General features: G+C 32.0%; 5 protein-coding genes and 1 non-coding gene across 8 annotated transcripts; 3 read left to right on the forward strand and 3 right to left on the reverse strand.

Annotated features, from left to right (window-relative positions):
* Positions 1-13,315: 13,315 nt before the first annotated feature.
* LOC114391452 (probable purine permease 11) lies at positions 13,316-13,921 on the reverse strand. The gene has a single exon (XM_028352467.1). The coding sequence runs from the start codon at positions 13,919-13,921 to the stop codon at positions 13,316-13,318; it is 606 nt and encodes a 201-aa protein (XP_028208268.1).
* A 7,950-nt stretch (positions 13,922-21,871) lies between these two features.
* LOC114392303 (probable purine permease 11) lies at positions 21,872-24,132 on the reverse strand. The gene is made up of 2 exons (XM_028353380.1): positions 23,938-24,132; positions 21,872-23,273 (listed from the first exon to the last, which is right to left on the reverse strand). The coding sequence occupies exons 1-2, from the start codon at positions 23,972-23,974 to the stop codon at positions 22,138-22,140; spliced, it is 1,173 nt and encodes a 390-aa protein (XP_028209181.1). The 5' UTR covers positions 23,975-24,132; the 3' UTR covers positions 21,872-22,137.
* A 990-nt stretch (positions 24,133-25,122) lies between these two features.
* On the reverse strand, positions 25,123-27,320 carry LOC114393056 (vacuolar protein sorting-associated protein 55 homolog). 2 transcript variants are annotated; one of them, XM_028354315.1, is made up of 5 exons: positions 27,183-27,320; positions 26,328-26,434; positions 25,856-25,895; positions 25,632-25,716; positions 25,123-25,534 (listed from the first exon to the last, which is right to left on the reverse strand). In XM_028354315.1, the coding sequence occupies exons 2-5, from the start codon at positions 26,424-26,426 to the stop codon at positions 25,342-25,344; spliced, it is 417 nt and encodes a 138-aa protein (XP_028210116.1). In that variant the 5' UTR covers positions 26,427-26,434; positions 27,183-27,320; the 3' UTR covers positions 25,123-25,341. The 2 variants fall into 2 exon arrangements, with proteins under 2 accessions (XP_028210116.1, XP_028210115.1); XM_028354314.1 differs by lacking the exon at positions 27,183-27,320 and having other exon boundaries at positions 26,328-27,170.
* Positions 27,321-32,899: 5,579 nt separating this feature from the next.
* LOC114392355 (protein ENHANCED PSEUDOMONAS SUSCEPTIBILTY 1-like) lies at positions 32,900-34,476 on the forward strand. The gene has a single exon (XM_028353464.1). It carries the CDS (start codon positions 32,989-32,991, stop codon positions 34,318-34,320), a length of 1,332 nt encoding a protein of 443 aa, XP_028209265.1. The 5' UTR covers positions 32,900-32,988; the 3' UTR covers positions 34,321-34,476.
* A 19,314-nt stretch (positions 34,477-53,790) lies between these two features.
* On the forward strand, positions 53,791-59,618 carry LOC114392875 (probable methyltransferase PMT14). Of its 2 annotated transcripts, none has more exons than XM_028354123.1 (7): positions 53,791-54,537; positions 55,269-55,955; positions 56,613-56,823; positions 57,028-57,310; positions 57,986-58,372; positions 58,800-58,877; positions 59,020-59,618. In XM_028354123.1, the coding sequence occupies exons 2-7, from the start codon at positions 55,311-55,313 to the stop codon at positions 59,255-59,257; spliced, it is 1,842 nt and encodes a 613-aa protein (XP_028209924.1). In that variant the 5' UTR covers positions 53,791-54,537; positions 55,269-55,310; the 3' UTR covers positions 59,258-59,618. The 2 variants fall into 2 exon arrangements, with proteins under 2 accessions (XP_028209924.1, XP_028209923.1); XM_028354122.1 differs by having other exon boundaries at positions 53,794-54,537; positions 55,284-55,955.
* Positions 59,619-62,678: 3,060 nt separating this feature from the next.
* On the forward strand, positions 62,679-62,751 carry TRNAK-CUU. The gene has a single exon. It is a non-coding gene; the product is annotated as a tRNA-Lys (tRNA).
* Positions 62,752-72,089: the final 9,338 nt, after the last annotated feature.

Genomic DNA, 72,089 nt, shown 5'->3' on the forward strand with positions numbered 1-72,089 from the left:
AGATAGATTTGATTTAACCCGTTACTCACCCGATTTTTATATTATTTTTTACCATAGTCATTGCCTGTTCGTTTCGATGCAGTATTACCTATTTTTATTATATATATAGAAAAACACTTATGGCCTGCCTGAAATGTTATTGAATTTGAATATGTCTGCATCTATTTTTTTATTAAATATTCGTACACATATACTTTTTTAGTTTTTTGGCGTCCATTGTATAAATAAAATATAAATTTTCAAGATCTGCATATCTCCATAATTTTGTTATCAATCAGAATTTTCGAGCTACATAGTCGATTTAACCAATGGACAATAAAATGTTGATAACTAAATATTTATTATAAAATTTAAAACTAGACAAGGATAATTACAGAAAAATGTTACCTTATTTTTAAGCTTAATTGCATATTTTACCAATAAGTTATTATTATTTACAAATTTTATTACTCAAATTTTTTTCACACATTTTACTGATATATTAAATGTGTAATGAATGATCAATGTGTCCCTAAAGAATGATATCATTTTGTTACATTGATGATAAAATATGTAAAAATTAAATATATATATATATATATATAATATGAAAAAATTGAAAAAACAAGATAGTAAAATGTGGGTAAAAACTTGGAAAGTAAACTTCATCAAATAATGATAGTTAAGTGATAAAATGTATAAATTAGTTTGATTTTTATTTGTTTTCTATTTCAAAACTTGCATAGGAATTACTAAAAACGTATTTTTTACTGTTTTTTTTATTTAAGTTTTGAAATAAGATAATAGATTTAAAATCACATATGAAACAAAATAAAAGACTTTAATTATCATACAAATTTCGTATAATGTTTTTACATTGGTCAATTTAAAGTTATCCTAAATGTATCCTTTGAAAAACTTATTATAAAAACTAACAATCATATCCTATCTAATTTTTTTTATGTCAGGATATTTTAATTAAATTCAAAATAAAAAATATTTTAAATATTTTTTCGAATTACAGAAGCCATTATTCTTTCCATTTAAACTATACCCTTTACACAAAGAACAAAAATTAAATTATGATGGTGGGATACTAACAAATAAATTCAAGAGCGACATCATCCTTATTCAATCTCTAGTTTTTTATATGTAGAAATAATAAATAAAAAAATGCCTAGGATTTACAATAATTTACCTACTTAACTAAACAAGGTTACTAAACAAGGTTGTCAAACTCGCGATTCTATATAAACTCATAAAGGTCTCATAAACTCGACTCGTAAAATCGACTGATAAACTTGTAAGAGTTTACTCAATATAAAAAATATATTAATATTCTTATATATAAAATCATATATAACTAGATATTTTTTACATCCTTAATCCAACAAAAGAAATCATTAACCACTATGGAGGAGTTGATTAATAAAACACAACTCTCTCCCCAAAATAATCCCAACGTCATCACGTCGGTTTGGCGGCTCCTCAACAGAATCTCATCCTTGCACCCTACTGCTGTCATTCTGCTTCCACAAACAAGGTTCGCGATCATCACAGATATCAACCACATGATACAAAATTGTAAGGGTGAGTTCATTATAAAAAGAATCAATGTTAAATCCAAATAATCACAATTAGCAAGAAAACATAAGCAAACATCATGAACTTACACAACATTCAACAATTATTCATCATACACATCATCCATCCATGAATCCAATCAAGACTTCTCAGAATGATGCATGCACCTGACCTCAACTCTCAGATGCAATGCGATACGTACCGTATCCAATACCAAGGAAATAGCCCTAAGCGTGTCTACATGACACCTCATTTAGGAAACCATGCAATATTTGTCGAGGTCACTCAGTCGTGCACTGTAACTTCCCCCCTAGGTGATCAACCTGGGGCCACAAGGAGTTCCCTACCAGGTGACACACCCCCTAGTATAAAGTACATACTGCCATAATTTATACTATTTCCCGTGTCATATGAGGTATGAAACATGGGCACCATCAAGTACAATAACCATAGATGAATTAAAGCTCCTAAGCATCCCTTCAGAAATGCTTGGATTCTTTAACCACTTTAGTTTCCCACACAAGGGACGTCCGACAAGGTCAATGCACCCCCTATGAACATACACTAAGTACAATGTATGAACGTGGCCAAAAGCAAGTGCCAAAGACCATGAACCAATTAAAGCGCCTAAGCATCCCCTCATAAATGCTTAGATTCTTTAACCACGCTTGTCCCCCACGAATGGGCCATCCGACAAGGTTAGTGCACTCCGCCCCCCACGAACATACACAACATCCACTTGTCAATGCATTTCCAACATCATCAACATTCCATTTCAATGACATCACCAATAACCACAACAACCTCATTCCATATTGACATAACCATAAATAATAACATCAATTCATGTTGACATGATCACCATTAACAACGTCATCTCAAATCAAAATCATCGTAAATATCAACATCACCACATATCAATTAAAGTCACCAATAGCAACATCAACAATGAGTCGTATTCTGCATATAAATATATTTTCCATGCTTGAGGTTCACACTCCCCAGGTCTTCAAACAACACAAGTTTAATAAACGATAATGTTATTCATCAACAATAGACATATCGCATCCTATTCGTTAAAAACATAGTTTTCTTGAAAGAAAATCAACATGCAACAGAGACAGACAAATATTCTCATAGTTAGGTTCCCTGGCCCTAACTATGGTGTCAAAACGGTAAATTCAATAATAACTCCCCTCACCTATCGTGAGCTCTCCGTCAATTCCTCTTTGCATCACTTAGAGGTCTCTCCCTCGTTCGTGCTTGTCGGTCCAACACAAGTCTCTATTATGCCAAAACGAAAGGAATTTAATATTGATTTCAAAAACAAGGTTAAAGGTAACATTCGGGGTCAAATACCTGTGTCAAAACATAAAGGGCTGAGGGCTGTTTCGGATTCTACAAATGGAAACATCATTTTGAAGTTCCGATCACACCAATGTGACCGGGGTTCAGTGAATGCCGCAAAAATAACCTCAAGGTTATAAAAAGATAACTTTTACAATGTCTCATTCTCTAAGGTTTTTCAAAGGAAATGTAAAAATACCCTATTACAGTACCCAACACATAAGAGACACTATGAGGAACTCAAACTAATTAGGAGAAGGCTTAGAAGTCAAGGTTACCTCAGAGAAACTTTGAAATAGAGGATTGAGGGATTTTCTCCATCGAATCTTCGAGGAGGATTCTGAGGATTCCGCTCCGATTAAAGTGTTCCTCTTGGTGTGGGGATCCAACGGTAAACAATGACGGCTTACAGCGGCCACCGATGGTCTTGGGTGATGAAAAATAAGGTTTTAGGGTTTGCGAGACGTTTTTGGGAGAAGAGGAGAGTGAAAATCGTTTTTTTCACGCTAAGGACGTATTTATAACTTGCAACTTTCGCTTAGCGGGCCTGTCGCGCTAAGCCGAAGTCCACTTCTTGTGTTTAGCACAAGAATTTAGGCTTAGCGCAACCCCCTCTACACTAGGGCTCGCTAAGCGCACCTTTGGGCCACTCAGCGCAATTCCCCTCGATTGGAATTGGGCTTAGCGCAATTACCCTCAGTTGGAATTGCACTTAGCGCACCATTCTCGCTTAGTAGGAGATCAAAAGTTATTGTTTCAAGATCCCAACGGTCAAACTGTAGAAACATATCTTAGGGATATCCAGACAAAATTTGAAGATGATTAATGGTTAACGAATCCGGTATCGCGATTTCATTTAACTAGGTTTTGTTAAAATCTAAAATCTCATACTTTCAACTTAACTCAACAAAACTCCACATAATTCAACATTCATATCACGAAATTCACACATGACTAGTTCAAGGCATAATTCAACTCATTCAAGTCTATCATATGGTCAAACAACATAATAAATACAATCAAACATCAATTTATAATTAATAACATTTCAGGGTGTTACATCCATCAATCCTCTAATTAAATCATATCCAATATCACCCCACCATCATCATCTTCATCTCCATTATCTTCAAACTCTTCCTCGTTTGAGAAGTGATCTTCAACATTGTCATTTAAAACCAAATTTTCAATATCAAATGCATATAAAGTTAGATCACTTAAACTTATTCCAACCAAGTCACTATTGCTTCCACTATCACTTTCACCTAGATGTTGTTCAACTTGGACATTGTCTTCATCAAAAATATCATTACTCTCTTTTTTTATCCACTCATCATTAGATTCGGTATTTTCAAATGGAAGATCGAATAACAATTTTTCTTATTTGTTTACTTTTCAACTTCAAGTTGTACATCACATAAATTATGTCATTCACCTTCTTTTGATGCAAGTGCTAACTTCTCTTTGTATGAACCTATAAATAACATAGAAAACTGAAGTTCATAACTTAATTCCAAGTTTGGTTCGATTCTACCGAGTTTGGTCCGATTCTATCGAGTTTACTCTGATTCTATTGAGTTTATTATCGATTCTACTTGATTTGTGATTCTACTCATGATTTAACTCGTGGAGGCACTATGAAATCATAAGCTCGTACGATTTTACGAGTTAAATTACGATTTTGATAACCATGCAACCAACAATAACACATGCACATGATCAACCAATCAAGTTAGACTCACTTAATTGTCCAACCTGAAGTTTAAACTTAATTCATATATATATATATATATATATATATATATATATATATATATATATAATTTTACTTGTTGTCTATTAATTTCGAACATCAAATTTCTTCCTCTCCAATGAAACCTCAAGGCTATCATCACTTTTATCTTCCTTGGCCTTTGTGCCATCTAGGTAATATTGATACATATAAGACAAAAAGCCCCATATAGCTAACAAGAAGGCTATAACCTTAACCCCATTAATCTTGTCATGAAAGACCATGAAAGCAAGGAATGGAGTTATGGTCAATTCCAAGTTACCTATTACAATTGAGAACAATGAAGATACCTCAAAAATCAACCCCAACAAACCAATGTCAGCTATTTGCCATTCCACAGCAGTCCAAAGTAGACTCTTTGTAATGAGACCCTACCATTTTCAAATTCCTTCATCTCCATTTCCAGAGTTTTCCAATCTCCACTTACAAACAATCCCACTATGTTACTACAAGTAGCAATGATCGTAGGGTACAATTGCATGGCCAACAAAGTAGAAAAGGTAGGGTGTCATTATAACCTTGTCAAATTCTCTCTTTATAACCTTGTCAAAACATGTTAGAACAAAGGATGAAAGTTTGAAGAAAAAAAAGAAAGGAAAAAAAAAGAAAAAAAAGATTTAAGTCTCACATCGCTTAGGATAAACACTTGAATAGTGTTTCACTCCCTATATAGAGAGAGCTCATTTCTTCTTTTTTCCTTGCCCCAGTTGAGAAGCATTTCCTCAACTTTTCTTTCTCCCTCCCATATTTCAGCCGATGCATTTCCGGCAAACTTCTCCCTCTTTCTTTCTGTCGCTCTAAAATTTTGGTTGCCTTTAAGAGTGACTTTGTAAGTCATATTTTTCGGTTGCCTTTAAGAGTGACTTTGTAAGTCATATTTTTCGGTTGGCTTTAAGAGTGACTTTTTAAGTCACATTTTTCGATTGGCTATTAGAGTGACTTTTCAAGTCATATTTTCAGGTGGCTTTAGAGTGACTTTTCAAGTCATACAAGAGGGTGTAATTCTAGAAAAGGTTCCCTCAGTGCAGTGGGAATCTTATACAGTGATCTGGGCTGTTTTATCCTAGGGACGTCATGGTTGATAGTCTGCTTGCACAATTTTTGGCAGTGCCACGAAACGTCTTAAAGAAAGCGACATTGTTCGTGACTCAGTCAGTAATTTTTTCGATTTGCCATAAACTATTGTTACAACAATTTTAAGACGGTTTCAGTTCTGCTATGGCTACCATAGATATTACTGGCTCGAACAGCAATGACCTCAACAAACCTTTTAGGTTTGAAGGGTATCATTTCAAACGTTGGCAACAAAAGATGATGTTTTATTTAACTATGAGAAAAGTTGTCTATGTTTTGAACACTGATATTCCGGTGGTACTTGAGGATGCTGAGAAGGAAGTGAAGGATAAAATGACTATGGAATTAGCTCTCTGGAATAAAAATGATTACCTATGCAAGAATTTGATTCTGAATGGGTTAGCTGATGATCTCTATGATTATTATAGCCCATATAAGTCTGCCAAATTAGTTTGGCTGACTTTGGAAAAGAAATATGATACTGAGGAAGCTGGGACTAAAAAGTATGTTGTTAGCCGCTACCTCAAGTATCAAATGACTGATGATAAATCAGTAGAGTCTCAATCCCATGAGATACAAAAAATTGCTCATGATATCATATCATAGGGTATGACATTGGATGAGCAATTTCAGGTTGCTGTCATCATAGACAAACTGCCTCCTGGCTGGAAGGATTTCAAAAACCTTCTCAGACACAAGACCAAAGAATTCTCTTTGGAGTCTCTGATCACACGTCTGCGCATTGAGGAAGAGGCACGCAGACAAGATCAGAAAGATGAAGTGTTGGTTGTGTCTCACAACAACACTAAAAGGAAGAACACGTGCAGTTCTGAAGCCTATTGGCAAAAACTTTAAGAATCAGGACCGCAATGTGAGAAATACCTCCAACCGCAACAAGAACCCCTCAAGGGTCCAACATGCTAGACAACATCCACCTGCCAAGAATAACCCCAGTGAGCCATTCCTCTACTACAATTGTGGCAAACCGGGACATATGGCACGTAAATGCAGAAATCCTTCAATGACAGGTGCTCCCCAGGCTAACATGACTCAAGAGCCATACATAGCTGTGATAACAGAAATCAATATGATTGGAGGATTAGATGGATGGTGGGTAGACACTGGCGCCTCCCGCCATGTCTGCTATGATCGTGCTATGTTTAAAACATACACGAATGTTGAAAATAAGAAAGTGTTGTTGAGCGATTCCCACACCACTACCGTTGCTGGAACTGGAGATGTTGAACTGAAGTTTACCTCTGGAAAGACTTTGTTTCTCAAAGATGTGATGCATACTCCAGAGATGAGAAAGAATCTGGTTTCTGGTTTTCTTTTAAACAAGGCTGGGTTTACTCAGACCATAGGTGCAGATTTATTTACTTTGACCAAGAATGGGGTATTTGTAGGGAAAGGGTACGCCACTGATGGCATGTTCAAATTGAATCTTGATATTAATAAAGTTTCTCCTTCTGCTTACATGCTGTGTGATTTTAATATCTGGCATTCTAGACTTTGTCATATAAATAGTTGTTGCATATCTAATATGAGTAACTTAGGTTTTATTCCAAAGCTATCTTCAAATCACTTTGAAAAATGTGTTTTTTGCATTCAATCTAAAATAACTAAGAAATCACATAAATCAGTAGTTAAAGAATCTGAGCCATTGAATTTAATACATTCTGATATATGTGAATTTGATGGAACGTTGACCAGAAATGGAAAACGATATTTTATCACTTTTATTGATGACTGCTCTGATTATACATATGTATATCTTATGAAAAATAAAAGTGAAGCGCTTGACATGTTTAAGTTATTTGTAACAGAAATTGAAAATCAATTCAATAAGAAAATTAAGAAACTTCGAAGTGATAGAGGCACAAAGTATGATTCCAGTTTGTTTAATGAGTTTTATAATTTGCATGGAATCATACATGAAACGACTGCTCCATATTCACCTGAAATGAACGGTAAAGCTGAAAGAAAGAACAGAACTTTTACAAAATTAGTTGTAGCTACTATGTTGAGTTCTAGTGCAACATCTTTTTGGTGGGGCGAAATTTTGTTAATTGTTTGTTATGTGCTAAATAGAATCCCCAAATCAAAAAGCAAGACATCTCCCTATGAGATATTAAAGAAAAGATAACCAAATTTGTCTTATTTGAGAACTTGGGGATGTCTGGCCTATGTAAGGATCCCAAATCCTAAGAGGGTTAAACTTGCAAGTAGAGCCTATGAATGTGTGTTCATTGGTTATGTAATTAATAGCAAAGCGTATAGGTTTTATGACCTAAACGCAAAAGTGATCATAGAGTCAAATGATGCTGATTTTTATGAAAATAAATTTCCTTTTAAATTAAGGGATAGTGGGGGTACTTCATCCAATTATCTTCCTGCTATTAGTAGTGAAAATCTTGCACAACCAGAACCAGATATAGAGCCTCAAAGAGGTAAGAGAGCAAGAATTGCTAAAGATTATGGACCCGATTATATGGCTTATACATTAGAGGAGGATCCATCAAACCTCCAAGAAGCTTTGTCTTCTTTGGATGCTGACTTGTGGCAAGAAGCCATTAATGATGAGATGGATTCTTTAGAATCTAACAAGACATGGCATTTAGTAGACTTGCCTCCTGGTTGCAAACCAATTGGTTATAAATGAATCTTGAAAAAGAAACTAAAACCTGATGGTACTGTGGATAAATACAAGGCTCTCCTTGTAGCCAAGGGTTTTAGGCAAAGAGAGAATGTGGATTTCTTCGACACCTTTTCACCAGTCACTAGAATAACATCTATTCGGGTGCTAATATCTCTTGCTGCTATTCACAGTCTAGTGGTACACCAAATGGATGCTAAAACTGCTTTTTTAAATGGTGAATTGGAAGAGGAAATCTATATGGAACAACCTGAAGGGTTTGTGATTCATGGACAAGAAGATAAAGTCTGCAAGTTAGATAAATCTTTGTATGGCCTAAACCAAGCACCTAAGCAGTGGCATGAAAAGTTTGATAACTTAATAGTCTCGAATGGGTTTAAGGTGAATGAAAGTGACAAATGCATTAACTACAAATCTGTAAATAATATTTGCACTATCATATGTGTATATGTCGATGACCTTCTCATATTTGGTTCAAATATTCATGTAGTGAACAATGTGAAATCATTGTTGTGTAACAACTTTGATATGAAAGACCTCGGAGAAGCAAGTGTAATCCTTGGTATTAAGATTACTAGGTCAAAAGAGGGAATTTCTCTGGATCAATCTCACTACATTGAGAAGATCTTAAAGAAATATGACTACTTTGACTGTAAACCTGCTAGTACACCATATGATCCAAGTGTAAAACTGTTTAAGAACACTGGTGAAGGTATACGACAAACTGAGTACGCAAGTATCATTGGCAGCCTTAGGTATGCCACTGATTGTACTAGACCTGACATAGCCTATGTTGTGGGATTATTATGCAGGTTTACCAGTAGACCTAGTATGGAGCACTGACTCGCTATTGAAAGGGTAATGAGGTACCTTAAAAGAACCATAAACCTTGGATTACATTATAAAAGGTTTCCTGCTGTACTTGAAGGATACAACGATGCAGATTGGAACACTCTTTCAGATGATTCCAAAGCAACCATCGACTATATATTTAGCATAGCTGGTGGGGCTGTTTCTTGGAAGTCAAAGAAACAGACTATCTTAGCTCAGTCCACTATGGAATATGAGATGATAGTACTAGCAACTGCTAGTAAGGAAGCAAGTTGGCTAAGAAGCTTACTTGCAGAGATTCCTTTATGGGAAAGACCGATACCAGCTGTGTTGATCCATTGTGATAGTACCACGGCTATTGCAAAAATTGAGAACCGTTATTACAATGGTAAGAAACGACAGATACGTCGTAAGCACAACCCTGTTAGAGAATTACTCTCAACAGGAGCTGTTAGAGTGGATCACGTACGCACTGATGATAATTTAGCAGATCCTTTGACGAAAGGATTAGCTAGAGAGAAAGTCCATAACACTTCTAAAAGAATGGGACTATTGCCCTTACTGCGATGATCATTCATGATGGTAACCCGACCTAAATGACTGGAGATCCCAAGAACTAGGTTCAATGGGTAATAACAAGTTGTGAAGTGATATGAGATGAACATGCTGTTATAAGTGAAAGCAGCATGATTCCTGAAGTAACAAGAGGATGAGTTATGAAAAAAATTCATAATTCTTAATGAGATCTATGCTCTACATTGAGTGGAGTACCTAGGCTACAAGAGTACTCTTGATAGACTCACCTATGTGAATGTTGAAGTGGGGGCCGCTTCATATGAAATTTTGGGCAAAAATTTCTAGAGCATTCACTATATCGGGATAGACGTGCATGGCCTTTAACGCACAGGCTTTATAGAATACACCTATGAAAAGGTTGTGTGTGGTTTGATGTCGGAGATAGAGTTCAAGACTTCGAGTCACTCTAGTAAAATCTGAATCTTACTCATTATGCAAAGGTTCAAGTTGTATGACACCTTTGTTTATGCACAATTTTATGAAATCCTCGAAAATCTTCTTTTCAAATTTCAAGTGAGGGATTGTTAGAACAAATGATGAAAGTTTGAAAAAAAAAGAAAGGAAAAAAAAAAGAAAAAAAAGCTTCAAGTCCCACATCGCTCAGGATAAACACTTGAATAGTGTTTCACTCTCTATATATGGAGAGCTCATTTCTTCTTTTTTCCTTGCCCCAGTTGAGAAGCATTTCCTCAACTTTTCTTTCTCCCTCCCATGTTTTAGCTGATGCATTTTCGGCAAACTTCTCCCTCTTTCTTTCTGTCGCTCTAAAATTTTGGTTGCCTTTAAGAGTGACTTTGTAAGTCATATTTTTCGGTTGCCTTTAAGAGTGACTTTTTAAGTCACATTTTTCGGTTGGCTATTAGAGTGACTTTTCAAGTCATATTTTCGGGTGGCTTTAGAGTGACTTTTCAAGTCATACAAGAGGGTGTAATTCTAGAAAAGGTTCCCTCAGTGCAGTGAGAATCTTATACAGTGATCTGAGCTGTTTTATCCTGGAGACGTCGTGGTTGATAGTCTGCTTGCACAATTTTTGGTAGTGCCACGAAACGTCTTAAAGAAAGCGACATTGTCCGTGACTCAGCCAATAATTTTTTCGGTTTGCCATAAACTATTGTTACAACAAAACAAAACTACACAAGAGAGTGGTGCAAAGAAAACACGGCAGATGCAACAAGGGCACAAAAGAACCCAATTATTTGCTTTCCTTTTGGAAGGTGTTTTGTGTCCTCAGATTCAGTATTGAATGCAATTAGGGTAACTGACATGGTAATATAAGGACAACTATAGAGTTGAATATCAATGCAGTGAGCTTTTGGGAATTGATGAAGAAAGTGAACACTGCATTGAAGCCTAATTGGGATGCACATACTAGAGCATAAGTGGAAAGAGGAAGATATGAAAGTCCATAGGCATATATATCAAGTCCATCATTGCACACATTAAGCCCAAGACTAGGTACCAGGAAAATACAATGGAAAGTTTTGGTTTTGTTTCGAAGGAATCACTTTTTGTTAATTTGGTATGTGTTGGAGAGTAAAATATGAGTGGAAGTGGTACAGGGAATCCAACTGATTGAACAAATGCTACAACCCATTTGCTTTTACCACTTTTTTCAATGTATAACTTCCCCCAAAATAGTGGATGTACATTGGCCTGCAAGAAGGGTTGTGTAAAACGACACACGAAACCACCGTTTGTATTCTCTGATTCTTGGATGTTGAGGTTGCTGATCAGTATCAACAGTTATAGGCATGTTTGAGTTGTCGTCCAAGGGATGAAGCATAACAAGCTGGTCAAATGTAGAATAATTAAAGTTTAAACTTTAAGTACATCAATAAAAAAAATATTTATTTGTTTTTACTTTTTACAAAACAAAAAAGATCATATTTAAAAAAAACTCATTTATTAAAAAAATGTTTAATATATAATTCTATAATTTAAGATACAAACATTTTTCTTAGAATTTATTTCAAATGTCACTTGTTATTGGATCAATCCTGTGACATGTTTCAAGACTAATCTAATGGACAAATACAAAAGACGCACTCCATATCTAAACACAATTTTGAGGTTCGCACGCGGACGATTTACTCAAACATATATTACTTTGTTTGTGAACATAATGAGTTGTGCACTTTCTAGTCTTATGAGGAATACAAATAAGAAATTAGGATTACTTCTATTACTTTTCTGATATATAATTGATGCACAATTGAGACAAGAGATGTCGGAGACAATTTTATAACTTAGGAATTCGCCTTTGGATATCATTATTTGGGCCATTACATCATATTATTTAATCATTATTTAATCCTTTACTCTTAGATTAGTTTTTTATATTATTTTCACCATCCAATATTTCACCTATTTTTAATAACAAAACACTTTTGGACTTCATGAAAAGTTATTGAATCAGTGCCCAACTAATTTTAATTTTTTTATTATATATTCATGAACGTATACATTTATGGAAAACGCTAGATGACACAAATGATACCAATGGTTTTTAGTTTTTTTTGGTTCATAAATTATATTCATACGCCTCATGTTTTCCGTTAAACATTAACTTTAATTCTTTTTTATATGTAAGAATTAAACCTGATATAAGAAACTTATAACACATCATGTTTTATTTAATCAACTGATTTAAACTCATTATTAAAATTGTGTTATTTTAATTTTGTTAATAGGCAATGAAAAATATATTAATGAAGGTGCTAGGGGCCCAACCAGCAGTACATAAAAGTTTTTTTTTTTACCGAATAAGCCGTACATGAAAGTTAACGTACGTGCGCATCTCGGTTAATAACTATATATTTGCTTCCAACAATATAAATAAGAATTAACCAAGTGTAATCCACTAATATTGAGATATCCCCTTCGTAATTTCAACACCCTCATAATGAAATTTGTGTTATTCTATAAAAACAGCCACCTCATGTTTTCATGCAATTTGTTCAAAAATGTTTCATACTATATACCAGTTCTCTACATTTTTTACTGTCCATTGTATAAATCAAATAATGTACATTTGTGTAATTGTTTTATGCGTGTTAATGGTTATGCACTTACAGTAATCATAAGTTATCATATGAAAGTTTATTAATTTTTTTAATAATTATTTTAAAAATTATATCAATAATAATCTTTTATCGAATAACAGTATAAAATTTTTCACAGTAACAAAAACTAAGTTATCGTGGGATACCAATTACCAAGAAATATGCATTGCATAAACTTGAACAACAACATAACCCTTTCCCAAGCAAACTATAGTATAAATTCAATTAATTCCTAAATATAGAGTTCCATTATCTATTTTTTATTTTCGTGAATGGATGGAGAAACCCCAAACAAAGAACTAAGATCCGCGTTGAAACATGATAGACAATACATCAACCAAAACGACACTAGACAAAAAAAGACAAAACCAAACCAAAAACTTTGGTCCATTATTCTACTAATAATTCCATGCATCAAATTTCTCCATTTCCCATTGAAACCTTAATGCAATCACTTTTATCTTCCTTGGCCTTTCGGTCATCTAGATAATGTTGATAAATATAGGACAAAAAGGCCCATACAGCTAATATGAAGGCTATAATCTTAACCCCATAAATCTTGTCATGAAAGACAATGACAGCAAGGATAGGAGTTATGGTCAGTTCCAAATTGCTTATTACAACTGAGAACAATGAAGATACCTCAAAAATCAACCCCAACATAGAAACGCCGGCTATTTGCCATGCCACAGCAGTCCAAACCAAAGTCATTACATATGACACACTACCGCTTTCGAATTCCTTCATCTCCATTCCCATAGTTCTCCAATCTCCACTGAAAAACAACCCCACACTGCCAAAAACTGAAGCAACGAGCATTGGGTAAAAATTCATTCTTAACACAGTAGCAAAGGTTTTAGTCTTTATAACTTTCTCAAAACAACGCTGCACAAGAGAGTGATGGAGTGCAAACGTGGCAGATGAGACTATGGCACAGAGGATCCCAATTATTTGCTTCTCTTTGGGATGGTGCTTTGTGTCCTCAGATTCAGGGTTGAGTGCAATTAGGATAACTGACATGCTAAGACAGCTACAGAGTTTAATATGAGTGCAGTGAACTTTTGGGAATTGATGAAGAAAGTCAACACTGCAATGAAGCCCAATTGGGATGCACATAATAGTGCAAAAGTGGAAAGAGGAAGGTATAAAAGTCCACATGCATACATAAAGTCTATGGCTGCTAACAATAATCCAAAAACTAGGTACAAGAGAAATATAATGAGAAGTTTTGGTTTGGTTTCGGAGGTATCATTATTACTAGGATCGTTTGTTGATTTTGCATGTTTTGGACAGTAAAATAGGAGTGGAATTAGTATAGGGAATCCAGCTGATTGAACAAATGCTTCAATCCATTTGCTTTTACCACCTTTGTCAAAGTAAAACCTTCCCAAAAGAGTGGCTGAACATTGGCAAACGAGAAGAAGGATTGTATAAATGGACACACGCAACCACCGTATGTATTTCTCAAGTGTTGATGAATGTAGAGGTTGTTGTTGAGTAACAGTTATGTTTTCCTTCATGATTGTGTGCAATTTGTGTACTTTGGTTGTCTTCTGATGAGGAATACAAATAAGAAATTAAGATTAATTACTACTATATAGTTTCCCTCTGATGTAGAATTGTTCACAATTGAGATAAGATAGGGATATCCCAGAGACAAAACTAAGGAATGATTGGATTATTGAATGATTGTTTGGACACACGCAACCTTTTATTTAACCCTTCAGTGTCTCAAACCCGTTTTATTGTTTATATTTTATTTATTTTTCACCATAACCATCGACTCTTTTGTCTGTGATGCAGTATTTCATTTTATTAAAAAGAAACTTTCGGCCTTCATAAAAATTTATTAAATTTGAATTGGTTTACATCTAATTTTTATTTTATTTATTAAATATTCGTATATACGTATACTTTTTACCATAATAAAATTTTCAAAATGCTTACCTCCGCAATTTTTTTCTATTATTATTATTATTATCTTGTTGTATATTTGACAAAAGTGGTTTAAAGGCTAGTTTTTTTTTTAAACAATTTAAAGACTAGCTAAAAGCTAAAAATTGAACTGGAAATTGAAAAGTAGCTAGTTAAAAGTTGTTAAACTAACTTATTGAATAATTATAAATGTTTGATATTATTATCTATTGACATAACTATTAAATGAAAAAGATATATATGAAAATGTCTATATGATATTTTTACATAATTTTAATTTTATTATTTATAAAATTTTATTTTAAGATATTTATAATTTTAGTTTTTTAATTAATTTTAAACTCTTGTTATTTTTATATATAGAAATTATTTTAATTATATTTTTTCATTTTACTTATTATATTTATTTTCATATTGTATATTCTACTATTATTAATGTTAAATTATATCTTAAAATATTTTCAAGCAAGTTTAAAGTACAATAAAATAGCAAACACTTGAGTAAATGTCATACTTTTATTGTGATGATTAGTGTAATGGTTAAAATATCTTAATATAAATAGTCTAATGGTTAAATATTGCAATATAAAAAAATACCTAAAACCTATAATAACAAAAATAAAATAAAATAAACCTACGATTTCTATCAATATATTGAATTATATGCTAAAATGATAAATTAAATAGTCTAATGATTAACAAACATTATAATATAAAAAGTATCCAAAAATAAATATTTTACCTATCATTAGTAATATCTTATGTAATATAGAGATAATTGAATAAAATCTTATATATTTTCTTCTCTTAAAACATTTTTTTTTTGTTTTACAATAGAACTTACTTTTAAGTCATTTTTATGTAAATTAATATTTTTTTCAGTTTTAGTTCCTACAAGTTTTTTTTACTCATTTCATGTAAGTTTATATTTTTTTCAATTTTCATTCTTATAAGTTTAATTTTTTTTTCATTTTTGATTTATGTAAATACGAACTTACAAACATTAAAAACAAAAAAAGAATAAAAACTCAAAATGACTAAAATTGAAAAAGAGGTAAACTTGCAAGAACTAAAAAAAAGAAAAAAAAGTTACATGAATAAAAATTAAAAAATTGTAAACTTATCATAACTAAATTAAAAATACAAATTTATTGAATAAAAAAAATTTAAATCTTTCATTATAACTTTGACAAACAAAGTTTACTTCTAACAGAATTAATTTGACCACCTCTCTTGAATATCTTTTTTTTAATAAAAAAAAAAGATATTCCAGAGAGGTGGTTGAGTCATAAGAAATGCCTCAACCAGACCAACAAGGGCAAATTTCCCCATTTGGGGTACTTTTAAAAAGTATTTCCCCAGATGGGGTTGTTTTAAAAGATATTCCGGCAGTGGGCACTTTTGCACGTAAAGTGCATGCATGGCCCAAGCAAACCGTCAGTGAGATTGACGAGTTCGTTGTCGATGAAGGACTCGCCACTGCGAATGGCGATACGCACATGCAAGGTGAAGGACTCGCCACTACGAATGATGATATGCACATGCAAGGGGAACCGCCAGTTTGACTGGCGAGTTCCACTAGGTCAGCTTTTTGCAGGGAGCTCAGGCTTTTGCAGGTGCAGGCGTGACAGGCAAATCGCCACTCCCATGGGCGAGTTAGCCTAAAGTGGAGTTGCCAATGGTATTGGCGAGTTAGGTGTGGGAGCTGGGTGTATATATAGACCCATTATGTTGCAGTTTTAGTGTGTCTTCCACTTTTTTAAAAGCTCTCAAAATTTCCTCCTTCTCACTTTACATTTGTTCTGCCATAAGCTTTCCAAATTTGCCGGTTCAGGTTTAATTTGTAGCATCAATATTTTCAGTTAAGTAATTTTTTTTGAATGTGAAGTTTTGAATAATTTTTTAATTAAATTAGCTTTATATTTCATATGGTTGTTGGTGTGTATTTAAAATAAAAGAAATTTGTACCATCATCTTTATTTGAAGAAAATATTTTGAGTCCGAAAATTGTATTTTGAATTTCAAGTTTTTATTATATTTTTAATTAGATTAGATTGGTATTGGTGTTTTAAAAGTTTTTAAAACTAAAAAATTTTGTACCATCATATTTATTTGAAGTATTTTGAGTGTGGAATTTTTTTGATATGAGGTTGTAGTAATATTTTTTTAAAATTACTTTAGGTTGATGTTAATGATTTGTTGGTATGTGGTAAAAATTTATGAGCGTTGAACTTGAATGGAATTTTAAATTTTAATATGAAGTGTGTAGTATGTAATTAATATGTGTATTTTTAAAGTGTTGTTTAGTTCAGCGTTTTTAAATTTATACTTTTACGTTTATGGCGTCATTTTTATTTTAATGTATTTGTAGTAATTTTGTAATTATGTTTATTTATTTAGAAGTTATTATTGTTAACATTAATTATTTTTAATACTAACTTTGGTTATGGTTTATTTCTCCTTTAAAATTAGTTCGTTGGAATCGTTTATATTTTTTAAGTGTGTATCATTATATTTATTTAAAGTTAATATTTTTTGTATAGAATAAAATTATAATGTGAAGTTCCAGTAAAGGGACTTTTTTGTGATTTCATTTTATTATTTTGAATTTATTATGATTAATTATTTAAAATATTGTTTTTGTATGTACATCATGAATTCGGTTACAACAGTATTATATTTCAATGGAAGGGTATATGAAGATAACGATGGTGTAATATTTGAAGGTAGTAAAAAAAACGATTCAGATTAAACGTAGAATTAGTTTCAATGCTTTGAAGAAAAAAATTGGAGATAAGGTAAAGTTACAAAATAATGAAATTATTTATGCTATCAGTTGTAGATTTTTAGTGTCAGGAAAATATATTGCCTTGTAAATTTGTGATGAGGAAGACGTTGAAACGATGCTGGAAAGTTTTAAACAACAAGAACAAATGTCAGTTCCTGAATTGTACATGTCTCTATGTAAATAAGCAAGCACAGCAGATCCCCATGCATACGTGCTACACTGTTCAAAGTCACGCAATTTGTCAACAAAAAGAACACCTCCTATGAATCTGAAGATCCATGCACGGGTAAACCTTTGTAGTTGTTCTACGTTACCGTCATGGATATTTATTTGTGAAAAATGGTGAGCTAGCCAACTTAATTTGACCACACTGCCTTGAAGTTCACCTTCCTGTGGTCTGACTCTCAACAATTCTTCACACAATTCAGTCCAACCAAGATAAGTCTAACCAATTAATGGTTCCCCGTTAGTATGAAGACCTAATAAAACTGACATATCTTAAAGAGTAATGGTAGTCTCTCCGCATCTCAAGTGAAACGTGTGTGTTTCAGGCCTCCATCTTTCAATTAAGACGGTAATTAATGACGAATTTATTGTTAGGTACCCCATCTTCATTATCAAATAAAATTTAGATTGTGAAGCAGAAGAATAATTTTCCCTAGTATTTCTTCTTGTCCTTGATAGATGGGGACAACTCATCTGATGTGTAATGGTTCCTCATTCCAAACATGTTATGAAACATGTTTAGCTTGCATCCATAAAACGTCTTCATCTATTGGACCAGACTTAATGTGTATACTAGATGAAGATGACGAAGATGTCATTGATATTGTAAAATAAAATATAATACAAAAAATTGACAACAAAAATTTTACATTAAAATAATTAACTACAGTTACAAAAAATCAATTAAATATACATACCACATAATTAAAATATGAATAAATAATAAAATTAAAAATAACAATACGTACACAAATTTAAATAAATGTTCTAAAATACTATACAAATAACAAAATTAAAAATTAAATAGCTACAAAAATTTAAACAAATGACCAAATTAAAATACATAACAAAATTAAAAATTTAAACACGTACATAAATTTAACACAACAAAACTTCAAATACTACCTAAAATACTCTACAAATAACAAAATTAAAAATTAAATAACTACAAAAATTTAAATAAATGACCAAATTAAAATACATAACAAAATTAAAAATTTAAACACGTACATAAATTTAACACAACAAAACTTCAAATACTACCTAAAAAACTCTACAAATAACAAAATTAAAAATTAAATAGCTACAAAAAATTAAATAAATGACCAAATTAAAATACATAACAAAAATAAAAATTTAAACACGTACATAAATTTAACACAACAAAACTTAAAATACTACCTAAAGTACTCTACAAATAACAAAATTAAAAATTACATACCTACACAAATTTAAATAAATGGCCAAATTAAAATACATAACAAAATTAAAAATTTAAACATGTACATAAATTTAACACAAAAAAACTTAAAATACTACCTAAAATACTCTACAAATAACAAAATTAAAAATTAAATAGCTACATAAATTTAAATAAATGACCAAACTAAAATACATAACACAAATTTAAAAATTTAAACACGTACATAAATTTAACACAACAAAACTTAAAATACTACCTAAAATACTCTACAAATAACAAAATTAAAATTAAATAGCTACAAAAATTTAAATAAATGACCAAATTAAAATACATAATAAAATAAAATTTAAACACGTACATAAATTTAACACAAAAAAACTTAAAATACTACCTAAAATACTCTACAAATAAAAAAATTAAAAATTAAATACCTATACAAATTCAAATAAATGACCAAATTAAAATACATAACAAAATTAAAAATTTAAACACGTACATAAATTTAACAGAAAAAAACTTAAAATACTACCTAAAATACTCTACAAATAACGAAATTAAAAATTAAAATACCAACATAAATTTAAATAAATGACCAAATTAAAATACGTACATAACAAAATTATAAAATAAAACACGTACATAAATTTAACACAACAAAACTTAATTTATTAACTAAAATACTCTACAAATAAAAAAATTAAATATTAAAATACCTACATAAATTTAAATAAATGACCATATTTTTTTTCAATCATTAAAATTTAAATTAAATAACATATATTATACACACAAAAATGGTAATAAATAAAAAAATTACTATGGAATAAAAAATTTAAACAATGTATATATATAAAATTAATAAAGTATTATATATTTCAATAAAAATTATAATTAAATAAACTAAATAATATTCACATTCTAACTAAACCTAAAATACCATATATATAATACAAATAATATCATACAAACCTAATAAATTTAAACCAAATAATAATAACATAACAACTAAAACTAACGTACAAATAATTTTATCACAAATAATAACATACAAATTTTAAAAATCTTAACAAAATCATGTTAATAAATCAACTACAATTAACGTATAAATAATAATATACCAACTAAAATTTTTACATATACATATAACACAAATAATATTAATATTTGAACGTACTACTTAAAATTTAAAAGTTTCACCTAACATCAACAAACTTAACATATCTATATATAAAACAATTAATACTATACTAATTTACAAAATTTTTAAAAAATAATATTATCAAATTAACTAAAACTAACCTAACATATATATATATAACACAACTAATAACATACAATTTAAAAAACCTAACTTAAATAATATTAACATATTAACTAAAGTTACCAAGTTAAAAAAACTTACCAAATAGAAAAATCACGTAATAGCAAGAGGAGAAATCACGTAACAGCAAGAACGAAGCACTGTCCTACAAAGATAAACAAACCTAACGTAAATAATTTTCACTAAAATTAAGTTAACATATATATATATATATATATATATATATATATATATATATAACACAACAAATATTTACCATTATAAAATACTTACCAAAAAGAAAAAGCAGGGAGAAAACAAGAAGAACCGCAATGTACTGGAGTAATATGAAGAAGAAGAAGAAGAAGAAAGCAATGCAAGCGCAACTGTGGAACTCATCCAACTTCTTCTTTTACAAGGAACAGAATTTGAATTAAAGTAACTCGCCAGCCACGCTGTCGATTCCCGCAAAGCCCAACCCGCCAATGAGAATGGTGATTCCCTCCTGCACCAGAGCTGACCTCTGCACCTGCGCCTGCTGCACCTGCATCGCCTGCTGCACCTGCATGGCTTGACCTAGCCCTGAGCCTACGTGGTGGGAACTCGCCAATCAAACTGGTGGTTCCCCTTGCATGTGCATATCACCATTCGCAGTGGCTAGTCCTTCACCTTGCATCCTTCACCTTGCATGTGCGTATCGCCATTCGCAGTGGCGAGTCCTTCACCGACAGCGAACTCGCTAGTCCCATTGGCAATTTGCTTGGGCCATGCATGCACTTTACGTGCAAAAGTGCCCCCTACCACAATATCTTTTAAAACAACCCCATCTAAAAAAATACTTTTCAAAAGTATCCCGAATGGAAAAATTTGCCACCAACAAGTATAACATAAATAGAAGACAGATGAGTCTTAGATACATACGTACAGTTACTTAAGCAAATATACAGTTCCCAAACTAAAAGATAAAAATCCGCCAACACAAAATCGAGAAATACCCATTCCCCTGTTTTTACACGTCCCTGATTGGAATCAACACAAAACCAAGAAGAACACCCTCCAAGCTGCACAATACTACCTCCAAAGCACAACCCCCCAAAAGATAAAGATTGCATGCACAAAAATTAAATCTCTTGAAAAAGACATAAATTTATTTGAACTAAAGATGAACCAAAGAAATATGAACAAAAATTAAAAATACATAAACTTATGTAAACTAAAAATAACCAAAAAACTTGCATAAACTAAAATTATAATAAACATAAATTATCGACACCAAAATCATATTATAACTTTGACTAACAACGTTTACTATTACCAAAATTAATTTGAAACCGGTAGAGTTGATTTTTAAGTGTGAAAAATATCTATATTCAATTATATGATACAATAGATGAATAATCCACATAACTTTGACAAACACTATTTACTATTACCCTCGAATGTTACACTTTATCCCACAGAGGGCAGAACAAAAAAAAATAAAATCAAGTTGCTCTGGAATATCAAGAATGCACAAAATTTCAACACCAATATCACTCTTTTTGGTGGTACGGGAATACTATGATTTCAACTAATTTCAACATCATATTTAATTATGTCATTAATTAGCTTGTTTGTAAATTGAAAAACTTAAATGTTAAAATTGGTCAGAACCATAAACACATAGTTATTCTGAACTACTTAATAATTTCTCCATAATTAACCTACTCTTGTCAACACAATTTAAACATAACAAAAATTGGTATAAAAGTATAATTTGATCAAAATTTGGTCCATCCATCCCATCAGCAAATTTCTACCTCACTGTTTGAAACCCCAAGGCCATCACTTTTCTCTGCCTTGGCTTTTTTGTCATCAAGATAATGTTGATACACATAAGACAGAAAGCCCCACACTGCTAACAACAAGGCTACAAACTTCACCCCATTGATCTTGTCATGGAAGAATACAATTGCAAGGATGGGAACAATAGGCAATGCCAAGGTACCTATCACATTTGAAAACAATGAAGACACCTCAAAAATCAACCCTAGCATACCAATTGAGGATATTTGCCATGTCACAGCAATCCAAAGTAGAGTCATTACATATGACACACTTCCCTTATCATATCCCTTCATCTCATTGTTCAAACTTTTCCACTCTCCACTTGCAAACAACCCTACTACACAAGCACATGTAGCAATGAAGGATGGGTAAAATTGCATGTCCAACACAGCAGAAAAGGTTTCTCTCTTTATAACTTTCTGAAAAGAAAGCTGCACAAGAGAGAGGTACAAAGAGAATGTAGCTGATGCACCAATGGTGCAGAAGAATCCAATTACATGCTTTTCTCTGGAAAGACCGGTTGAGTCCTCGTCGGAATCGGAGTTGATTGCAAGCAGAGAAGCTGATATGGTAAGGAGGACTACAGAATTGATTATGAATGCTGTGAATTTCTGGGAATTGAGGAAGAAAGAGAACACCGCGTTGAAGCCTAATTGGGTGGCACATAGTAGAGAATAGGTGGAAAGAGGGAGATATAAAAGTCCATAGGAATACATCAAGTTGTCCCCTGTGAGAATTAGGCCAAAAGCTAGATAGAGGAAAACAAGGGTGGAGAATTTTGGTTTTGTTTTGTAGGAATAATCATTATTGCTGGGATTGTTATTAAACTTGGCATGTGTTTGTCTTGGGAAGTAAAAAAGGAGTGGAAGAAGTACAGGGAATCCAGCTGATTGAACAAATGTTGCCATCCATTTGCTATTACCACCATTGTCATAGTATAATCTTCCCAAAAGAGTGGCTGCAGATTGGCCTACAAGAAGAAAGATTATGTAGAGGGACACACGTAGCCACCATTTGTATTTTCTGAATCTTGGATGTTGAAGTTGCTGTGTGACATTTGAGTTTCTGTCTGAGTTGTGCAATTTTCTTCCATCTGAGGAAACCACACGAGAAACTGAGATTAGTGAGAACTTCTATGACTTCTATCTTACATAATTAGAGCTAAATTCTTGTTTTGAATCAAAATATCAAATTGAATGCTGAATGCTGAATTGAGGAGATTATTATTCAGTACAATATTAAGGAGGAACTTGCTTCTCAATTAAGTTCCTCCTTAATGCAGAATTCATGCTAGAGAAGCAAGGTTCCTCCTTAATCTTATACTAAGTTCCTCTATCATCATGCTGAATTCAGCTTAACTGAATCATTATATCTTTCTTTATGCCATTACTTAAATTCTTTCTTTGTGATAAAACTCAAGACATGTGGTGTTCAATCAATCTCTAACTTTTTCCAAGTTTCATCTTCTAGATATTGAAATCTGACATGACCATATTATTAGCCAATTACAAGCAACAGTTTTCTAAGGTGGATTGGCCTTGGCCAAACACAGTGAGGTTCGTCATCTACCCTATTTGCAATAATAGCTAACATAATATAAAATCCTAGCAAGAGGAACATAGTGATTCTTATGCATGAGATAAAAGGATGAGGATTTGAGGAACCAGTGATTATTATTATTATCTTCCTTTGGTATCTGTTTATGTTTCAAGAATCAGTGAGAGTTTTTAAGAAGCGAGTGTGATTGAGAAACTAACCTGTATTTTGTAGCTGCTGCTCTTGAACCACCTCCATTTTAAAAAACAAAAATGTAATGAAAACTATGAAGGGGATAACATCAAGATTTGAAGAGGAGCTTGCAAAGCAAAAGTGAGCCGCAAATATTGAAGTATAGATATTAGATAAATAACGCTACTTTCCAGTTTTCAATATATGTAATTGTAGACCAATCCATAGAAGTAAATTATTCAACGCCGACAAAATAAAAGTTTGACTTCACTAAGTTGATCAGATTGGACTTTTCTGTTGCTCATACACACTAATTTGGAAGTGTTGACGTAGTAACTATTGTGAAATTCATAAGCAACACGGAATTTTGAGCATTTTCTTACCATTATTCTGTTGCGTGCGGCATGTCTTAATTTGTTGCTGCCACGTAAATTTGTTGTCAGACTCGTTAGTTTGTGTTCTCATTGGGAGTAACCAATCAGTTGTCTCTATTATTTATCTGGGTCTTCAATTTTGGAGAAACCATTTAGGCATGATTTTTTTTTTCTAACCTACTTCAATAACTTTTAAACAGTAATTTTTTTGTTTTTGGTGAACTTGGTGTAGTATGATTGAAAAAAGAAATAATCATGTTGTTTAAGCATGTAATCAAAAGTTAAATTCTTAAGTTATTGTATGCGGAAAAAGAAAAATATCTATTAGTACAAGTCAACTTTTTATATGAATTTTCATATCTAAAAGATTAGTACAGGTTTAATTTGCCGTTGAAATTGTTGTAATATAAATGCGCATTTTAATACAGGTCTAATGGATAAAAACAGAATAAACTAGCATATCCCATTGCCGAGAGGCTCTTCGCTATAATAAAAATAAGAGTTATGATCCTTTGATAAAAGTATTTTTATCTGAAAAGCAATTTTTCACCTAATTTCCAAACATGCTATAAGTCTTTGACACTAAGTTAGAGATATCCTGATTCTTTGATTCTTGAGGGGGGAAAAGCATTATTTATTTGGTGCCATGTATAAGATTTCATCACAGCAAGAACCCCACCTTCTGGAGTCCTCTACATCAGAAAATCCAACTTCCTATCTCGCTATCACCAATATCAAAAGGCAAGTGTAAATAACATCTCCAAGAGTGAAAAAGGAAGACTCAATAGAGTCTCGGAGAGAAAGGATGCAAATTGTTGTAGAGGATTAAACTCAAACACAAACAGAAAATGCCTCAATACCAACCAACATTAAATGATCCTCTAAAGTTGAGAGTTCTACAATGTTAAACGCCATTTAATAGTGCCTCTTAATTTCAAATGGGGAAAAAGGGATTAATTTGATATATCAAAAAAAATAAAGGTGAGGCTCCCACATGCAAAGGTAACATATACATTTTTACACTGACAAACCAATCCCACTTATGCTTATGCTCCCATCTCAAAGACTACTATAATCATCTTCATCATTAATCCGAATGTAACACAATATTGCAAATACAAACACAAAGAAGGAAGAGAGTTCCATTGCAAAGGCTCCCCAACCTATAACACCAGAATGCTTTAATATGGCTGGAATGGCAATGCTTCCAACAGCAGAGGCCCCGGTTAAGAACTTGGTTGCATTCACCCAGCTGCTCCATCATTCATCAGATTCACACCACAAAAAAAAATACAATTGAATGATTCAATTTCCCAGCTTGGACTAGGAGAATTCAGACACTAACTTACCTGCTATCTGATTCAGAAAATAAGGAAGAACGTCCAGATCCCACCAAGAAGAGCAAAGGCATTGGAAGAAGCACATATGTTATTGCTGCAGGAAGAATAGAAAAAGATGTAATGCTAACATACATGAAAATTTTCTTGTCATCACGTAATTAATTATCCCATGAATGAAAAAGAACAATTAAACAGAATGCAGGAGAATCGAATTCAACGATGCTTTATCTCACCAGTTAGCATTGGCCACCAATTATTATACAATGCACATGCCTGCCACAGAACAAATATAAGCAATTAAACAATCATTTTTTACATCTATTGTTACATTTTACTATATATATTAAAAAGGAATTGGGGTGGTCACAAGTCACAACCTATGCCATGGACAGGGAGAACCCTCTCTAGGGAGAAATTATTGCATAGCCTCAAATCACTGCATGCCCATAGTCTCAATGATTCCTAGTGTAACAAGTAGTTGAATTTTTTAATTTATAAAAAAGACTTAATAAAACTCAACTAGGTGTCACTTGGAAATTAATAAGGATCATAATGATTCGGCACATACAATAATTTCTCCTCTCTAGATCCTAATAAACACGTCATGTCCCCAGTTGCTTCCGTTGTGCCAACCCATGCAAGTTTCTCTTGTCACATCACATTTAAATATACATAGCACCACCAAGGAGGGGAAAAAATACTGACCAAAATTTGCAAAACAACTCCTCCAGAGACCAAAATTCCCAAAAGGACAAGTTTCCCTGTGTTCAAGCAGTAACGAAAATATCCTGGTAACTCTGCCATCTCCAATTCTAAATAAGCAGCGAATTTTTTTTGCCATGAGAGCATTAGATTAGAAGAAAATGCTAAATGAAGAAGCAATTCTAATTTCTAACAACTACATTAATGCAAGACACATCAGTTATATATAAGTGATACCATTTGTTGGGGGGGGGGGGGGGGGGGAGAGGGGGAACACACATGCACAACAAAGATCGAAGATGAAAACAACCACAAACACACAAAACATCAGTTATCTATTATTGAATTGAAAGTGTGTTACATCATACATCTCAACTCAAATATGTATTACACCCGACCTGTACGTAGAAGCAAACATAAAGAAAATGTAGTAGCTTAAAGACTCCATGTTTGACAGACACGACAAAGTAATGATGTCAAATAGAGAGCAAAAGCCGTAGTTTTTGTGAGCTAGCACAAGTGAAAGATGTATGATTTTATCCAAATTCCCAATTTTTTTGAAAATAACATTTCATTGAAGATTATCTATCTATAATTTATCTCTATTTGTTTGTCTCTGTAGTCTATCCATCTATAATCTTCCCTAATTCCAATATGCAACTACGTCTAAAGAATCCAATATAGTACAAGTACTGAGGAAGAAAATTATATAGAAAAAGGCACCAAATGAAGAGCAACAAAATTGAACATGTGTATGTGCTTGAAAACCAAAATATGGTAACTTAATAACAGACAGCAGAATGTTGGAAGCTATGTTCTTTGTAGATTCAACAATGAGAGAACATGAGAAATTGATACCTGATATCTAAATCAAATCAACAACCTATAGATTTAATTTTATATTTTGTTGCACTAAGGTATTGAAACGGTTGAGCTACTTTTATTTATACTATAACTAATAACAAGTTACAACTACTCCATCAGCGTGCATCTACTAGTCAGGTTCGGATAGACAGTGGCCAAGGCCAACCGTAAAAGCTTCGTCAAAGTGTGTTGACAAAATTGCATCTTCATTTTTAATTAATTTTTTTGGGTACTATTTTCTGGGAATAAAAACTTTTCTGGGATAGTATTTTCTGATAACGTCCTATCACCAAACATGGGAATATTCCTACCTTTATATTTCCGGGAATGATACAAGGTTTATATTAAGACTTTATGCCAATTATTGGAAGCCTTCTTTAATTCAATCAATTTAATTTTGAATTGATTCAAATTTTATATGGCAATTACAATGTGTTAATAAAATTGATATGTTGAAAATATTATAAATGTAATTGCATTTCATTGGAAAATTATTATTACTTTGATGACCATTAATTTGTGTAATTAAATAATTATTATGAAATTGATTAATCAGTTAATTTGAATAAGAAAAAAAGTAATTGATTGAATTTTAATTAATAATTTGTTTATATGAATTAAAAAATAGATAATTGATTTCATCAGATTATAATTTGTTAGCAATTAAAATTAGATGATTTATTATATTACATTTATTATTTATTATTGTGAATAAAAAATAAAAATATGATTGATTGCTTTTATTTCCGAAAATGTAATAATAATAATTTATTATTATGAATTCTGAATTATTTTAAATCTTGAATTAACTAATTAAGAGTGAATTAGTTTCATTTATTTGATGAGAATGAATATGGTATTGTGACGTCACATTATTCCATCTTTATAAAACCTTTTATATTCTCTAAAAAGACATTTTGTATAATATACTAGATAAATAGATTACATAAAAATATAAATAAATACTATATGTTTTAATAAGTAGTTATATTTTATAACTTTTACTTTTATCTTGTTATTTTATTTTATCTCTTTTTTATTTCATTGAAATTTCTTTACACAGTTAATGTGAGATTAATCTTTACTTCATATTTTAAGATTATTCGTTTTTCTAAATATTTTTACTGGTGGTGGAATCTTTCTAACATGACATTATAGAGATTCTCAACTTTTCTTAGACTGCTAGTAGTAATTAACATTCTTTTAAACATGTTATTTGTTTTGTATACTCATAAAATTGTATATACAAGTTTTTAAATAAAAAAAATGAGTCTCGCATTATGGGGATTTTTGAGGAGATATATGAAGCTGGTCAAAAAGAAGAGTTGGTATTCATTAATTATTCAATTTGATTCGCAAGTTATTGTGAAATTCATCACTAATTCTAGTTTCTCACTAATTCTAGAGCTCGTTGTGCTACAGATCTTAGATTGATCCTGGCAATTCGTTCTTTAATTGAAAGAGTTAATGTACGTATGATTGTTCATACTAGAGATGGCAATAGATATGCTGATGTCTTAGCTAATTTTGTCTGTGAAAGAGTTGGAATTCATGAGTTTTGAGCATCTACCTACGTTTGTAAGTTATTTGCTAAAATTTGATGCAGCGGGAATCATTACCCCGTATCTTTATTTCGCTACATGTAATCTTCTTTTGGGCTTATACGGTATAATATAAAAAAAAGTCTCTCATAATTTTTTTGTTTAAATACATATTAATAAATAAAAAAATATGTTACTAATATTTTTTTTTTGGTGCTGTACTATTATTTTTCTTTATTAATGAATTAAACGGGCAACTATCATGTTTAGCACGCAGATTCAACAAAAAGTATCTTGATGTTAAATAGTTAGTTGAACTAGCTGGCATAACCCTTTTTGTGGACTGTGTATTCTTATCTTTCACTCTTTTTTTTTTTTTCTGGGTAGAATTTTCCTTCTCATTTATTTACCCTTTGTAAACAATAATTATGATAATTCATGCAATAGGGTAATAACAACTATAGAAACACCAATCACATGAATTCATTATTATTGGTCAGCTTTTTCACAAATTTACTATGAGCTTAAAGCAAATATCATGTGATGTTGTTCTATAAATCTAAGTAAGTTGTACATTTATCAATTACTAGTATTTTAGTGAATGTTTATTTTATATAACTAAAATTTATAATTTATAATAAATAAATACTTATGTATAAATTATGAAATAATTTTACACAAACATAAATATACTAATAACAAGTACGGCTGTAGTTGAATGATATTATTCTACTATGGATTTTATTTTAAATTGTAGAATGCTTGCATCCCATAGATACCATACCATGTAAGTATTTATAACAGTTTTTACTTAAGCGCCATTGTAAAATGCAGAATATATATATATATATATATATATATATATATATATATATATATATATATATATATATATATATATATATTAGAATCAAGGTTTCTTATGTTATAGCAAAAAAGGAGACTACAAACAATATATCATTTAACTTAGAATGATTTGGAATAGCAATATCAGACATATCTTCGTATCTTCAATTTAATTTTTTCTTCGATCTTTAGTCTCTAAGCTTAGTTTAGTTTAGTGTATCATGTCTTTTTTAAGAGATTTACACTCACCCGTGGGTAAAGATTTTTGTAAGAAGATATATCGTAAGAAGATATATCGATGTAACATGTAATGATCATGGTCCAAGGACAATACATTTGTCTTTAATTTGTCTCTAATAGTGTGTGAAGTTTTTTGAATCAACCAATAAATTCTGACTTAATTTTTCAATTATTAAGATTTATTCGGTTTAAAGTAATTAATAAGAATTTTAAATTGAAGATAATAATAGTTATTGAACTCTATGAATGACTTTGAGATTTTTTTTTGTCTCACCTACACACATAGTTTTTTTTGTTTGAATATGTAAAACTTTGTTCTTATTTTACCTTCAATTTGGAATCATTCTTAAATCAGTGCCAGACCTAAGTTGCTTTGAGGGGTGTACCTCATTTTTTAAAATTCATCAAATTTGTAAATAAAATTTTATATTTTTATATTTTATTTCATCTAATTTATACAATTGAACCCATTGATTTTATTTTTTATATTTTGTCCCCCTAACTTAGGGTCTTAGATCTTGATTTTTTTTTTAGTCATTACAGAAGAATTCATACCAACTCCAAGGTGATAGAGCATATTTGGAAACGTTACAATTACAACAATAATCAAATTTAACTCTTCTTTGATATTATTGTTTTACAATTTTTTTATTATCTAATTTATGTATTTTTTATTTCTTTAAAATTTAATCATAAATAGAAAATAAATTTATGTTCATTTTTCTATTTCTTAATATTTAATATCTTTTTCTTTTATGTTTCATTAAAATTAAATATATTTAATTTACCGAATAATTAAATAAAATATTTAAAAATAAAGTTCATGTGAAATTTATAAAAAAAATTCTAAAATTCTAAAATAAAATCTATCATTAAAATAAAAAATTAAATAAATTTTAAAAGATCTTGAATCCTATTTAATATTATAAAAAATATCTTAAATATCAATTTAGAATGTTCAATTAAACATGCTGTTAGTGGTGACTCAGATGTGTACAGGTGAATGTGAATGTTGCCAACAAATTACTAATTCATCTTATTTCGTGGAGCCCGCCCGCACCTGACGCATTATTGACAGACCTTGTCATTTGTCATTCTGGTTACATTATTATTGGGTCTGATCTTTTCTAAAGACTCAACCTTATCAACAAATGTTATCCCTCTTACATATAATTTTCATCATCTTGTTGTGTGAATCATTGCAACCAAACTTCTAAGGTTCTAATAATTTCTATAATAAATAGGGCTTCCCTTTCTGACACGGGTTCTATGTTGATAAACTATCAGTTGATAAATTATCCTACACAAACTTAATCCATTATTTTTATATACAATTAATAAAAAATAATAAAATATAAAGAAAAAAATATTTATTATTTATCAGTATCAATCTAATTTCTTTTAATAAAAAATAATATAGTTTATTTTTTGAATAACAATTTGATAATACGAAGATATATTAAATATTTATATAATAAAAAATTCAATTTCTCTTGTTATTTTTTTATGTGAAATCAAATAACTAACTAAATGAAAAATCTTATAAATATATTATTATTATTATTATTAAAATTTAAAACAATTCTGATTTTAAACTTGATTTTTTAAGTAAGCAAACTTTTGAAAAATTGATATTATTAAAAATAAGCCTGGAACGCACTGAAAAAAACCTAGAATAATCATTTTATATGTTTTTCTAAAATATTTATATGTATTTTTAAATGTATGTATAAATCGATTTTAAAATACATACATAATAATCTATTTGATATATTGCATATAAGATAATTTAAATAATATATTTAAGAAATAAAAAATTAAACAAAAAATTGCATAAGAGAAATGAGTAGAAATAGATAGGTCGGACTGTTTTGGTTTTACTTTTATATATATATATATATATATATATATATTCAAAAACACATAATAATAATAATAATAAATATAAAATATATTTATAAAAAAATCATTTAGTTAGTTATAAACAAAAGATAACAAAAAAAATTGAAAATTTTCTATTATGTAAATATTTAATATATCTTAATGGAATCAAATTGTTATCTAAGGAAGCAGGTTATATAATTTGTTTTGTTAAAAAATCATATTGATTCTAATAAATGATAAGTATTTTTTATTACTTATCAATTTTTTTTTATTAATTGTATGTAAGAGTAATGCGTTAGATTTGTGTTCATGAATATCTCCTAGGTTGACATAGGTTTTTGGTCTCATTGATCTAAAAATATAAGACACATAAGAATATGATTATTATTTTTTTCTTAAAGACATAAGAACATCTTTAGTATTAATAGATAATATTTTAGTAATAAAATAAAAATTATTAAATATTCTTAAATTTTACTACCTTACAGTAAGATTCTAATTAAAATATTTAATTCTTACATTGTAAATATTCTCAAGAGTGAAGTCAATTAGATATAAAGAAAAAAAAAAGAAGAAATTAATCATTAATATGATAAATTGTAATAAAAGGAAGAAAAGCACTCTTTAAATTTATGTTTGAACTCATACTGTTTAGATTTTTTTTTTAAAAAAAAACTATTACTCTTTTGTTACCTCTCTCTACTGCAAGCGTGAATTGCAAGAAATCTCATGCTGCTGAGGATCCAGAAGGACCCGAACCCCAACCCTTGCTAGAATTTACTCGTGATCCACGAGATGAGAAAAAAAATATAAATAACATGTACTTTTTTTATTAAAAAATTAAAAAGAAATACAAAACTAAACCAGTTCTGGCCCATAATATTTTAAGGGAATTTCTTTAAGTATTTTTTATTTATTCTTATAATATCTTTATGATATCTGTTATAAAAAATTCATATATAATTTTATTTTAATAATAAAATTTTTAAAAAACTTTAAAAAATTGATACTTTTTTATTTAATTATGATGTTATTATATATCAAATAAATATTATTTTTTATTAATATAAAATAATTTTTCATAAGATACAAATTTTATTTTTTAAAATCTTTTTTCATAATTATAGTTTTTTCACATAAATTTTTTTAAAAAATTTTCTTTAGTTAATAACCCTTTAAAGAATTCTCATTCTCATTCAAGATATTTATGTTACTTTCCCTTTCCTCAGCTGTGAGAGCAGCAACAAACAAACGCAGAACTGCCCAATCTTCAAGCTAACATAAACACCATGGAAGCCGTCCAAGTCATATCCACCACTACAATCAAGGCACCACCGAGTCACAATAACCATGACTCAGTTCAGAAAATCGATTTAACTCCCTGGGATCTTCAGTTCCTCCCAATTGAAACCATTCAGGAAGGCCTTCTTTTTCGCAACAAACACACAAAAAACCAAATCGAGCACCTCCAACACTCCCTTTCATCCACTCTCGCCTTCTTTCCACCCCTCGCAGGTCGTCTTGTCATTCTCCAACACCACGACAACACTGTCTCGTCCCACATCGTATGCAACAACGCAGGAGCACTCTTTGTCCACGCCGTTGCAGACAACACCACTGTCGTTGATATTCTTCAACCCAAATACGTTCCTCCCATTGTTTGCTCCTTCTTTCCGCTCAACGGAGTTAAAAACCACGAAGGCACGTCACAGCCAGTGTTGGCAGTGCAAGTGACGGAGCTACTTGACGGCGTCTTCATCGCCTTCACAATCAACCACGTGGTTGCAGACGGCAAGTCATTTTGGCATTTCGTGAATTCCTGGGCTGAAATCTCACGCGGTATCCCTAAAATATCAAAAATCCCTTTTTTCGAACGTTTCTTTCCCGTTGGCATTGACCGCGCCATACGGTTTCCGTTCACAAAGGTGGAAGAAAAAGAAGAAGGAGAACACTCACAAAACCTTGAACCAAAAACTCTCTCTGAGAGGGTCTTCCATTTCACCAAGCGAAAAATCTCGGAACTGAAATCAAAAGCCAACGCAGAGGCCAACACGGACAAAATATCTTCTCTGCAGGCGGTTTTAACTCTCCTTTGGCGCGCTGTGAGTCGTTGCAAACATATGGGGCCACAAGAAGAGGTTCATTTTGTTCTTCTGATTGGAGCTAGACCAAGGCTTATTCCACCACTCGCAAATGATTATTTCGGAAACGCAGCACTGGTTGGTCGTGCTACCATGAAAGCAGAAGAACTATTACAGGAGGGTGGATTCGGAATGGGTGCTTCGGAGATAAACAAGGTGATTTCTTCGCACTCTCATGAGAAGGTGAGGAGCTACTACGAGTCTTGGGTGAGAACCCCAAGGCTTTTTGCGATAGGTCGCCTCGCTAATAGTAACTCATTGGCCACTAGCGGTTCTCCAAGGTTCAACGTTTACGGCAATGATTTTGGGTGGGGAAAGCCCCTGACCGTAAGAAGTGGCGGCGCAAATAAAAGTAGCGGAAAAATTACTCTGTTTGGTGGCGCTGAAGAAGGTTCTATGGACATTGAAGTGTGCCTTCCTTATGTGATTCTCGAGGCAATTGGAAATGACTCTGAGCTCATGGATGCCATTTCCAACTAGCATGGTTTGGTTTATCTATAGTTGATTTCAGATTCATGATATTATAGTATTGAGTAACGAATAATTATGTATGTCTTAGGCAAAGATCATGTGATGTTGACTAGTATTTTAATGAATGTTTATTTTATATAACTAAAATTTATAATTTATAATAAATAAATACTTATATATAAATTATGAAATAATTTTACACAAACATAAATTATACTAATAATAACAGGTCATACTAATAACAGGTACCAGCCGTCATAGAATGATATGGTTTTAAATGGTAAAATGCTTGCATTCCATAGATACCGTAAGTATTTATAACTGTTTTTACTAAAAATCTATGTAGAATAGTATCATCCTACCTTTTACCTATTGTAAAATACAGAAAATATATATATATATATATATATATATATATATATATATATATATATATATATATATATATATATATATTAGAGTCAAGATTTCTTATGTCATAGCAAAAAAGAAAACTATAGACAATATATCATTTAACTTAGAATGATTTGAAATAGCAATATCACTAACAGGCCTGAGAATAATTAACAGGACCAATTACTTAAAGGAATCCATTTGAAGAATTGTGGCAGCTTTGTATCATGGTTCTCCTTTCGATCAGCATTAACATATTAGTTAATGTTAGGATTCTATTATAATAACAAAACAAAGACATGAGTGTAAGTAAAATTATAAATATAACTTCAAACTGAGATAACATGAGAGCAGAAATTTATCTTCATATTTCCAATTTAATTTTTCGAGATTTTTACTCTCTAAGCTTAGTTTAGCGTATCACATCTTTTTAACCTATTAAGTCTTCGTAAGAAAATGTATTTAATTTGTCACATTTGTAACAGGGTGGGTGAAGTTTTTGAATCAATCAATAAATTATGACTTAATTTTTTTAATTATTAAGATTTATTCGGTTTAAAGTAATTAATAAGAATTTCAAATTGAAGATAATAATAGTTATTAAACTCTACCAATTACTTTGAGATTTCTTTTTTCATTCCACTTACACACATAGTTTGTTTGTTTGAATATGTAGAACCTTTGTTTCTTACTTTTAATTTGGAATAATTTTTGAATCAGTATTGGCGCGAACCTAAGTTGCTTTGAGGGGGTGCACTTGCACCCCTCATTTTTTAAAATTCATCAAATTTGTAAATAAAATTTTATATTTTTGTATTTTATTTCATCTAATTTATACAACTGAATCCACTAATTTTATTTTTTATAATTTATCTCCACTAACCTAGGGTCTTGGATCCACAACTGCTTTGAAGTCTTGGTTTTTTATTCCATTTTTGTAGTCATTGAATATTCAATTCACAGTTAGAGATGAAACAGAAAGGTTTTGTTTTTTATTTACAGTAGTAATGGAGCAATTTTAGATATAAAATATTAGTTATAAGAACATAACTACCCTAAAATGTCTCTTATACTTTATTGCAAAAAAGAGATCTCATTTAGCATGTTGGTTTTCTCCTAAATCATATAATTAACACGGCTACCTAAGCTACCCATTCCATGGGAGATTCTTGTGTGAAATCTGTCTCAAGGGTTTCCAAAGGGACCAAAACCTTCCACTCCATTGACTAGGGCACAACCTTCCTTGGAAGCTGAAGCAAAGAGCAAGGGAAAGAAGTAAGGAAGTTTATGTGTGTCCACCACCACCCTTGAGGGCTTTGGGAGACCTAAATGGGACAAAGAAGCACCCCCTTCAAAAAGCACCATGAGAAAAGTGGAAATGTGCTCAAAGTGTGCTCAAAGTGTTATACTCACTCAGATAGGAAAGCACACTCCCACCAAAGAATACAAATGTGAATGTGGCACGGGTAATATCTATCTATCTATCTGTCTTTATATGGAGATCACAAACTGTTATGATGAGTTATATCCATCTCATACTAATAAAAAAAATTGTGTAAGAGTGGTAACTTGTCTACTACAAAAGGATGACATTATAAAATGGAGTAACATCCTATATTACTTTGAACAACTGAATAACCTAAGCAAGAGACCATCATAAGAACCCATTTTAAGTCAAATAGATTATTGATAAAGAGGCGAAGGAAAAAGAATGAGCAAAACTAGAAAGACAGAAATATCAACATGCATCACAAGAATCTGAATATTTGGAAGAATATGCTAAAAGAGAAGAGGCATAAAAGAAAATAGTCTTAGGTACTTAAATCTTTCTCTGAAGATCTAAAAATTGGAGAGCAGAGTAGTAGTATATAAGTGCAATTTGTACGACACAACTGTTGTTGTGGTGAAAGTTCTCACTGCCAACACTAACGAAAACCACAAAAGAAGTTATATAAATAAAATGGATATGCAACATAATGTTCGATAACATAAGACAAAACAATAAGTATATAGTGCCTGATTTATTGCTGAAATTTTCTAGCATTTTATACACCAAGTTTTCATATTCTCATTCATAGATTAAAGTTTATAATCCCAATTCAAATAGAATGTTTTATTGTTAAATTGAGTAATGTAGTTTAACCTTACTATGAATTAAAATTGTGACATAGTAAGTATAATTTCACAATCATGTTGCTTTGTATTACTTGTGTTACACTCAACAGAAAGCATCACCATTATTCATTTTGTATAAAACTGAACTTAAACACCATAGGGACGAAAATGCAGCACATTTTCTAGCAATTAGTTATAAACGAACATGGCTAAGGAACAGGTAGGTGAACAAGCCACTACTAAAACCAAATGAATGTTTCCCAAAAGTTACTCCACAAATACAAGGAAATAGATCAAAATACAAATTATCTAAACATTCAACAAGGCCCACTAATGATGTATTCAGACCCAGCAATTTGTTCCCCATACAACCCCATAAAACCAAGAAAGTTAGAAGCAAAAATGTGAGCCTGAAAACAAACATAGCCTTCAACGCAACTGGTTTTACACGACGACGACGACACACCATGTTCCACGGCCGGTGAGTGACGTAGGACGTCAGTTGAGTGAGGAAAAATACGTAAGCTCCCTTACTTCAGGCATGAAGGTCATCTGTGAGTGACTTCAACCACCAACCTCATTTAATTGACAGCGCATACGATGACGCTGTGTCAAAAAATGTTGTGGAGCGACGGTCCTTTTAAAAACTGTTCTTGTATGATGCATTTGAAGACGGATTTTGCTACACTCAGTTGACACACATCATAATTACAAAAATATCAGTGCATATTCTTCTAAGATGGTTTCAAAGGACCGATGTGGAATGTGCATCGTAAAAACATCTTTTTCTAGTAGTGTCATTAATAAAATATATATGATATTATTATTTAAAAATTATAAGATTTATATATAATAAACTAATATGTTATATATAATATGCATTAATATATCAATTTGTATTTTATATATATATATATATATATATATATATATATATATATATATAACTTTGACTCATAAAAAATTATATTATAAATTAAATTATTTAAACTTTATTGCATAAATAAAACAATATTTTGTATAATTTATTTTAAAATATTTTTTATAATTTTCATAATTTCTACAAAATAAATTAAAATTTATTTTTTTATAAAATTATATATAATTTTAACGAAACAATAATTTTATTATTTGAACACAATTTATATTATAACATACATTTATCGCACACCAAATTGGATATGATTAAAACTTATTCTACTCTTATCATACATGTTCTTGTTCTGTTTTGGGACCACCTTCCAACTTCATGTTAGCAAATGAACTTAATCTTAGGAGTTGAAAGAAGTTTATAATATTTTTTTCTTTAAATAATGAAGTATTCTTTTGACAACATGCAATGACAAGTCGGAGGTGACCATGAAGTGAAACACTTTGTTAACACTAGAAATGTAAACACTAGCTAGTATCTTCAATGTAATCTAAACAAGTTTAGAGAGTTTGATGCCACTAGGAAGAGGAGTGGCAATTGGATCAACAATGTCAATTCTATATTGAGAACGAGATATATATCACTTTCATGAAACTCATCTCAAGCTTTATATTCAGCCATGTTTCTGAGGATGTTATTCTTAGAGGCTGCCAAGTCAGAGTTTTTAATATAAGAATATGTTATTCTCGTGTTAGTGGATTAGTTAGTTTCAGATTTTATTGTTTAGTCAGTGGTTCTAACTTCAGTGTTAGTATTTCTAACTTCAGTGGCAATTAGATTCAATAGAATGATGTACTTGTTAATTCTGATTCATATTGATTCCTTTCTCTCCCGCTTTTCTTTCTTTATCTTTAAAACTAAAATCAAGTTGTTTCTTCTTTCTTTTGCATTTCTAACGCATGAAAAGAATGTAAAACTGAAACTAATTATACTATAAGGTTCTCTATTCGTAGAGAATACAATGTGCTAACAATGGCATTGGCCATTTTGTCTTGCTTAACCATTTCTCAGACCCATCACATTGAGATATGGGTGTGTTTGAATTTCCGGTGGACGAGTTCCAAAAGTGCATTTGAGAGTAAAATGAGTTTGGGTGATGTTTGGTCACCCTCGAAAATATATTTAAAAGTAAATTTTTGTCTTGAAATTCATAAAAATAAGATTTGAGATACTCATGTAAACTTAACTTTCACTCAAACTTAAATTTGTAAATTTTAATTTAAATATGCACTGTCATTCTCATTTTCATTCCCTAACTTTCTAAGTGAAAAAATCAAAATTCTTATTACAAAATGTTTTTATTAAGGTGATTTCTTATAATTAGTTAATTAACACATAATTACAACTATGTAAATATTTTATTAATATTCAGTAGTTTGAAGCCAATAAAAGGAATAAAGAATTTATTTAACAATTTTTTCCAAAAAATGAAATATCATAATATACACAGAAAAGTTCTAACAATATTCTCTCACACTTTTCCTCAAAATTATTTTTATTATTAGTTAAAATTTATAAAAAATAATCATTTTTTATAAATTTTACTTTTTATTTAATAATTTTTTTCTTCTGATTTATATATATGGGATTTACTAAAATAGTCTCACTAAAAAATTAAAAGGTATATCTTAGCACCGTACTTACACCTTTTCTATTGGAAAAAAATCATTTCACTTTTATTTAGACTAACATAAATTAAAGGGTAATCATATAATTTTAGTTTATTTATTATTTATTTTTTAAAATATAAATTTCCAAAATCTTCTTTTCTCTTTCCGACGTCTGGTTCTGCATTCTTTGAAGCCACATACAGTCTCCCTTCCCTGTGCACGCACACCCTTTTCTTCCTATCAATCAACTCTCACATAATTTTTTTTATTTCTCCTAATCACGTTGTGGAGTTTATTTGAATTTGTTTTCTTGAAATTGATCCTTAATTTTGTTTACTTTCATGCGAGAATAAGTCAAAAATTCAAACACATAAAATTAAGAGGTGCAAAATATAATTTTTTTTTTAAAAAAATACGTGTAAATTTATTAAAATGAGGGGTGCACTGATTAAAAAAAATGAGGAAGTACATTTCTCCGCCCTCAAACATCCTTGGTCCGTCAGTGTTTACTTCAAGATTCAACATGAACAATAATTACATTATAAAAATTAAGAACCATTCTCTCACCCACTAAAACAGGAAAATTTTGAAATGATAGCACAAGCCTTCATATGGTTCGAGTAAGCTCACATATGGTTTTCTTTAAGTATAAAATTTTTCTTATGAAGAAAGGAAAGAACGGTTATCCTTAGAAAGAGAACACAAATATTGTTTAGTATGAAAGACATAAGCCCAATTTTGGTTAGCCATTTAGCCTTTCCAAGTTACTCTTACCGTTAAGATCCAAAATAAAGACATAATAGAGCATTACATGTGGTTAGTTAAATTGTGATATCTATATATAAGCAAAAATTATTAAAAAATGGTAAGTTGGAACTTAACAACATTGGTTTTTTTACCTAATATTGTAATAAGATGTTAGAATTTAATCCTCCAATTAGGCATAACTACTGAATCCAACACGCAGGTACTGAAAAATGCATAACTTCGGTCTTTGCAAGCCATTTTGCCCTTTCAAGCGGCTCTAATTAATGTCTAAAAGAAAACATTATAACATCACATATGCTTAGGTAAAAAGTGTGATATCCTTATAAAGAAATTGACTAAAAAATGGTAAATTGAAACTTAATTGCATTTATTCTATTACCTAATATTGCAATGTTGGAACTACATCATCTTATTAGGCATGACAACTAAATCTAAATCTATAGGTATATGTTTAATTCGCTCTAACTCGACTTTCCTGCTTTGATAGAGGTTAAGTTTGAATTTTTCCTACTCCGCATCATTTTATATACACTTTTTACACTATTTTTTTACATTAGTTTATATATATGATGTGTTCTTACGCTCTAGTTTTATATTATATTAAAAATAATTTAATAAATTGAATATTATGATAACTAAATTATAATAATATTTAAATGATAAATTGATAAAACCATATTCGAAAATTTGCATGTTTGATAAAGATAATAAAAAGGTCTAACCATAATTGGCCTTATATATATATACGAGTTCCTTCTCTTTTACATGTTTCCAATCTGTTGTTAATAAGTCATCAAAGTAATAATTAATTAGGAAGTTAAAATTTAAATGCTCATTTGGGGTTGATTTTTCAACCACAGTGTTGGAGTCTTACGTTTGAGAGATAAATTAAGAAAATGAAAAAGTAATTATATTAATGTTTAAGGCAGAAAACGATTATTTCTTTCAAGAAGAAAAATTGAAAGAATAATAAATGATTAATACTATTCTTTATACTAAAATGATGGATACTATATATAATGTAACCATTTAAGTTGAGTCATGAATTACAATAAAACAAAAGATAATGACGAATGTGCAAGACTTTATATACATGCGTGCTATAGAAGCTTCTAATGACAACTATACCACAATGTTTGTTGTTAATCTTGTTAGAACAACAACATATTCACGCATAAAGATATGAAAAAAGGTATGAGAGAATTGAAATTCTGTTTTATTCAAATATAAGTACAAATGATGAAAGAGTCAAATATTATTTATACAATATATCCGCTAAAACTAATTTATTTACTTTCTAACCACTAGCTATTTTAATCACATTTTAATACCCCCGTTTGATTCAAAAGCTTATAAACAAACTACCTTCAAGAACTCTCTCAACTCCTTAAACCTTTCAATCTTCAATGGCTTAGTCATTATATCCGCCAATTGCACTTTTGTCCTGAAATGCTTCAATTTGACCCTACCTTTGTTTACTTGATCCTTAAGGAAATGAAACTCAGTGTCTATATTCTTGCTTCTACCATGAGATACTAGATTCTTGGCTAAGGCTATAGCTGATTTACTGTCCACAAGCAATTCAACAACATTACCAATAGACACCTTCAATTTACTAAGCAAGGAAGATAACCATAGTGCTTAACAAGCAACTGAACACGCTGCAATGTATTCTACTTCACAAGTTGATAGTGCCACCGTTGTTTGCTTCTTTGAGCTCCAGGATATAGGAGATCCAGACAATAGGAAGACTTATCCCATAGTGCTTCTCCTATCAACCAAATCATCACACCAATCAGAATCAAAATAGGCTTCAAGATGTAGACTCTCATCCTCCTTGGTTTGATGGGAAAAAATGATTCCATATCCTAGAAATCCCTTTAGATATCTCAAGATTCTTTTAGCAGCTAACAAATGTGGTTGTCTAGGATCACTCATGAACCTACTCACAAGTTCAACATTGAACGCAATTTCTGGTCTACTATGACAAATAAACCTCAATCTACCAACAATTTGTCTGAACAAGAGTCCATCAACTGAAACCTCATCCTCATTTCTTACAAGCTTCACATTTAACTCAGTTGGAGTTTCTACAGGACTACACTCCATCATATTGAACTTCTTTAGTACCTTTAAAATATACTTCTTCTGGTGCATAAAGATTCCCCTTTTAGTATAAGCAAACTTTAATCCCAAAAAATATGATAGGATTCCCAAGTTTGTCATTTCAAATTCCATCTTTAAGCTTTGCTTGAGTGACTCAATACTAGCTGAACCACTACCAGTAATCAATAAGTCATCCACATATAAGCAAATAAGAAGAATTTCAGTGGAACTTACAGTCTTAACATAAACTCCATGCTCAACTGAATATTTCTGAAAACCAACACTATGAAGGAAAGTATCAATCCTTTTGTTCCAAGCCCTAGGTGCTTGTTTCAGGCCATATAGAGCCTTCCTTAACTTCAAAACCTTTTGTTCGTTCCCTTTACTTATGAAACCAGGAGGTTGTACAATGAACACTTCCTCATCAAGTGGTCCATTGAGAAAAGTTGATTTAACATCCAGCTGCCATAACTTCCAATTCCTCCAACTAGCCAAAGCAACAATCAGCCTCACAGTTTTCAATCTAGCTACAGGAGCAAACACCTCTGAGTAATCTATCCCTTTCTTCTACATGAAACCTTTAGCTACCAGTCTAGTCTTATGCTTAGCAACTGAGCCATCTGGTTTAAGTTTAACTTTAAAAACCCATTTAAGATCAATAGGAATCTTGTTTTGAGGTAATTCTATCATTTCCCAGGTATGATTCTTCTCAATACTCCTCAATTCTTCTTCCATAGATGATTTCCATACTTTGCTTGTGATGGCTTCATCAAGACTAATAGGTTCCACATCAGCCATGAGTGTCAGGTGCTAAACTAGATCACCATCATTTGAGATAGCATTAAACTTGATAATCTAAAAGTCTTGATGAAAATTTTTTATTTCTTGTATGTCTGTTATTCACTACCTGAGACTCAACATTCATTGTCTCTTGAGTGGTTTCTCTTACTGAGTTGTTTTCTTCCCAATCAAATTGCAATTTTGGAACTATTTCAGTTATAGGCTATGACTCACCCTATGAATTAGATTCATCAAAATAAACATCTCTACTGAAGAGAACTTGTTTTGTCTTGGGATTGTACAACTTGTAGGAACCTGTAGAGTTGTAACCTACAAAAATCATTGGTTCACTTTTCTCATCAAGCTTCTTTCTCCTTTGATATGGAATATGTCTGTAGCATAATGAACCTAAGATTTTGAAATGCTTGACTAAAGGCTTGCTACCAGACCATGCTTCTTCTAGAACTATTGAGTCAAGCCTTTTGGTAGGGCATTTGTTATGGACATGAACAGCAGTCATGGCTGCTTCACTCGAGAAGCTATGGGGGATATTTTTTTGCTTGAGCATGCTTCTTACCATATTTAATATGGTCATGTTTCTTCTTTCTACAATCCCATTGTGTTGGGGGGGTGTAGGGAGCAGTTACTTCATGTATTATTCCATGCTCCTTGCAGAAGCCTTCTAGCTCACCAAACGTGAATTCTCCTCCTCCATCTGTCCTCAGAATCTTAATACACTTCTCAGACTGCTTTTCTAATAGAGCCTTGAATCCCTTAAAGATGTTGAATACTTCACTCTTAGCCTTAATCAAATATAGCCATAACTTTCTACTAAGATCATCCACAAATGATACGAAATATCTATTTCCCCCTAGTGATGGAACATCAAATGGCCCACAAACATCTGAGTAGACAACATGTAGAACATCACTAGCTTTGGACATAATGTATGAGCTGAAAGAGGTTCTAGGTTGTTTGCTAATCAAGCAATTGTCACATATTTTCTTTGGAATCACAATTGAGGGAAGACCAGATACCATATCTTTTGATCACAACAAGCTTAAATCTTTGAAATTTAAGTGGCTTAACCTTAGGTGCCATAACCATGAGTCATCTGATAATGTAGCAACAGAAAAGCATTGAGATTCAATGGTGTTTAGGTTTACCTTGAAGGTCCTGTTTCTGGCCAAAGGGGATTTCATGATCATTCTCTTTGTTGTGCCTTAGATCTCCAAAAACCATTAATCATATTCATTGAGAATCCCTTCTCCAAGAACTGGCCCATATTGATCAAGTTGCTCTTCATTCCAGGAACATAAAGCACATCTGAGATCACTGCTTGTCTTCCATCTTGCCTTGTGACTAACACATTCCCAACACCCTCAGCCTGAATAACTCTATTGTCTACAAACCTTACTGTGCTCTTCTTCTTTGCATAAAATTAACAAGCCAACCACGATGTCCTGTCATATGATTTGAACACCCAAAATCTATGTACCAAATTTCATTGTTGTGAGATTCTGGACTGGTGATCATCATCAGCATCAAAAGTTGTTCTTCAGGAATTGCTTCATTCTCTTCTTTGGCCATGTTTGCCTGATGATCACTATGTGATTAACTCCCCCGATGATCTATGTGACTTGGTGCAACTACACATTATGTGGAAAAATGTCCAATCCGATTACAATTAAAACATTTAATTTTTTCTGTTAACAACCTTTTTCTTTCCTCCTCACCAATTAGTGAAACTCCCTCTTCTATTGGAGCTTTCTGGTTGATCTTGATCAATCTTTCTTTGATCTTGGCTTTGAATGTTTCTTCCAAAGCCACCTCTGGAATTTCTCCCACGGCCTCGACCTCAGAAATTTCCTTTGGAGTTGTGGCCTCCTCTTCCTGATGTATGAGCCTACAGTGCATGATGATCACCAGGCTTCTTTGAACCTCTTTCAATGAGTCTCTTCTCATGTGCCTCGAGAGAACCTTGAAGTTCTTCTACCTTTAATTCCTCGAGCTTCTTGGATTCTTCAATGGCTACAACAATGTGGTCGAATTTGGGATTAAGTGTTTGTTAATTGCTATTCAAGAGTACTAAAATCACTAAAAATGGATAAAAAGTAGCAACACACCTCTAAATTTATGGTTTCTTTTGTGAGATTTAGAAATAATTGATTTGTGTGTGAGTTGTTACAGTGGAAGATCCATTTGGATGTCTAATGTTAAAAATTTTGGGATTTTTAGGCTGAAGAAGAGAAGATTTGAAAATGTTGCTAAAGGGCTCGCTCAGCGAGCCAGATTGGCTAAGCAAGACTCATCCACTTAGTGAGAAGGCCAGTTCGCTCAATGAGAGCAAAACCCTAGAGAATGTTAAGTTAGAGAGCAGCGTGCTTAGCACGTAACCAGCCCGCCCAACAAAGGTCTTGTCTCTTCTCACGCTTAGCGTGTCCAAGCCTGCTTAGCACCCAGTCACTAACTCTCACTCAGCGAGACATGCTTGCTGAGCATGCCTTCGTAAGTTAAGAAGCCCAAAAGTCTTTAAAAATTGGAAGAAAGGGGGAAATGAAGCATCAAGCAGCATGGAAAGGAAGGAACAGAGCACCAAGGCTGAAGGAAGACAATTTTCTTCACATTTTCACTCCATCATTCCATCCAGATATTGTTTTCATCGTTGTATTAAGCCTTCCTTGTTAATGGAGGACTAAACACTTCATTGTTGGTGAGTTTTTCCACTGAGCACTTTTGATGTAAAAACTCTAACCATCTATTTAATATTATTGTTAGTGTTCTATGCTTCTATCTGTGTTTATTTTCCATATTTGTGGCTTGATCACCCATTTATATGTTTTGTTAGAATTTAAGTATTGGAAAATGTTTTTAGTCCTTAAAACTTGGTAGAGCAGCTAGAGGTCTTCATTTCTAGGAATAGTGTGAAGTAATCTAATAAATATTGCATCTTTTGTGTAATGTGGCTCGCTTAGAATGAGTTTGTTGATGAATCAAGAATGAAACTAAGAGGGCTAGGCTCTTTCGTGTAAGGAATTACAGTTAGAGTAATTTAATGGTGTAAGGAACATTAGGATAATGTTAAATAGAGAAATTTTTTTAATTACGTCAAGCGAAAGTTCAGTAGAATACTCCCCAACATATTTACCTTAGTATTTGTTCCATTTTACGATTCTGTGTTTGTTCTTATTATTTGTTCTTAAGTTTAGAAAGATTACTACAATCATTGGAAAACATGAATGAACCATCTCATTTTAGTTCACTGCAATTAAATTTGTTTACAAATTGAATATTTTCCATCGAAGTATAATAAATTCCATGTAGACACGATACTCGATCTTATCGTTTTAATTACTACTTGAACGAATTGGTGCACTTGCCAACCATTCTAACAATGTTCTCAGAATCTTTTCTACAATTGTTTGATCTAAAATTTTTTCACCACAATTCTTCATGGCATTCATGTGAGTGATGATTTTGTTGAAAAATTCAATTATCTTTTCATTATTCTCCATTTGCATCAATTCGTATTGACGCCTCATCGTCTGTAATCTCACCTTCTTCAATTGCTTTGTGCCTTCATTGCATTTCTCCAGGATCTTCCACACTTCTTGCGAACTTGCAACGCCTGCAATTTTCTCAAAGTGCGCCTCATCAACACATTGATGAATCATAAAGGTTGCTTTACAATCTTTCTTCTTGTTTTCTTTGTGAAGAGTCTTCTCTGCATCTGTGAAATCTTTAGTGAGCATCGAATAACCTTCTTCGACGATTTCTGTGACTTCCTGATAGTCCAGAATCGCCTTCATCTGCACACGCCACCAATCCCAGTTCTTTCCATGGAGAATGGGAAAATTTACTTAAAAATTCGCGTCAATTGATCTCATTGTGTGTGTCGCAAGGATCTCTCAATCGAAACCTTGGCTCTGATACCAATTTGTTAAAATAATAACAAATTCACACATGAGATATAAGAAAAAGATACGAGAGAATTGATATTCTGTTATTCAAATATGAGTACAAATGATGATGAAAGAGTCAAATACTATTTATACACTATATACATTAAAACTAGCTTATTCACTTTTTAGTCGCTAACTATTTTAATCACATTCTAACAAATCTTACCAGCATATATATGTCATGATTCAGGGATCCTGCGTATCTCTTATGCGTTTTCTCGTATATCCTATGATATGAATTGTTTTTATGTTCCGAAATCAGTGGAAGGCATGAAGGGGTGACGGAGGTGGAAGTGGAACCAAAGCACAGCAAGCTCACTGTCACTGGCTATTTTATTTTTTTTCATATTTTTCTTTTTATTTGTCTATTCTCTCACTTTTTATTTTCCTTTTTTTCCACATTTGTGATACACCCAAAATGTGTGTACATTTAAAATATATAATTTGTTGTTTTTTTACCATTGCTAGGTTTTTGCTTATGAGTTTGTTTGCACTAGAATGTCGTCGGTAATTCACGAAGCACCGAATTAATTTGTTTTTTTTTTTTATTGAAAGATAACTTTGAAACTTATTGGTTATGATGGAGTTTGAAAAGCAAATGATTATTAAATTAAAATTGTCTAGCATATTCTGAAGAGTGATGACTTGTTATACGAAAAGAATAAAGCAGAGGCGGAGAGGCCAACAGTATTGGAAGAGGTAACATATATATTATCGTTGCTGGAGGAATAAAAAAGGATTACGAGATTTTTCTTGTCACGTAATAATAATCTAATAAATGAAAAAAGAAACAATTAAATAGCATGCTGGAAATGCTTTAGCAGTTTAGCTCACCACTCACCAGTTAGCATTGGCCACCAACTATTATACAAAGCACTTGCCTTTGAAGGGGCAATGTAAAAAGCTTCGTCAAATGGAAATAGCTAGCATTGACCCACTGAGGAAAGTATTGTACTAAGTGTCTGATTTTGAGGTATAAATGTCTATGATTTTGCTGTAAAAAAATGTCTATGATTTGTTTAATTAATTGACAAAAAATTATTATTAATGAAAATGTAAAATTATTTTATATTATGATATAATAATCATCATTTAATAACAAATTTATATATATATATATATATATATATATATATATATATATATTTTATTGGATAAAAGTGTAAAAGTATCAATGTATAATAATTAAACTCCAATTAATTATTTAAAAATATAAATGAATACAAATTGTTTTAAATAACTATATTTTATAATTTTACTTTCCCCTGGATATTTAATTTGTCTTATCTCTTATTTTTATTTTATTAATGGCAAAATATTAAGTTCATAAATTGAATATATTTTTATAAAGTTATATATATGGCTTCGTGGGGATATGTTAGAATAAAATTCAATGTATAAGGACATACATGTAATTTAAAAAATGTTTAGTTGTCTTTGTATAAGCCTAAATAAAGTGGGCTAATTTAAAATTAAAGTTTTAAATGGTAAGGGGGATAATTGTTATGGAAATAAATGTACAGAGGCCAAAGAAACTGCCATTTTGAAGTTTTATCGACAATTTGCTTGGTGGAGTATTTTTTATTTTTCAGGTATCAAATTAAAAATATCACAAATTAAGTTTATAAATAAGGATCATTGTCCCAAGTTGAATTTCATGAAAATTATCTTTACCCTTTAAGAGGACATAAGGAAAACTCATTTAATTATGAAATGATCTCGCCATTCTCTTGCTCCATTCTCTCTTTGATTAGCTCTTTTAAGTTAAAAAATACAACATAATGTATCTAACAACTTTTAATTTACTTATAAAACTCTTATTTTAATATTTAATTTTAAGATATTTTTAAATAAAAAATTAAGTCAAACACATCCACAAGTCATCACATCAGGTTATGTTTGGACTGACAGCAGAGGATGAAATAGAAGGAGAAATTATTTCAGTTTGATTTATAAAAATAAGAATAAAACACAACAACAATAATAATAAAAGATGAATCGTGTTTCATTCTGTTCGATTGCTTAATCATAATTTTCTTCTCTCAAATTTGAGATGTACTTGATAGAACACAATTTTCAAATTATAAAATAACTTCTTTTTTTTACAAATTTTAATCTAATCATTAACATCTCAAGGATGATATATTTAAAATTGGGTAATGTGAGAATGCCATTTTCTTAAATAACAGAATAAATTTTTGGTTCCATTTCGTTATAAATATTCTAACAATAGAAAACATTCTAATTCATTCATTATAATTGTAATTCATCTCATTGTCTACCACTGATTCAGAAAGAGCCATACAGATTACGCAATCATTAGCATGCAAAGTTATTCAAAAGATGAAATGACTGAGACTTTTGTGGAGTATAAAATATGGACTGAATCTTATGCAGATATTTTCAGCGGACAAAGTTGTACTTTCATGAGACCTGCATGCTTAAACAATGGAATGTCTTCTTGCAGCTTCTAGGAGAAAAATCAAGTCCGTTAGATTTGCTACTCTAATTAGTCTCAGATTGACCCATCCTGAGCATGAGCTGATAATTAAATTAAGCATTTTGGGCCCAGAACGTCCTTAATTTGCTACTACTACTAGTTGGTCTCTTGTTCAATTTGTGGTAAAAAAAGTTTGGTAAGTAATTGAATTTATGTTGTTGCTTCCTGCATCAAAAGTTATTTCTTATACATTTTTTTTTTTAACTTTGGGATTGCCTAATTCCATAATGTAAAATTACATTTCAAAATAATTATATCTTTTAACAACTCGTCTACTTGAATGACCAATCTAAAAAGTAAAAAAAAATAAAATAAAAATTGAGATGTAGGAGGTAACATCTTAAATTCGGTAAATTTGGCCCAGAAAGTAATACGCAATTTGACAATTTGCAAATGAGTGGTGAAAAAGGACAGGGGCCTCTGATGACAAATTGAAGATGGTGACGGCAAATAATGTGAGAAAATGATACAATCATTTTCCTGTTGTGTCTGGCACTCGGCAGAGATTCTTACTTTGTTTTTGTTTTTTTTTTTCTCTAAAATGTTAATAAGTATTTGTGAGGTATTAATTTTATAAAAAAAAAAACTCAAGTAGAAGAATTTATGAAATTATTATTATTATTTCTAACAATTTTTTTATCAACATTTTTTGTTTACAATAATCTTTTAAGGAGGAGCTAATTAACATTTTTAATCAGTATTTTATAAAGTTACGCTGCTAACAAGTGATTATTAGTTCAGCATACTTAAAATAGTTTTCAAAATATCATTTACCATCAATAATGTCACATACTAATACTAAACTTTTTATATTTAGATTTAAAAAGTATCTATTTTATTTCCGTTGCTCTTTAAAAAATAAATAATAAGAAACAATATATCTCTTAGTCATATATATCATTAACAGATTAACTACATCTCATAGTATTTCTTTCTCCCCTCTTTTCTTCTCTATATTTTTCTCTCTTTATTGGAAAATGTGTTGTACATATAAATAATCAACTTTTCTGATAAATATGTACACGTCTCGAAGGAAAATAACCTTACTTTAATCCTTAAAAAAAACTTGATGTGAGAGATAATTAAAGTAAAGTAAAAGTAAAATAATTTAAAATTTTTAAGTATAATTTTAAACTGTTTAAAAAGTAATTTAGTATTACTTAATACCTATTTTACAACTTACAAACCCTGAGCCATGGTTCATTGTTAATTTGTGTTGTTGAAAGAAAACATACTTGGTGCCATTGAAGAAAAAAACACTTGGTTTGATTTTTTTTATATGAAACATTAATTTACCAAAAATAAATAATTAATGTTTGTTAAAAACTCTAAACATATAAAATTAGTGTTTTCTTCTTAATAATTTATTTTATATCAAGACTAACATTTAAATCCTAAATGGTAACACATTTGGTTTAATAATGCAAGACAATGGTGCTCACTATTTTAATATTACCAAGATATCAATTGTATAGAGCGGTTATGATATACTTCTACACCGACAGCACGTGATGTCTTTTGTTTTTCTTTCATACATTACTGAAAATATGCTATAATTATGGACGCGTTTTATTACTTTTAATTATATTATATAGTTTTTTTAGGAAGAATTAAATTATATATTTAATCAGTCAGAAAAAAATATATTATGTAGTTAATCTATGATGCATGCATTGAATGATGTTTAGATTGATTTAGTTATTAGATCCCCTCAAATTAAGGATATCAATTCTTTGTCGCAGCTTAATTGAATTAGGAAAGTGACCGAATGGTGTTGAGGGCATCTCCCAATTTTCTCATTCAACTTTAATACGTTATACTATTAGAATTAATTTTTGTGAGGGAAGTTAAATCTCTTGACCAAATTTTATTTAAACAATACCATATGTCATTCTTAATATTATATTTCCTAAATTTTTAATTTCAAATATGCACATATTTTTTCTATATTTTAAATACTTATTTTATTTTGTATTTCTCATCATTTCAAATATTTATTCGACGTACGTACATCATAATTGCTAGCAAAAATAGTAAATTAATAATCATTAAACATATAGATGATCTGTTATATGTTGTTCCAGATTAATTAATGATTTTAAATTTAAATATTTATATATTGTTTCAGTTTAATTAATTATTTTAAATCTGTTATATGTTGTTCCAGTTTAATTAATGATTTTCACTTGTAATAATCATGTATTTGATATTAAAAAAATATTCCATCATATTCTTTTTTATAAGATCTAACTTAAAAATATAATTTAATCTTTAGGTCTTACTTATAATTTTTATGTATTAATTATTTTTCACAGAAGTGTTTTGCATTAACTTAGTTGTTGAATAACGTAATATTGAAGAAACATAACTTTTGTTAATTTTTTTTACATGCATAGTTTTAAAAAAAATACTAATTTAAGATAAATTTAATGTTTTAAACTTTTTTTAAGGGGAGCTTTTTACTAAATTAACTAAATTTTTTAATATTTGTAACTGGATCTTACAATAAAGATAGAAGGATATATTATTTTTCATGTAAAATATATATACATGTATTATGTAAAAAAAAAAAGAAGCAAAAATAGTATATGAATGCTGAATTGCCTAACATTACATTTTGATAGCAAACATACTAAATTAAAATCCTTATGCCAAAAGGGTAAATTATTAAGGGGTATTTTGGATTAGGATTTTAAAAAAATATCTTGGCATAATTTTTTTTTTATTTTTAAAAGATTTTGTAAGAATATAATGATTTTTAAGATTTTTTTAAATGACTTTTACGATTAAGCTTTAATAATTTGAATTTTAATGAATTTATAAAATATGAATTCATAATTTTTTTTAAGATTTTAAAGGATTTTATGAAATTTTTAAAAATTCAAAATTTTTGATAAAAATTATGAATTTTTCTCACCTAACAATTTAAATAAAATTCATCTTATACAAAAAAATAATCTTAAACTTGTTATATAACAAATTAATTTTTCATAACATATTTATAAGCACAACAAACTTGTCATCATTTCTACAATAACGATTTCACCAAACAATAAATGTGTCCAATAATTAATTATTTCAAACTTTATTTATAAATGTACCACAAAAATTCATGTACAAAAATAAATCATTTATATATTTATCAATTTATACGTTAATCAATTTTTTACATTCATTAAAAATAAACGTATAATAAAAATGTCTCAAATTCAACGAATTTGTGAAGATCTCTAATATCATTATTCTAGGACATGAAATTATTCTAGGACATGCTGACTATGGGTCTATGAATTCAAAGAGTAAAAATATTATAAATATTTATCATTTTCAACAAAGAAATAAAGAAATTATGTATAATGAGAAAACAAAACAAATCAATTAGGAGAAAAAAAAAGTCTTATAAAATTTCTAGGGTTTAAATGAAATTATTTACTGTATATTTTCTATTAAAAAATCTCAAAAAACCTATTAAAATTCATCCTAAAACAATTATCAAAATTTTTATGTTTTTAAATATCTTAAGATTTTTTTAAAGTTATAAAAAATTTTAGTTGAATATTAATAAATTTTATTGAATTTCTTAAAAAGTCCTAATAATCTTAATTAAATATAAAAAAAATATTTTTATTATTTAAAAATTTTAATTAAATATCTCAAAAGACTATTTTATAAAAATAAATCTTTTAAAATGCTAATTAAATACATCCATGTGTTGAATAGGTTTGGTAAAGTTTCATCAACATTGGAATTCTAGGGGCATCATTGCTGCAGGCCAGATATATTCCTGTTAACTTGTGAATTTGGATGTATTTGATGCCGTGACAAACAAGGGTACCAAGAACATTTATCGTGTGTCAGGGAACAAGTTATACACTATCTTGCAAGGACTTTGTTTACCGACGCCGGCTAACGTGCGCACCCCTAGATGGATACACACGGTTCCAGGTATACTTTAGTTCTACAAGGTATGCACGGTACTAAAACAATTACAATCGTTAGATGTGCATTCTTTATGATCAATGGTCAAAATAAGTTACATACTATCATGGAAAATTGCACTGGAATAAATTGATAAAATAATAAATTAAATTAATGGCTGGCTTTTTTCTCTCCTTGCATCTTTATTCTTTTACACACCCAATTGAAAAAACATCATCCACAAGCAAAAGTTGAATCTTTTCTAAACTTTTTTTTCTGAATTCCAACTCAAAAAATTGTTTGAGAAAAAAGTTCACCGTTTAATTTATTATATCATAACTATTGTGAGAAGATGAACGTGGAACATGACACAACAATTGCAGAGAAAAAAAAAAGTTACACAGAAGAAAAAAAGAAGAAAAAACAATCAACATCCTTTATCATTACCTGAATGACTTTCATAGATCTAAAGATTTTTTATACAAAAAAATTATGTTGGGAGCGGTTTTGGTCCTCGCAGGGGGTGTGCTCGGAGAAGGTGGACGCGCAGGGGAGGTGGTAGGCGGCGAAGTCGAGATTGGTGGATAATTGGGTTGTGGCGGTGGCAGTGACGGTGGTGGTGTTGGTTTTGGGGTGGAAGCATAGGGATGAGGCGCCTTAGGTTGCGGAGGGTGAAGAGATCTGAGTATAAACTCCGACATCGTCGACGGCAAATCCGGCACCGCCAAGAAAGAGAAAAAAATAGGAGGAGAAAATAGAAAATAAGAAATAAAATAAAATTATAACATTATTATTTTGTGCTTTATGATCAGCTTAAATCCAAATCATCTGCGCCCTTCATTTAAATATGAATAAATCTAAACGGCAATCGTTTCTCGAAACTCATGTTCGCACCGTGAATACCTATTTTATGGGTCGTACTCGAAAAGTCGTCTTGTTTACCTTACCCTTACCTCTGTCGGCAATATAAAGGATAAAAAATGATGTAATCCGACTGTCCAAAGTCATCATCTTTTCTGTTCCCCTTCCCGTTACTACTAGTCACTTTCCAACTTTGTTCCACTGAAAAACACACTTACAAATATAGTGCTAACTTTCTCTCTCTCACTCACTCACCTTGCTGCTTTGATTTGGATCTTGAAGGTGAAATAGTAGTATAAATGACTTTTTGAGCATTCTTTTCTTTCTGGGTCGTTTCTCAAATGATATTTTCATGCTGCTGTTGCTTCTTTTTTTTTGTCAACGTATAAGCATTTTATTTGGTTGTGTTATTGTTATTATCATCTTTATTATCATTGCTAAAGTAGTTGGATTTAGTTTGCAACCTTTCAGCTTGATTTGTTCATCGTTTGAGCTTGTTCACATTTGCACTGAAAAGATTCAATTTTCATGAGCTTTTCTTTTTGGTGGATGCAATTTTAGATCTTCAGCTGATCCAGCTAAAACAGTTGAGATTTGGGGTTGGGGGAGTGTTGTGCCATGCAATACAATTATACTAATGAGATTGTTTGAAAGTGGGTATTGGATTCTATGAAGATCAGACAATGTGACACCAAAAACTCTGTTTTTAAAAGTTTCTTTTTCTTCGTGTAAAATCATTATCAAATCACATGTTAGTGTTAGATCCGCTTGCATGTTCGTGAGAAGAAAAAATAAAACAAAGTTCGGATGAAACTATGGTTGAAAGAGAGTTAAGCTCGTTTATTATAAGGTCTTCTCCTGCTAGAAATTGTGCCCCCAAACTACCTTATAGATTCTAAATCAGTACTAGTACCTTTTTTTGTTAACATATAATAAATTCTGTGTACTTAGATAATTATTACTACTTTATTAATTTTGGTAGTTTGCTTGATTTTGAGCCTCATTAGTTTCAGTGTACACTGCCATAGGTTTGAGAGGGTACTGCCATCCAATTAATGGGTTCTAAAACTAATGCATCGGGCTATAGAGCACGAAGGCCACTGTCAATATTTGCTGTGCTTGGTCTGTGCTGTTTCTTTTATCTTTTGGGAGCATGGCAAAGAAGTGGATCTGGGAAGGCAGATAAACTTGCATTGAAAGTTAATAACCTGATGACAGGCTGCACTGTTTTACCCAATTTGAGTTTTGAATCCCATCACAGTGATGTAGAAATTGTCAGACCTGATGTGCTAAAAGCTAAAGCATTCAAGCCGTGTGACATGAAATATACTGATTATACACCTTGCCAAGAGCAAGACCAAGCAATGAAATTCCCAAGAGAGAATATGATCTATAGGGAAAGACATTGTCCCGCTGAAAAGGAAAAATTGCACTGCCTCATTCCAGCCCCTGAAGGGTACACGACTCCTTTTCCATGGCCTAAAAGCCGTGATTATGCCTACTATGCTAATGTTCCTTACAAGAGCTTGACAGTGGAGAAGGCTGTTCAAAACTGGGTGCAATTCCAGGGAAATGTGTTCAAATTTCCAGGTGGAGGGACCATGTTCCCTCAAGGAGCAGATGCATATATTGATGAACTTGCATCAGTTATTCCAATTGCAGATGGTTCTGTCAGAACAGCACTGGACACTGGTTGTGGGGTAAGTTTTAATGATTAAGTTATTCTTCTGATAGTATGCTCTTTTTCTTTAGTTTAAGGATATGTAGTAAATAGTAAAAGCTCCTCTAATATGGATTAAGATCAGAAAGCTGTATAAGTCAATTGATGGATGCATACACCTTTACTTTTTCACTTTAAAAACAAATTCCCTTTAGAAGATCCTTATCCTGAATGCCTAATCAAGTTTTATAACTCAGTTTCTTTTCTTTTCCCATGATCTTATACCACTAAGGGATTTCAGATTGGATTCAGAATGCTTAGCTAAAGGGTCACTTTTTTTTTTCCTTGTTAAATGTGTGTATTTTTAATTCATAATTCTTGTGCCAATGTTTTTTTGAAGTCTTTCCCTCTGAAATATTTATAGCTGCCCTAAGATGCAATTAAGCAGAAAGAAATTTAAGAATTACTTCTGATGGCTGCTGCTTGGGAATCTCATGTTGACCATTTACTTATATGATGTTCTTTTGTCTATTGCATTCCAAATTTCTCAATTTTCATGTAAATATTTTGAATATACTAGGAATCAATTGCCATTTTGTTTTTGTTATGCTTGGTTGCACAGATTACTTTTTTTCAATAGATACCTTTCAGTTGGTTTGTGATTGCTTTATCAGTGTAAACATGGAAAATTATACAGGTTGCAAGCTGGGGAGCCTACTTGCTAAAGAGAAATGTCCTGGCTATGTCCTTTGCTCCGAAGGACAACCATGAAGCACAAGTTCAGTTTGCTCTAGAACGAGGGGTACCTGCTGTTATTGGTGTTCTTGGCACCATCCGCCTTCCATACCCATCAAGAGCATTCGATATGGCCCAGTGTTCTCGATGTCTGATACCATGGACTTCAAATGGTTAGTGATAAATTGGACAGTCAATATGATTGATCAAGAATACTTTGTCATTATCCTTTTCTTATGTAGATGTCTAGATGATGATACATCTGAACTTCCAAACAAAATAATGCATATGCTTGTAAATTTGACATCCTTTTGTCCACTATCTCAATGCAATTGCTTGTTAATGTTAATGAACATTCACCCGATTATTGAATGCAGAGGGAATGTATCTAATGGAAGTTGACCGAGTCTTAAGGCCTGGTGGATACTGGATTTTGTCTGGGCCCCCAATTAATTGGAAAACATACTACCAAACATGGAAGCGGTCCAAGGAAGATCTGAAGGCAGAACAGACAAAACTTGAGGAGTTAGCTGAAAGTCTTTGTTGGGAAAAGAAGTACGAAAAGGGTGATATTGCTATTTGGAGAAAGAAAATAAATGATAAATCCTGCAAAAGAAAGTCTCCCAATTCATGTGATTTAGATAATGCTGATGATGTATGGTAAGTCCTGCTTATCCTTATGCACTTCCTTCAGGAATCATGATCATTATTCTTACTATCATATGTAGTTGAAGAGATTTTAATATTTACAGAAAATTGAAGATTTCATACATTGTTCCTTTGATTCTTTTTATTTGTTATTCACATTTTTGGACAATTATGTGCTCCTGGATAGCTTCATGCCATGCTCCAAAATTTAGCAATTTTACAGGTGAGCAAGACTTAGTTGAGAGCATGACCTACATGGTGGGGCATAAAATAATAAATACAAGGCAAATGATCGTATGACAATTCAACTTCTTTAGTTAACTTTAGTACAATGGATATTCTCATAACAGGAGACATCAATAAACAGTTGGGTAATGCCTATAATTTTCATTTTGTTTTTTAAAATAACTTTGGGAACTTGGAAGGAAAAGGGAGAAAAATTATTTTCTACTTTTTCTGCAAAGAGTGTGGGTATTGTGTGCTGTGGTATATGCTTGAATCTTGATCCTTGAAGTTAAGTAGGCTTTCATTTTTGAGGGATTGGTTTTGTCATGCAAGTATCAAATTCAATACTGTATGATATCATTGTTACGTAGGATTTCGTTCTCTATTCTTTCAAATTATATATCTGTATTATGTTCATGTGTGTATTGAATTTTTTTCTTGTTTCAATGATTCTTTCTATAGGTACCAAAAAATGGAGGTCTGCAAAACCCCTTTACCTGAGGTAACCAGCAAAACTGAAGTTGCTGGAGGGGAGTTACAGAAGTTTCCAGCTAGGCTTTTTGCAGTCCCTCCTCGAATAGCCCAGGGCATTATTCCAGGGGTTACGGCTGAATCTTATCAAGAGGACAACAAATTATGGAAAAAGCATGTTAACGCTTACAAAAGAATGAATAAATTGATTGGCACTACCAGATATCGGAATGTGATGGACATGAATGCAGGCCTTGGAGGATTTGCAGCTGTGCTTGAATCACAAAAGTCTTGGGTGATGAATGTTGTGCCTACAATTGCTGAGAACACTTTGGGTGTTGTCTATGAGAGAGGTCTGATCGGCATTTATCATGACTGGTAAGTTTCTAAAACCCTGTTAAACTTTGTAGGAGTCTTCTAATTTCATGAAAATTTTCCTTGCAAGTCGGCTTCCTATACTAAAAAAAATGATTCATTAAGCTGAGATGCATGGCTAATTGTTGTTTGATCTTTAATTTATGATAACTATAATGCAAAATGGCTTTCTTTATATTTGTTTAGACAACCTTTTTTTTTCTTTTCCTAATTCGGAACCCACTCAAAAAGAGATATTGGAATTATTTGCTGTTGCTGCTTCTGGTTTTTCGTCAATCAATAATTGTGTATTGTATTTCACTATTTCTGACGGACTTAATCAAGCAAGTAATCATGGATGAGCTGATTGTTTCCTCCACTATATTATGCCTATTGGAGGAAGAAAACAATGTACCATGAAATTGCAATGACATTATTTTTCTATCTTCAGGTGCGAAGGCTTTTCAACATATCCAAGGACATATGATCTTATTCATGCTAATGGTTTATTCAGCTTGTACCAGGACAAGTAAGTTTCTTCCTCTTCTTCCATATGCCACATGTCATAGTTTTGTGGATTCTATTCACTCTAGTGTCAAGACATAAAAGTTGAATGTTTATCAACTTTTCATAAAAGGCTTTAATGAAAATCTTGCTGATTTAATCGACAGGTGCAACCTAGAAGACATCCTTCTAGAGATGGATCGCATCCTAAGGCCTGAAGGAGCAATCATCATCCGGGACGAAGTTGATGTTCTTAACAAGGTTAAGAAAATTGTCAGGGGCATGAGATGGGAAGCCAAACTGGTGGATCATGAGGATGGCCCTCTTGTGCCTGAGAAGATATTGGTTGCTGTCAAAGTGTATTGGGTTGGCACCAGCAAAAACAAAACATCCACTGAGGAATAAAACCACTGTTATTCAGGTGTAACATCTTATACTTCAGCCCGCAGTAACATCGAAGGTTTCTAAATCCAACCCAAAGAAGGAATGGTGGGAAAAAAATTATGAATAATGAGAAGAGAAAAAAGATTGTAGAGCAAAGTAAAAGCAAAGATTGGTATGGTAAATTCGAGTTTATTCTACGTCTGCCTTACACCAAGTGTAGAATTATAGATAAAATAGGTTCCGAGTAGTCTTAAATTAATTTTGGAGGATATGGATCAGCAAGTTTAGCTCCCTTAATAATTTAAGCCCTAGATGTTGTGTTGATGCCCAGAAATGAATATTTGAAGTTAGAAAATTGAAATATTGCAATTTTATTTATTCTCTTCGTTATTCAAAATATATTTATCATATTTGAAAAATAGGTCATTTTTAATTTATCATCTAAAATTCATTTTCTATTATTTACGTATCAGATGTATTTTTATGTTTCAATATTTGTCATTAATCTTATTCTATTAAGTGATGACTTGATAAACAGAGTGTCACATTATTAAGTTTAATCATTAACACATTTGTGTCACATTATTTTTTATTATTTAAATTATTTAAAAAAATTAATCCTCTTCTCCATCCACGAAACCCATCCACGAAAACATAAGCATCTCATGGAAAACCTATATTGAAATTAATAAATTTACATGGAAACAAGAAACAATCCTAACAATTCAAAACAGAAAAAGCACTTAAAGAAAAAGGCAACGTTCAATCCAAACTTTTCACCATTCAAAACCGACAACACTATGAACAACATCTATATGATACATAACATTCAAACTAATCCTAAAAATTGCAATCCCAGAGGCAACGTTCAATCACCCAATTTGGTCCCACAAAGATCATGGAATCGGATAATTACAACAACATACAATCAATCATCACGATCTCTTGGAAGAATTAGAGACCAAATTCCTCCAAAGGTAACACCTACTAGCCATATCCACCAAGGTCCAAAACCTAGACTCTACCATAGCATGAATCTGCATTCACAAAAATTAGGGTTATTAGAAAAGCAAACGTTTTTGTGAAATTGAGGCAAAAGGGTGAAATGGGTCAACCTTGAAAGTTCCAATTGAAGAAGAGTCGAAGGAGTTTGAGATTTTGGGGTTGGGAGGAATAACAACATCGTCTTCTTCGATTTGAGGTTTCTGAGAACAAAGAAACCGATGAGGGTTACTGTTTGGAGGATGGAAGGCGAGGCAAAATGGCACAAGTTGGAGAACGGTGGTGGCACAGGGTTGTTTTTCATTGGAGAAGGGGAAGAAGGAGAAGGAGAATTGAATTTTTTAAATAATAAAAAATGATGTGATACTGATGTGTTAGTAATTAAGCTTGATGTAATACTTCATCTATCATATCATCGTTTAACAAAATGAGACTAACGGTGAGTACTACATTGAAACATAAAAAAATGTTAGGTAATGATTAAAAGTAAATTTTAGATAATAAATTGAAAATGATCTATTTTTTAGATATGTTAAACATATTTAAGCCACTTATATTTGTTTGTGTTCATTTAAAACTACCACATTGAAGTTTGTTTTGATGTGTTTGTGACAAGGAGAAGGATATTAACATATTCACCTAAACATAAATTCCAAGTCATCCATTATTTTGTATATGCTACATTGGTGATGTAGCTTCCTTTTTTTTTTTTTCTTCATTTGGGGTTTAAGAGAGTTAACTTAAACAACTAACTAGCAGATACTATATATGTAGACATTGATTCCACTAAGAAAGCATAACTAACATCTACACTAACAATGGTGTTGAAATAATTTAGTACTCCTATGACACAGGTATGTATCTTGCACTCTTGCTAGATAATTGACATAGGCTAATCGACAACATAATATGATCTATTTATCGATAAACTATTAGATGATTTAAGATCAACAACTATGGTTTGGATCAATAATCATGTGAATATTGTTAGTTGAGATCATGCATGATGTGGTGATCTTTGATCATTTAATAATTTTTCTCGTCGAAAAATTATCGATCGAGATCATGGATAACGTGATGATCTTAAATTATCTAATAATTTTTCGTATTTGTCAATATTTAACTCACAACATGATCATATAACATAATTTGATGTGATTTACTTGCAAACGGTTCGACCAAAACAATATGATCCTTGGATAAACACATTTTTAATGTTCATGGGCTACTTAACACACCAGCTCGTATATAGTTATACCCTAGCAACATACTAACGGACCATTATTATGCTAATTTCTGCAATTGGTTTGTTATCAACCTCGAGCACTGTCCCAACATGACAAACAATGACCGCTTCTCCATCACCTTCCAACCTCAGTTAGCAGGGCCGACCCAATAATAAGCAAACAATTCGGTGCTTTTATTTATGCTGTACAAACTTTGTGTATAAGCTGGGTACATCTTGTACTCATCACAAACTTTTGATTAATAAACTTTTTTGCTTGTAAAAACAAGTTTGCTTCTAATTATAAAAATCACTTAAAAAATATAATCAGATTACAAATAGCTTCTAACTTAGTAACTTTAATCAAATTTTAAATTTCTTTCAGCTTTTGATTATTTTGAAAAAATAAAACAAATGCATGGAAATTCTTTAAAGTGATCTCTTTTTTAAAAAAAGAAGTGATTTAAATAAATAAAAAAACTATAACAAACAGGCATTTAGAATAATCTTCATTTTTATATATTGGCGTGTGTGGAGATTATTTTGATTGTAACTTTGTTCCTACTTGAAGAACTATCTGTCGCACACCCTAGGTGTGTAGATATTATTTTGATTATAATTTTATACCTATTTGTATGACTAGGCTATAGTTCACCTTATGTGTGTAGAAATTTTGATTATAATTTTATACCCATTTGTAGAACAAGGCTCTAGTCCACCCTAACTCTCCTGCTCCAACAAAACTGCTTTACACAAGAACAATTCCAATTATTTTGAGAAATTATCCAACACTATATTTTTAAAAGATGAGTACTAACAATATACTCTGTTAACACACATTTTATTATTAATTAAAATCTATTGAAAATTATAAAATCATAAGAGACTCATTAAATAAAAAATAAAATTTGACAAAATTAGATTTTTAATCAATTTCAATGAAGAGTCTTGGACTTAATTAGGCATTGAATATAGTTTCATATCAAACAAGTGGCCAAATTATTTTTTTAATGTTATCTAAATGTTATGTTAAACACTTAATTAATTATTAAGGAAGTCTCGCTCAATAAATTAAACAAGATACGTAAGTATTGTAAATTATCTGCATATTCAATTTCTACCGATAAAAAAAACCTAATTAATTTGAAGTGAGCCACCCAAGAGAACCTAATTTTTATACATTGTTAACTTTAAAGATAATCTTTCTAAATATAGGCCCGTCTAGCTCAGTTGGTAGAGCGCAAGGCTCTTAACCTTGTGGTCGTGGGTTCGAGCCCCACGGTGGGCGGTTATTTTATTTTTACTTATTTACCCTTCCACTTTTGGACAAGCTATAGGAATGGAATGAGTTTGCTTTTTCTTAATATTATTACAAATGGGAGTGCATTAATTTGTTTTAACTTTTTCCATAAGAATACTTTTAAAATATGCTAATTCGTTCAGCGTATATAAGCTTCATAAAAAAATAGAATTTGAAAAAAAAAATTAAGAAACTATAATAGCAATAACTTCAAAAGAGAAAGCTTATTCACAGTCTTAAAAACAATATTTTAGATTATAAACGACCCTAGTTTGTATTTTACATAAAATGTTTATTGCCTCTTCCCAGTGCTAAATTATTGTGAGCGTTCTTAAGTTCTTTGTGACAATGGAAGATGTCATGCAAATCATAGTGATATGGTAGAAGAATTTTAATGGTGGGATTCTAATTAGAAAAAAAAAATTGGGTAATGATAAATACTGGTTAAGAGTGCGTCGCTGGAAATTTAAGGTTCAGATTTTGCAGTTCAAGTGTTCAACAACAGTTGTACATAGTGATGCATTATGACGAAACTTTTTTCTTCACCATGCATTATATTATCATTGGAGTGGAATAATAGTAATATTTGCCTGTAAAAAACAAGTACGTAGATATAGCTGGTATAGTATAAAGTTTTTCATGCATTAATAATTCAATAAAATGAATTTTTGAAACAATAATTACGTACAACAATTAATAAACTCATAATTCTTATAATTGTATTTACTTATTCTAATTTCCAATCAATATTTTTTTTTTCATTTTGAAATACGACAACGATCGCGCGATGACAACTCTTTTCACCTGATATAATTATATAAAACATAGTCTTCAATCGACAACTCTTTTCACTTTTATCTTCTTCCCACGTGGTCTGACTTAAATGTAATGTTTGGCACTCAAGTATGCATGGTAAGATACTCACCCCAAATTGATTCTATTAATTACGTTAGGCCCACTAGGAAGTTGGACAGATCACAATGCATACCAATAAACATATTCTCTTCATATCCAAATAATTATCTAACAACAACATTCATCGTTTCGATGGTCCTTGCTAAGGGATGCCCTCGCCCCCACCCACTACAGTACCTTTTGCAAAAATTCTTATTATGTATAGTGCCTCATCCTATATGTATATATATGGTTCAATTCGTGTCAACAATCCCAAAATTTATAAAAGCATCTCTGAAAATGGTTATCATGACAGGTGGAAAATATATATACTCTTTACTTCAAGAAGTTTCTAGTTAAAAAATAGCAATGTTCAGGATAAATGCATATCTGCCGTAAAAAAGAAAGAATTGAACCATGCAGCCATTTCTCATGTTTATCATACAATCCCTAAAAGGTATATTAATTAATTAGCTTGATTTATAAAAAAATAGAAAAAATATAACTTGGAATTTTTTTCTCTCTCTTAAATATCGTATAACTTTGTAACTCCTCGATACTGTCGATTCCAAAGCTCGGAAAAAGAAAAAGGATTGTATTAGGTCGTCGACAACCAATATATAATTTGTGACTAATGAATATAGATCACTCACGATAAAAATTCTATAAGGTGGTGTCCTTATTTAGAAGTAATGCATTATATATATAACTATAGCAAAATGTGAAATGAGTTAAATTCATTATGCTCAAATATAGTCTTACATGAGTAAAGGTTTTGTCTGGATAGATGTGGAAGTGATCGATTCAGTTTGTTCCTTAAAATATTACTACTTTGATATACTCCCTCGCATTCTATATATATATATATATATATATATATATATATATATATATATATATATGATTTAATTATCTAATTTATTAAGATTAAAAATGATTAATTTAGTTGATGACAAAAATTTTATCTTAAATTTATATATATATATATATATATATATATATATATTAAAAATTATCCTTATTATTAATATTTTTTTATGATTTGTCAATATATATATATATATATATATATTATAATGAGAAATATTTTTAATTTAAAAATAATTAATGCAAAAAATATTATAAAATCTTATAAAAAAATCATTTTAAATTTGAGTCTTATAAATGAAAAAAAAATATAATTTTATAAAGGTGATATATACATAAACTTTATGTGCCCACAAGAGAGTAAAATGGGTTGGAAAAAAAAAACTAAGGAACTAGATATTGCGAGATTTAAACTTTGGTAAATGAGAAAAGAATGTGGTAGTATTACTGGGAGCAAAGGATTGAAAAGAAAGTGTGGTGTGGATGTCAAAAGAATTGGGGATAGAATTCTAGACTTAAAATTTATGGTTACACAGGAATCTATCAATATCATTGGTGCTTATGAAACACCACAAGTAGGATCGGAAGCTCTCGTGAAAGAAATTTTTTGGAAAGATTTGGAGGGGTTTCAAAGTGTTGCACAAGACAAAAAAGATTTTCTTCTGTGAAGATTTAAATGGAATAATGGATATGTTGGCAATAAGACATAGCAATTTAAAGAGCTCATGGTGGTTTTGATTTCGGAGATATATTCAAGGAAGGGAAAAATTATTCTTAATTTCTTTATGGCTTATGATTTCAGGATTATGAACTCTTATTCAAGAAGTGGGAAGAACACCTAATAATTATTAATGATAGTAATGGAAGTTCAAGATCACAAATTGATTTATTTTTAGTAATAAGCGTTGATAAAAGAGTTTGCAAGGATTGCAACATAAGATTTTGATTCTTGATATTTATTTCCAAAGGAATAAACAAAGAACCTTGATAATTTACAAATTCAAGGTTACATAAGATTTTGATTCTTGATATTTATTTCAAAAGGAATAAACAAAAAACCCTGATAGGTTACAAATTCAAGGTTACTGATAACTGCGAAATCTGAGTTAATTTGATAGTTAATGTTGACTAATAATGATAATAATTTCTTCACTTTACTATTGTTTTTAATGAAATAACGAAGAAATTAACATTGTTACAATTTTTTATTATCAGAAGTCAAAAGAAAAAGAATTCAAGCGCTTTAGAGGAAAATTGATGAAAAATATGAAGAAAAAAAACATTAAGGAAGAGTTGGAAGAATTGGACAGCTCACTCAGCGAGCAATCCAGGCTCAATGTGCACTATCGCTGAGCGGGCAAAGTCAGGCTCAGAGCGGAGTATCACTCAGTGCGCAACTTGGGCTTAGCGCAAGAAAGCTCACGAAAAAGCCCAAGGCGAGCTTAGCGTGCAAATGCATGCTTAACGCGAAGTCATTGACATTTGTTTTGCCCAAAGATTTTTGCATCTCTTATCTTAATGCGGTTTGTTATTTTTGTCTTTGCAAAGAAATTTGGGGAAAAAGGATAAATAAACTAGGTCCTTTGTGCGGGAAACCAAAGATAGGATAATTCAATAGATGCGGATGGAAACAAGGATTTCATTAAATAGAGAAAATCTTTTACATTACATTATAAATAGTTTTGCCATACTAGGCCCCCAATATTATTGTATTCTGACTTTATCTTTTCGCATTTAAACTATTGTTTATTTTTCTTGTTATCTTTCTTCTTTTCTTTTACCCCCAATTTTCACACTCACAATTCTTTATCCTTTTCTTCTTCTATTTCTTCATATTACTTAATAATTGGGTTTGCATCACTTAAGTACAACCAAAGTCCCTGTGAATTCGACACTTGGACTTTTATTTTAATCTTTACTACTTGTGATAAAATTGATACACTTTCCAATAAGTTGACAAGTTTTTGGTGTTGTTGTTGGGGACTTTGGTTTTCGTACTTGGTTGTTACAAATTCCAATTTGAGAGCAATCATTCTTTATTTTTTATTTGAATTCTATTTTATCTTTTAATGTTTTTAATTTTTCAAAAAAAATATATGTATATATATAATTAATTTTAGTTTTAATTTTTTTTTCTTTGATAACCTGCATGGTAGTTGTTTCTTTTGTGTATGCGAGGAAGCAATCTTGTTCCTTTGGATCTGGAAATTGAAGCAACCTAGAGAAGGAACAATGTTGCAAGAAAAAAGAGAGAGCAACAAGAGGTGCAGAGTAATCAAGGAGAGAGAGGACCTTCATTATCTGAATTATCATTTCCCTCTCCTGTGACCAGTCCACATCCTTTCTCTGAAGAACACATCATGACAGAGGACCGTCCACAGAGGATGATGCTAAAAGACTACTCTAGCTCTTCTACATCTCAGTACTTCACCAGCATAGCCAGACCGAACATGCACGCAACCAACATCACATATTCTCATTCCCTCATCTAGTTGATTCAGGGGAATCTATTTCATGGCCTGTCGAGTGAAGATCTGTATGCGTACCTTGGCACATACATCAAGATCTGCAACACGGTGAAGATAGTATGAGTGCCAGAAGACGCCATCCGCCTCAACTTATTTTCTTTCTCCTTGGCTGGTGAAGCAAAAAGATGGCTTCACTCGTTTAAGGGGAATAACTTGTGGACATGGGAAGAGGTAGTGGAGAAGTTCCTGAAGAAGTACTTTCCAGATTCCAAGACCGCTGAGGGAAAGGTGGAAATCTCATCCTTCCACCAACTCCTTGGCGAATCGCTGAGTAAAGCACTTGACCGCTTCCATGGGTTACTCCGAAAGACTCCTACACATGGGTTCAGTGAGTCAATCCAACTCAACATTTTCATTGATGGCTTACGACCCCATTCCAAGCAGCTCCTCAATGCCTCAGCCGATGGGAAGATCAAGATGAAGACTCCAAAAGAATCCATGAGCTGATAGAAAATGTGGCAACCAGTGATCATGCCACCCTCCGTGATCGAGCTTACATACCATAAAGAAAAGTCTTCTTGAGCTCACTTCTCAAGATGTTATGTTGGCTCAAAACAAGCTCTTGGCCAAGACCTTAGAGACCCTTATAGCAACTTTGAGTAATCTCCCTCAACAGCTACATGCAGTGCAACCTTCTTCATCTTCAGTCATGCACATTGGGAGATGCAACATCTGTGGTAGCACTCATGAGTCAGGCTCATGCATGGTCCAAGATGACACATCCAGTGAAGTTAACTACATGGGCAGCCAGAATCATCGAGGATTCCATCAAGGAGGACCACCAGGATTCTATCATAAAGGTAATTTTTCACAGAGCCAAGGTTGGAGATCCTATCCAGGGAATAATTTCAACCAAGGAGGTCCATCTCATCATCCTCCTAGCCAAGAACCCACCCTACAGGAGAAAACCACCAAGCAGGAGGAATTGCTGGTACAGTTCATGCAGACTAACGTGACACACTAGAAGAGTACTGATTCAGCAATCAGGAATATGGAGGTACAGGTGGGCCAATTAGCTAAGCAAATGGTTGAAAGGCCCACTGGAACCTTCAAGGCCAACACTGAGAAGAATCCCAAGGAGGAGTGCAAGGTAATTTTCACTAGGAGGGAAAGTGTTGAGAAGGAAAAGAGAATTGAGGAGGATGTGAGTGATGAGGAAGGAGAAAAGAAAAAGAGAAAAGAGGGAGAAAAAGAAAAAAAATGAGAATAAGGAGAGAGGTGATGAGGTCTCAATCACTAAGACCAAGACCAAGAGTCAGTTAGCTCGGGAGGCTAGAGAGGAGATACCCTCAATCCTAGTGAAGAAAGCTCTATATCCCTTGGTGCCATCCAAGAATGACAAGGAGCAATACTTTGCTCATTTTCTTGACATCTTCAATAAGATGGAGAGGACCATTCCCTTTAGAGAGGCTTTACAACAAATGCCTTTATAAACCAAATTCCTAAAGGACTTTCTCACAAAGAAAGAGAAATATATCAATAATGAGAGCATAGTGGTAGAGGGCAATTGCAGTGCAGTGATCTAGAGGAAACTACCACACAAGCTCAAAGATCCAAGAAACGTGACCATCCCATGCTCCATTGGGGAGGTATCCGTAGGGAAGACTCTCATTGACTTAGGATCAAGCATCAACTTGATGCCCTTGTCCATGTACCAAAGAATCAAAAATCTAAAGATAGCTCCTACGAGGATGACACTCCAGTTGGCGGACCGCTCCATCACAAGACCATTCGGAGTGGTAGAAGACATCCTGGTCAAAGTCCGCCACTTCAATTTTCCAGTGGACTTTGTAATTATGGACATTGAAGAAGATGAAGAGATTCCTTTTATCCTAGGGCGGCCATTCGTGTTGACTGCCAAATGCATGGTGGACATGGGGAATGGAAACTTAGAGCTGAGCATGGATGATCAGAAGGTAACCTTCAACCTATTTGAAGCAATCAAGCATCCCAGCAATAACAAGCCATACTTCAAGGTGGAGGTGATTGAGCAAGAGGCAGACCACTCTATGCAACACTTGGCGACTCACTCCCCATTGGAAAAGGCTTTGATAAATGCAGTTGATTGCCCAACTAATGAGAAGGAGAAAGATCTGGAAGCCTGTCTGGAGAACTTAGAGCGGTTAAAAGAGATTCATGCAAGGGAAGATGTTGTTGAAGATTTGAAGAAGGACAACCCTCCAGAAAAGCCAAAGCTAGAATTGAAGACCTTACCCATGCACATGAAGTATGCCTTCCTAAAGGAGAATGAAGTCAAGCTGGTGGTAATCAGCAGTGACCTATCATCAGAAGAGGAAGCACAAGGAGGCTATTGGGTGGCACATCTTAGATCTCAATGGAATCAATCCTACTAATTGCATGCACATGATCATGATAGAGGAGGAGTACAGACCAATGAGACAACCACATAGAAGACTCAATTCATCCATGAAGGAAGAAATGAGGAAGGAAGTCCTTAAGTTACTTGAGGTTGGACTCATCTACCATATTTCTGACTGTGCTTGGGTGAGTTCAGTCCAGGTGGTGCCAAAGAAAGGAGGTATGACAGTCATTTGAAATGAAAAGAATGATCTTATTCCTACTCAGACTATCACATGATGGAGGATGTGCATTGACTACCGGAAGCTCAATGAAGCCACAAGGAAAGACCATTTTCCTTTGCCTTTCATGGATCTGATGTTGGAGCGGCTAGCAAAACAGTCCTTCTATTGTTTCTTGGACGGGTACTGAAGGTATAATTAGATTGTAGTGGATCCCAAGGACCAGGAGAAAGCGGCTTTTACATGCCCTTTTGGTGTATTCGCCTACAAAAGGATGCCATTTGGGTTATCTAATACACCAGCCACTTTCCACAGGTGCATGCTAGCCATCTTTGTTGACATGGTAGAGAAGTGCATAAAAGTCTTCATGGACGATTTCTCAGTCTTTGGGCCCTCCATTGACCATTGCTTGGCTAATCTAGAGCTTGTCTTGCGAAGATGTGTTGAAGCGAATCTGGTGCTGAATTGGGAGAAGTGTCACTTCATGGTGCAAGAATGGATAGTGTTGGGCCACAAAATCTCGGCCTGGGGCATTGAGGTGGACAAAGCAAAAATTGATGTCATAGAGAAGTTACCACCGCCAGTAAATGCTAAGGGTATCAAGAGTTTTCTTGGACATGCAGGTTTCTATCGAAGGTTCATCAAGGACTTCTCCAAAATTTGCAGACCATTGAGCAACCTGTTGAACAAGGATGCAGTCTTCAAGCTTGATGAGGAGTGTCTAGAAGCCTTTCAGACTTTTAAGGAGAAGCTGGTATTGGCCCTAATAATGGTTGCACCTGATTGGAGCAAGGAGTTCGAGCTAATGTGAGATGCCAGTGATTATGTTGTGGGTGCAATTCTAGACAGCCACAAGACAAGATATTCCATGCCATATACTATGCCAACAAGGTCCTGAATGATGCACAGTTGAATTATGCGACTACTGAAAAGGAAATGCTGGCCATAGTCTATGCCTTAGAGAAGTTCCGATCCTATCTGGTGGGGTCTAAGGTTGTCATCTTCACAAATCATGCAACTATCAAGTATCTTCTCACCAAGGCAGATTCAAAGCCAAGGTTAATAAGATGGGTCATGTTGATTCAAGAGTTTGATATCGTCATCAAGGACAAGAAGGGATCCGAGAATGTAGTAGTTGACTATCTCTCCCGATTAGTGAATAAAGAAGTGACGCAGAAAGAGAAAGAAGTGAGGGGTGAATTTCCATATGAATTCCTCTTATCTACAGCTGAAAGGCCCTGGTTCGTAGACAATGCCAACTACAAAGTTACTGGGGTCATTCCACATGATCTTAATTGGAATCAACGGAAGAAATTTCTTCATGATATCCACTTCTATGTCTGGGATCATCCGCATTTGTTCAAGATTGGAGTAGATAATTTGCTGAGGAGGTGTGTAACCAGGGAAGAAGCCCAGAGCATCCTATGGCACTATCACAACTCACCTTATGAAGGCCATTACAGTGGAGACAGGACAAATGCCAGAATATTGAAAGCTTGATTTTTCTGGGCCTCCCTTTTCAAGGATGCTCATGACCACGTACTTCATTTTGACCAATGCCAGAGAACGAGGGGAATTTCTAGGAGGAATGAGATGCCATTGCAAAATATCATTGAGGTAGAGGTTTTTGATTGTTGGGGAATTGATTTTGTAGGGCCTCTACCATCCTCATACGGGAATATATACATCCTAGTAGTTGTTGATTATGTGTCCAACTGTGTAGAAGCCATAGCCATCCCAAAGAATGATGCCAGGGTTGTGATTAAGTTTCTAAAGAAGAATATCTTCTCCCGTTTTGGAGTTCCTAGAGTACTGATTAGCGATGGAGGGACGCACTTCTACAACGCATAACTGCAGAAGGTTTTGGGGGCACTATAATGTTAGACATAAGGTGTCAAATAGAGAATCAAAGAGAATCCTAGAGAAGAACGTCACATCATCAAGGAAAGATTGGGCAACAAAGTTGAACGATGCTTTATGGGCTTACAGGACTGCATTCAAGACTCCCATGGGCCTTTCACCATTTCAGATGGTCTATAGGAAGGTGTGTCACTTGCCGGTGGAGTTGGAGCATAGGCTTATTGGGCCCTCAAATTCTTGAATTTCGACGATTCACAATCTAGAGAGAAAAGAAGATTGCAGCTATTGGAGCTGGAGGAAATGAGGCTCAATGCCTATGAATCCTCCAGGTTCTATAAGTAGAAGATGAAGATGTATCATGACCGAAAGCTACTAAAGAAGACCTTTCAGTCGAGACAACAAGGGCTATTGTATAATTCAAGGTTGAGGCTCTTTCCTGGGAAGCTCAAGTCCAAGTGGTCAGGGCCATTCATGGTCAAAGAAGTGTAGCAATCTAAAGTAGTGGAGCTGATAAATCCTGCCACATCTGATCCCGAGAAGACTTGGATTATCAATGGTCAGAGGTTGAAGATTTACAATGGTGGCGATATCAAGAGGCTGACCACCATCATCCATCTTCAAGACCCTTGAAGGGGGT

The sequence above is a fragment of the Glycine soja genome, chromosome 17, assembly GCF_004193775.1.
Source record: "Glycine soja cultivar W05 chromosome 17, ASM419377v2, whole genome shotgun sequence".
Taxonomy (NCBI): Eukaryota; Viridiplantae; Streptophyta; class Magnoliopsida; order Fabales; family Fabaceae; genus Glycine; species Glycine soja.

Excerpts from the sequence above, each read along its gene's own strand:
- LOC114391452 (XM_028352467.1), bottom strand. The coding sequence starts at position 13,921 with ATGTCAGTTATCCTAATTGCACTCAACCCTGAATCTGAGGACACAAAG.
- LOC114392303 (XM_028353380.1), bottom strand. The coding sequence starts at position 23,974 with ATGGAGGTGGTTCAAGAGCAGCAGCTACAAAATACAG. Across the intron at positions 23,274-23,937 it reads GCAGCAGCTACAAAATACAG|ATGGAAGAAAATTGCACAAC; the intron begins GTTAGTTTCTCA and ends TGGTTTCCTCAG.
- LOC114393056 (XM_028354314.1), bottom strand. The coding sequence starts at position 26,471 with ATGCTCTCATGGCAAAAAAAATTCGCTGCTTATTTAGAATTGGAGATG. Across the intron at positions 25,896-26,327 it reads GAGTTGTTTTGCAAATTTTG|GCATGTGCATTGTATAATAA; the intron begins GTCAGTATTTTT and ends GTTCTGTGGCAG. Across the intron at positions 25,535-25,631 it reads TTTTCTGAATCAGATAGCAG|CTGGGTGAATGCAACCAAGT; the intron begins GTAAGTTAGTGT and ends ATGATGGAGCAG.
- LOC114392355 (XM_028353464.1), top strand. The coding sequence starts at position 32,989 with ATGGAAGCCGTCCAAGTCATATCCACCACTACAATCAAGGCACCACCG.
- LOC114392875 (XM_028354123.1), top strand. The coding sequence starts at position 55,311 with ATGGGTTCTAAAACTAATGCATCGGGCTATAGAGCACGAAGGCCACTG. Across the intron at positions 56,824-57,027 it reads GATACCATGGACTTCAAATG|AGGGAATGTATCTAATGGAA; the intron begins GTTAGTGATAAA and ends TATTGAATGCAG. Across the intron at positions 57,311-57,985 it reads GATAATGCTGATGATGTATG|GTACCAAAAAATGGAGGTCT; the intron begins GTAAGTCCTGCT and ends TTCTTTCTATAG.